This window comes from Balaenoptera borealis, assembly GCF_965194805.1.
Source record: "Balaenoptera borealis genome assembly, chromosome: 13".
NCBI lineage: Eukaryota > Metazoa > Chordata > Mammalia > Artiodactyla > Balaenopteridae > Balaenoptera > Balaenoptera borealis.
Window position 1 is genome coordinate 41,584,759 of NC_138870.1, and position 69,051 is coordinate 41,653,809.

Genomic DNA, 69,051 nt, shown 5'->3' on the forward strand with positions numbered 1-69,051 from the left:
TTAAAAAGTAAAGAACGTGGAAAGGTAAACCACTGAACTGGAAAGTATAAATGCAAGGGAGTAATACGATCCCAGGGTTGGAAGGGCCAAGTAGCAGCACTCAACCACCAAAGGCCAGGTGAGAGTGGTTATGTCAATGGATAGCAGATTCAAAGCAGAAATCAGAATATCGGGACTTCTCTGGTGGCACAGTGGTTAGGAATCCGCCTGCCAATGTAGGGGACACGAGTTCGAGCCCTGGTCCGGGAAGATCCCATATGCCGTGGAGCAACTAAGCCTGTGCGCCACAACTACTGAGCCCACATGCCACAACTACTGAAGCCCGTGCGCCTACAGCCCACGCTCCACAAGAGAAGCCACCACAATGAGAAGCCTGCGCACCTCAATGAAGAGTAGCCCCCGCTTGTCTCAAGTAGAGAAAGCCTGTGCACAGCAACGAAGACCCAACGCAGCCATAAATAAATAAATGAATAAATAAAATAAAACAAAATAAAAAAAGAAATCTGACTCACAAAGACCCGTAACAGTGATTGACGTTGGTCATGGTGTTCCTAGAAGTGACCTAAACAGGAAGCTTACTAAATTCTTACTTGATCCGTATAGGCAGAAAAGTTCTAGGTCAAGGGAACAAAATTCTAACCAGAATCATAAAAACAGAGTCCTAACCCCTCAGTCAATTCCCAGACTTGAGTCACTTTACATACCCAGAGCCCTTTGAATGAAGAAGAGATTGGGTCTTCTTGAGGAAGGACCCCAGTACACTGCCAGGACACTGTTAATCTTTATCCTAGCCTTCCCCAAAAGGCCTTTTACCAGGGTTACTGTGCTTTGGGGAAAAGGAAATAATCAGACTTTTCAGGAACACTGTCTCTGAACTGACACTAATTCCAGGAGACCCAAAATGTCACTGTGGTCCACCAATCAGAGTAGGGGCTTCCGGAGATCATAAGATGATCAATCAGGTCTATCTCACAGTGGGCTAGTGAGTCCCTGAACCCATCCTAGGGGTATTTTCCCAGTTCTGCAATGCATTATTGAAATATACTCAGCAGCTGCCAGAATACCGACATTAGTTCCCTGACTTGTGGAGTGAGGGCTATTATGGTGGGAAAGGCCAAGTGGAAGCCACTAGAACTGCCTCTACCTAGGAAGATAGTAAAGCGGGCCTCTCACTGTCGCGGCCTCTCTTGTTGCAAAGTACAGGTTCCAGATGCGCAGGCTCAGTAATTGTGGCTCACGGGCCCAGTTGCTCCGCAGCATGTGGGATCTTCCCAGACCAGGGCTCGAACCCGTGTCCCCTGCATTGGCAGGCAGATTCTCAACCACTGTGCCACCAGGGAAGCCCCAGTGTTTAGATTCTATTCCTGGCGGCCAGACAGCACTGTGATGATCTTAGCTCCTCCTCCATGTAGTTGGAGTCCTCCCCTGACACTGGTCATCAATATATGATGTTCTGCTTGACACCTTTCTGATCCACAAGATATCAAACTTGCCCATTACATTGATGATATTATGTAGCTTGGACTTAGTGAGCAAGAAGTAGCAACTACTGCAGACATTGGTTTTTATTGGTGAAACATATGTGTGTCAGAGGATGGGAAATAAATCTGGCTAAAGTTCGAGGCCTTCCCAGCTCAGTGAAATTTCAAGGGTCCAGTGGTGTGGGGCACATCAAGATATCCCTTCTAAAGTGAAGGATCAGTTGTGGCATCTGGCCCCTTCTACAACCAAAAGAGAGGCACAACACCTTATCGGGCCTCTTTGGATTTTGGAGGCAGCGTATTCCTCATTGGGGTGTGTTACTCTGGCCCATTCACCAAGTGACCTGAAAAGCTGCCAACTTTGAGCAGGGCCAGAACAAAAGAAGGCTCTGCAACAGGTCAAGCTGCTGTGCAAGCTGCTCTGCCATGGGGGCCACACAATCCAGTAGATCCAATGGTGCTTGAAGTGGCAGTGGCATACAGGGATGCTGTTTGGAGCCTTTGGGAGCGCCTATAGGTGAATCGCTGCACAGGCCCTAAGGATTTTGGAGCAAAGTCCTGCAGTCCTCCACAGATAACTACTCCTCTTTTGAGAAACAGCTCTTGGCCTGCTACTGGGTCTTAGCAGAGACTGAATGCTCTGAATGGACCACCAAATTACTATGTGACTCGAGCTGCCCATCAAACCATAAAGTTGGGTGTGCAAAGCTGCACTCCATCGTCAAATTAAAGTGGTATATAAGAGATCAGGCCTGAGTAGGCCCTGAAGGCACAAGTAAGTTACATGAAGAAATGGTTCAAATTCTTATGGCCTCCCACAAACTTCTCTTCCAGCCTGCACCCATGGCCTCAGGGGAAGTTCCCCGTGATCAGCTAATGGAAGAAGAGAAGACTCAGGCCTGGTTTGCAGTTGGTTCTGCACAATACACAGGCACCACCCACAAGGGAACAGCTGCAATACTACTGACCCTTTTGGGGACATCCTGAAGTACATTGTGAAGGGGAGTGGTCCCAGGGGGCAGAACATCGAGCAGTGCACCTGATTGTTCACTTTGTTTGAAAGAAGAAATGACCAGACATGTGATTATATTGATATATTAGCTCCTGGGCTGTGGCCAATGGCTTGGCTGAATTGTCAGGGACTTGGAAGGAACATGATTGGAAGACTTGTGACACGGAAATTTGGGGAAGAGCTATGTGATAAAACTCTCTGAATGGGCAAAAAACGTGAAGATATTTGTGTTCCACGAAAAAGCTCACAAAGAGTGACCTCAGCAGAGGAGGATCTTAATAATCAAGTGGATAGGATGACCTGTTATGTGAATACCGTCAATCTTTTTTCCCAGCCACCCTTGTCACTGCACAATGGGCCCATGTACAAAGCAGCCATTTTGGCCAGGACAGAGGTTATGCATGGACTCAGCTACATGAGCGTTCACTCACCAAGGCCAACCTGGCTAAGGCAATCACTGAGGGCCCAATCTGGCAGCAGCAGAGACCGACACTGGGCCCCCTGCATGGTACCATCCCCCTGGGTGAACAAGTTGATTATACTGGACCACTTCTATCCTGGAAAGGGCAGTGTTTTGTTCTTAATGGAATAGATATTTACTCTGGATACACATTTGCCTTCTCTGCATGCAAGTCTTCTGCCCAAATTACCATCTGTGGATTTACGAATGCCTTGTCCACCATCGTGGTATTCTACACAGCATGGCTTCTGATCATGGAAATTAGTTCTCAGCAAATGAAGTGTGGCAATGGGCCCATGCTCATGGAATTCACTGGTCTTACCATGTTTTCTGCCATCCTGAAGCAGCTGGTTTGATAGAATGGTGGAATGGCCTTTTGAAGACTTGGTTACAGTACCAGCAATAGTGGCAATCCAGGCAGGACTACTAATGGCCCAGACCTTTCGGGAATGAGAGTTTGGGTCACCCCACCAGGTAAAGAACCATGACCAGCTGAGGTGCTTGCTGAAAGCAAAAAGAATGCAGAATGAATAGTAGAAGAAGGTAGTTATAAATTTCCAGTACAACAAGATGACCAGTTACAGAAATGTAATTTCTGTAATTACAGGACTGTAATAGTTATATTTCCTTCTTGTCTTGTTATGAATATGTTTGTGTGTGTATAAAAATAAAATATCTTTGCTTTTCCCCTCTCTTATTCCTTATCATGTAACATAAAATGTATTGACTTTATTTTATAATATTTAAGTACTATGACCTTGTTATTGTCTTTATTTGGAGATTAGGTATGGTTTAAGAAGATGTGTATTGACGAGCGGTGGACTTGTGATGGTAAATTTTATGTGCCAGCTTGACTGAGCCACAGCGTGTCCAGATATTTGGTCAAACATTATTCTGGGTATGTCTGTGAGGGTATTTCTTGATGAGATTAGCATTTTAATCAGTAGACTGAGTAAAGCAGATTGCTCTCCCTTATGTGGGTGGGTCTTATCCAATCAGCTGAAGGCCTGAACAGAATAAAAGGGCTGAGTAAGAGGGAACTCCTCCTGCCTGACTGCTTGAGTTGGGACATTGGTCTTTTCTGGCCTTTGGACTCAGACTGAAACATCAGATGGATGGAAATATATATTTTATGTTGTAAATATTTATATTTGATATTTATATTTTAAATATTATACATTATATATTTAAAATATTGGTTCTGTTTCTCTGGAGGACTCTGATACAGGCATTATATCTCACATTTAAAACAACTTTATTGAGGCACATTTTGCATATGATAATTTGCCCTTTTCAAGTATATAATGCAATGATTTTTTTAACCCAAATTCATCAAGTTGTCCAAAATAAATCAGTTTCAGAACATTTTCATCAACCCAATATGATCTCTCATGTGCATTTAATGTTAATCTCCCCCCCTCCCCCCAAGCAATTTGTAGTTTACTTTGCATCTTTACAGCTTTGCCTTTTCTGGATAGTTCACATAAATGGAAACTTACAATATGTGGCCTCTTGTATGTGGCTTCTTTGAGCATGTTTCTGTGGTTTATCCACATTGTAGCATGCATGCATAGTCTGTTCCTTTTTTACTGTTGAATAGTATTCCACTGTGTGGAAAGAGCATATTTTGTCTACCATTCGCTTGTTTTGGGACATTCTGGTTGTTTCCAATTGGGCTATTATGAGTAATGCTGCTAAGAACATTCCTGTGCAAGTCTTTATGTGGATACACTCTCATGTCTCTTAGATTGATGTCTGAAAGTGAAATTGCTGGTTCACACTGTAAATTTATGTTTAACATTTTAAGAAACTGCCGAACTGTTTTCCAAAGTGGCTGTACCATTTTGCATTCCCACCACCAGTGTATGAGGGTTCCTGTTTCTCCATATATCTCCAAAAATTTTATTACTTGTATTTTAAAATATGGTCATTATGTGAAAAGTAATCCAAAAAACATTTTTAAATGGTCATTTAGGAAGCTAGGGATTTTGAGAAGTAAAAGACCCTCTCTCAAAAACTGACTGCGGTCCTCCAGCGGGCAGAGGGCGCTCCAAGCCAAGACCTCTTCTCCTAGCCGTTACAGCGCCATCTTAGCGAGATCCCCGTTGCTAGGAGACGGAGATGCGTCTTTTGGTTTGGGAGCCTTGCTTCACCGCTATCCCAGGCTATCTCTTGCCTGAGGTCTGAGATCTAAGGTCCAGCTACCCTCCAGGGGCAGTTCCAGAAGTCACCGTTCTGGGGACATTTTCCTCCTACCCCCTCTAGCGCTGGCCTTGGCAGGCGGAGGATCCTCGCCCACATCCAGCTATGTCTAAGAAAGGGAAAAAGGCCAAGATGCCCCTGTCCGATGAGGAGCAGCTGCTTCTGTTTCAGCAGAAGTTGCTGGCAGAGGAGGAGATGGCCAAGAAGAAAGAGAGGCTCCTGAACCAGTTCTTGAAGGTGATGGATTTTTGCATTAACTCTCTGCCCAACCCCACACACCCCCTGCACTGGTCCTGTTGCCTTGACCCTGTCATTGTGGTAGCCTCATTTTCATGCTAGCCTCCGGTCCTCTGGAAATCTTAAGACCCAGATATACTTAGATTTCAGGCCATATTGTCTGGGGGAAGGGGCAGTCTCTGTGAAGCATGGAGGGAGGAAGGTGGTATAGAGCTTGACAATCACTCCTGAGCCCCAGAACAGGGACAGTAGGTGCTATCAGCTGTCTGAGCTGTCTGAAATTGTGATACTCTCCCTCGAGATGGGTCATTACAAACAATATCCTGCTCTGATGCTTCCACCCAGAAGGAAATTCACCCTAGCCCTCCCTAAAATGCCATTGGGCTGCTCCTGTCTTACTTCAGACCCTCCCAAAACAAGAACAGGAACTCCTGAATGTTAGCCATCAGGAGCTTTGGTCCCTCAGAAAAGAAAAAGGGTGACCTTGTTTGTTGTACTGTATCAGGGCTTTTAACCCTGACCTCTGGGAGGGGGTGGTTATTTGTTCCTTCACACAGGACAAGCTGGCCAAGGAGGAGCACAACAGTGCTCTGAACCTTAATAAGATTAACACACAGTGGAGGACGGTCCTTCGGGAAGTCAAGACCAGAGAGCTTCATAAGGACATTGAGATCCTCAGCCAAACATTTGAACGAGTGGTGGACTGCAAGGACAGTGTCATCAAGGCAAGCTCTCTTCCCAAAGAAACACTTGAATACGACTGTCTTGATCTCTTCATAGAATGGGCCTAGTGAAGTAATTAATCTTAAAGCCCTCCCAAGACACATGAAATGAAAACTAGAATATTGAGCTGTCATCCTTCTCCCTCTGTTAGAGGAGCCATTCTCCTTGGTCATCTACTGCCCCAAACCAGTACTATATTAGAGTTGGAAGGCACAGTAGACATCACCCAATGACTTGAACTTAGTCCTATACCTTCATTTCAATGTGAGAAGACTCAGTTCCAGAGGCAGGAACCAGTTTGCTCAAGGTCACACAGCTAGTCAGTGAGAGAGCTGTGACTACACATGGATTTCTTGATTCCCACTCCAGTGCTTTATTCAACCAAATTCTGTTTGGCCTCTTTGATTCAACTTCAGTGGCCCTGGATGAGTTTGAGAAGATCTCCATCGGTAAGAGCAGTTCTGGATCTCTAAGCAATTCAATCAGCCAATCTTATGTTTTGGGGAGGTTCTTGAGTTGAGTACATACCATCTTCTCTTCTAAGGGATTTTTTCTCTTGAGTTCCAAATCCCTTATTCAGGATCCCTTGATGTCTGTTCCTGACTGTGTCACTGTCCTCAAAACTGAACTCATGAGCTCCTCCTTCTCTAGCCAGCCCCATTTCCCGTCCTCCACCATCTGATCTTCCTCATACTCTCTATTTGGGTGGCTGGTACCATTCACCAAATCACCCAACCCAGGAATCTGGGAATCATCCCAGCTTTTGCTTCCATTCCTAACTTCTGTTACTAAGTCTTGTATAAATCTTCTGCTTAAATATTTTTCAAAGTCACACCCTGCTCTTCTTCCCCACTGTCCTGCTGTAGTTGAGACGAGCATTATCTATTGCAATAGTCTCTTTTTTTAATTTTTAAATTTAATTTTATTTATTTATTTTGGGCTGTGTTGGGTCTTCATTGCTGTGCGCGGGCTTTCTCTAGTTGTAACGAGCGGGGGCTACTCTTCGTTGCGGAGAACGGACTCTGGGCGTGAGGACTTCGGTAGTTGTAGCGCGAGGGCTTTGGTAGTTGTAGCACACGGGCTCAGCAGTTGTGGCTCACAGGCTCTAGAGCGCAGGCTCAGTAGTTGTGGCTCACAGGCTTAGTTGCTCCGCGGCATGTGGGATCTTCCCAGACCAGGGCTCAAACCCGTGTCCCCTGCACTGGCAGGCGTACTCCTAACCACTGCGCCACCAGGGAAGTCCTCACCAGGATTATCTTTCTAAAGCAAATATCTGATCCTGTTACTCCACTGCATAAATCTCCTTAGTGGCTCCCCTCTTCTACAGAAAAAAATCGAAACTCCTTGGAAGGAACATCAAAGCCCTTCATGATCTGGCCTCTACCTGTACCTTTCACATAGCCAGCCTTCTTTACTGTGCCTTTGCACATGCCATTCCCTATCTCCCCAGTTTTCCTGGCAAACTCTCACTCCTCCTTCAAGAGTGATACAAATGACATCTCTTCTATGAAGCCCTCCTCGGTGCTCTTAGTCAGATGTAGGCACTAAGTCCTTTATATCCCATTGTCACTGGGAAATCATCAACCTCATAGCATTTTCCATGCTGTAATTTCTTTTCAGAATTTACAAAATCGGAATTTAATCTGGACTTTATACCTGGTTTTTCTTTTTGTTTTTTGTTTTTTCAGAATTTATTGTAATTTTCTACTTATATAACTTTTCCTACTGCAAGACTTCAAGCTCCTTTGGGGGCAGTGAGAATGTCTTTTCATCTCTGAATCCTCGACATCCAGCACGGTGCTGGTACATAGCAGGTTTAGTAAACATTTCTTGAGTGAGTGAATAGTCTTCCATTATTAGCACCTATTTCAGATCTTTTTCATACTAAACATATAAGGTAACAGCTAGCAAGGTGGTAGTTTACAGTGAGTGGATCATGTGGGCATTTGGTAAATGTTTTTTCGCTTTATTCACTTTAATTTGTTTTACTTTTTTGAATAGGTAGTTCACTCACAATATTCAAAATTCAAATTCTATATAAAAAAGTTATATAGAGAAAAGTTCCCTCCCACTGGTGCCTTTCAGCCACCCAATGCCCCTCCCAATAATTTTAGTTTCATGAGTAAACCTTTTTTTTTTACACAAATGGTAGTATTACATAGTGTTCTTCCCCTTGCCTTTTTCACTTAATAATATATCCTGGGGATTATTCAACGTTAGCCCATAAAGAGCTTCTCATTTTTTTTTAACAACTGCATAGTATACTGTATTGTAGTTTAACATGTTACCTTGTCCTCGGTATTTCCTGTGTCTTGGTAATTCGATCTAGAAGCTTGCAGGTGTTGTGTTCTTCTATTAGGAGGCACATTTGTGATGTTAGCAGCTGTTGATTATCCATTAATTCATTGGGGGTTGCAAAATGCTGATTTTCTAATAGTATCATTCTTTTTTCATTTATTAGTTTGAATACTTCTATAAAGAGATACTATCATTTACCATTCAGTTACCCAGAGGTATAGTTTATATAAGAAATGCTCTTTCTCTTCCCTTTATAAACCAATTAAAAAAAAAAAAAGAATCGGTTGTCTGGCATCCTCTAATGGTAACTGATTTTTTTTTAAAGTATCCTGATAAACTCATAATCAAACATATTTGACATGTTTTGATCCATTGCAGTTCTTATCCATATTGATGCTCACACGGTCCCTTTTTTTTCTAGTGGATGTGTTCTCGTTATTTATTGCTACATCACAAACCACCCTAAATTAGCGACTTACGACAACGGTTTATTTCACTCTCTCTCGTGGTTCTGCAGGTTGACTTAACTTACCGGGGAGGTTCTTGCCTGACATCTCTCGTACGGTTTTCAGTCAGATGTCATTTGGGGCTGCAGTCATCTGAAGGCTTGACTGAGCTGGATGTGTAAGATGACTGGCAGTTGATTCTGACTATCCACTGGGAGCTCAGCTGGGCTGTTGACTGGAATGAATGCTTCCACATGGCCCCTTCACCAGCACTGGCTTCTCACATTCAAAAGTGGCAGAGCCAGAGCTCCCAGAGCCAAAGAAGTGGCTTTAGGGACTAGGGAAAATAGGAACTAGCTAGCCGAATACATTTTTTATATTCTCACATAGATGCCATTCAGCCAAAATGGTAACTCTGTGTTTCCTACCCAGTCGTTAGCGAAGGACCTGTCAGAAGCTGAGGAGCAGTACGCCCACGCGCTGCGCAGCCACTTGCACAACATCGACCGGCTCTTGGCCCTGCAGAGATGCCGGCTCAGCCTCCTAGAGGAAAGTTACAATGTAGAGCTGGAGGCCCTAACCAAGGAGTTTGAGACAGAAAGGTATGGGGACCTAAGAGGAGATATGGGGGGGTTGAGCCCAGGGGACTATCCAGAGCCTATGTCAAGATGCTGCCTGTAATCAGCCACCCACTTTCAACTATCAAAATCCTACCCATCTACCTATCTGGGGGACAGGGATGGGAAGGAGACTTTTCACTGCAACTTTGTGTACTTTTTGATTTTTGTATCATATGAATGTATTACCTATTCAAAAATCAAAATAATCTTATTCATTCTTTCTGGCCCTGAAAAGAATAGAACCCGCCTTCCCTCCGTTCTTCTTCAGTACCTAAGAGTTTGTACCATTCATATAGTTTTATTACATACTGCTTTGCATTGTCATTATTGATCCCTATGCTTTATGCCTCAGAGCAGGGACAGTATCTTATCTCCTATAGGAAGACAATTATTGACCAACATGAAAAAGAGATTCACTACCTACAAGATGTCTTCATGGCCATGGAGCAGAACTGCATAGATTCTGAGTACGAAAGCAAGCTGGAGTTCCAGAGCATGTGGGACGATCTCAAAAACAAGGTACAGAGGGAGAGCAGATGGGCAGGAACTGGGAGAAAGTGAGAGAAAATCGCTCAAGGCTAGTAGAGCTAGAAGAGATCCCTTTAACCAACATAGCCAATAAAATGCCTGCTGCCGCTGTAGGTACCCCTACTGCTTTTTGTAATTTTGTGAAAATTGGTGGGGAGGGAGAACCATTCTGGAATGTCAAGGAAGTGCATTTTAGAGCTAACGCACACCAAGGAGATCGTCTGGCTTCACCCCTGTGATTTGTAGATGAAGAAATTAAGGCCCAAAGAAGTGAAATGACCTGCCAAAGTCATGCTGCTGGTCTGTGGTAGAGCCAAGGGGAGAGTTCAGTTCTCCTGTCCCTTGGCCCCAAGAGCTTCCACCACGCTGGAGGCTGCAGACTTAGCCAGCCTGCAGACCTGGGTTTGGGGGGTGGGGGCGCTTTGCTTCTTTTTTTTGGCTGCGTTGGGTCTTCGTTGCTGTGCGCAGGCTTTCTCTAGTTGCCGCGAGCGGGGGCTACTCTTCGTTATGGTGCGCGGGCTTCTCATTGCTGTGGCTTCTCTTGCTGCAGAGCACGGGCTCTAGGCGCGCGGGCTTCAGTAGTTGTGGCTCGCGGGCTCTAGAGCGCAGGCTCAGTAGTTGTGGCGCACGGGCTTAGTTGCTCCACGGCATGTGGGATCCTCCCGTACCAGGGCTCAAACCCGTGTCCCCTGCACTGGCAGGTGGAGTCTTAACCACTGCGCCACCAGGGAAGCCCCCGCTTTGTTTTTATTTTGCCTCATAATGTTTCATTAAAATTTTTCATAAGCTTTCTACATTTAAAAATTGAAAGATTTCACATAAAAATCCAAATTTTCAGCTTCCCTTGAAAAATGTAAAGATCTGGTAACACTGGGCCACATTCCAAATGGAGACATTCATGTGAAGCTGAGCAGCTGTGCTCCCACCCCCCCCACACACACACACCAATGGAGCATTTCCTCTCTGGTTCGCCACAGGCCCCATCTAGCCCACAGCGCTTATTTATATCATCTGCCTGGTTTGTAGGCATTTTCACTGGCAACCTCTGCACCATGCTGTGCTACAAACAGTTCAAGAGGGGGAGGTTGCTGGTGGAAGTGAAAGGGTGTAATAGGGTAATTCCAAGTACTGGCTATTTTGGGGCCACTTCCCAGAATTTAGAAGAGAAGCACTTTCTAAGACTGCAACTGGAGCATAAAGTAGAAGATCTGTGGAGAAGGTTCCAGGATGCACTCAAGAATTACACTGATGCCACAGAGGATCGAAAGATCGCCTTTGAGACTCTAAAGGTAAAGGACGAGAAGAGCTCCAAAGAGATTGAAGCACAGATGAAAAAAATACAGAGACTACAGGTTAGTGCAGCCAACCTGAAAGACTCACTGCTTTACCTGTTCCACTATCCCCTGTTCTTCTTTCCTCAGTTTCTACTGGGCCTCATCACTGGTTGGGGAAAGATGGTATGCTCTGCTATCAGTCCCCAGACAGTCCTTTTACCTGCTCACTGAAGACTCTCACCTAGTCAAGTGTTTCCTCTAAACTACCCTGTTCCTCTAGGATTCCATAATTATTTTAAAAGGCAAGATCATGGTGCACGGCCGCGAGAGTGAAGAACAGAACCAGAACATTCGTGATGACAAAGAGTTGGTCCTTGTACAACTGCGAAAACTTAAGGCCCAAAGGACTCAGGCCCGGGGAATATCACAGGAGAACTTAGTCAAACTCACCCTGGAAAGTAATGCCACCCTCAAGGCCCTGAGGAAGATTGTCGACAAGGTAACAAAGGGGAGAGGGCAGCCAGAACAAAACCAAGGAGCCTGGCTCCCTGCGAAGCGAAAGGGGCTGGGGAGACATAGAGGGCTTCCCCCTGCTTCCTGCCTGAGTGCACACTTGGAATGCCTACTGTATTCCATGTATTCCATGTATACAATTCCATGTATTGTATTCCCTCTCCTCTCACATTTTAAGTGAAATTACTTAATAATGAATGAATTTTAGAAGAATATAAAATACTTGGAATAGTGCTTGGCACATAGCTCTCTCTGTTGGATGTATTTATTACTTTTGTCTCCCATTTGGATAAGTAGCTCCCCTGGATTGAAGCAGGGGAACCAAATCCACTATTTGCCCTCCCCACCCCCTTTCCTAATAAAAGGTCTCTTCTTGCTTCCAATAGGGTGAAAAGATCCTTAAACTTGCTGAAATATGTAGGAAATTTGAAACAGAGGAAGAAAAAGTGCTGCCTTTTTATTCGTCGGTATTGACTCCCGAGGAGCAGGAGGAGATAGAGAAAATTGACCCAGAGGAGTTTAATGAGGAGCTTGGAAAGGTAAGGCTCCTAGGGCCCGGAGGCTATCGCCCAAGGCTGGGGCTGCACTTGCTAACGGGTCCTACCACACACCTTCTCCCTTTAATTCAATTCCCAGGTGATAATGGACTACATAGGGATGGAGAATTTCTGGAAAAGGTACAACAAAGTGAAACTGGAGCGACTGAGCCTTCAACACAGACGTGCCCAGTTGTTAGAAATCAATGAGAAGCTGCGGGAGATGCTCAAGCAGTACTTGGATGGCATCTCAGTGAGTGATGAAGTGCTGAGCCAGCTCAACCCACTCTTTATCGTCAATCATCGCAGCAACTTACCCCAGCCCCCGTCCACGCCTACAGCCCAGCCAGGTGACAAAAAACCTCCAACCACTTACAACATCATTGAAGCAGCCCATGTGATCTCCCACATCCTGTGATACAAGGAGAAAATCTCTTTTCAACCCCCAGAGAATGTTTTGAGAGACCTGAGGACTTTGCTATTAAAAATCTCCATGGAGTTTATGAGCTCCTTATATCTTTGCCATGTTGGATAGAACAGTCTACTTGGAGGACACTAGGAATACAGCGGCCCTAGGGGGTAAAGAGAATAGCTAGGCAACTACCCAGAGGCTTACTTCTCAATGATGGATTGCTCCTCAGAGTCAGGACACCATGGGAGCCAAAACACATACGTTCGGGACCCAGAGATCCTATGGTCCTTGGGGTAAGTTAGGACAGGAAGAGGAGGGCCAGGAGAAGAGATCCAAAGCCTCCAACCACCCCCATGCCAGGCAAGACCCAACTAAGAATGCCCTTTCTCCCCAGCCCTTTACCTTATTCCCACTTACAAAGGTAGCAGCAGAAAGTATCGGGTGAAAAATGCAAAGATTTTTTAAAATTATTGTTTATTTCTTTTTGCTCTTGTTTCGTTTCTCTTCCTTGAGCTTCTTTTTGGAGACTTTAGGTCTGCTGGCCTTTTTGTATAGGTGATACCCAATGAGGCCCAGGAGGGTTGGCACCATGGCCATGCCTACCAGAGGCAAAATGCCCTTCACCAGCTTTTGCCAGTAGTTGGCTCGGATCAGTGCAATGAGCTCCACGTCAAAATGCAGCTCTGCATCCGCTGGAGGCAGAGAGGAGGTGAAGGTTAGAATCCCTGTGCCTCTGACCCAGGACTCAAATCTGAATGAAAGCGGGGAGGGCAGACCACAACCACAGCACCAACTGTAAAGCTGGCAAGATTTAAATGTGGGGCTGAGTTCTCTTACAAAGGCAGAAGCAGAGGAGGGTTATGAGCTATCTAGTGATAGTCACATTTACCTCAAATATACAAGTGTGGCTTGTATTCACTGACAGGTCTTTGCCAGGACAGGAAAACTTTCTGTGAAAGACTTTACTTGTAAAGTCCATTTGTAAGTTAGAGACCTCTGTACTAACTGTATTCCATTTCTAAACAGCCACATGGAGAGAATCTTTGCAGGGCTGAAATTAATTGGATTTAAACTAGACTTTTTAAAATTTCACCAACCAATAAGCACACTCAATGTGATTGTTAAAAAAAAAATAGGTGTTTCAACATAAGGGCTAGAGAGGAAGAAGGATGTGGTTTAAGAAGTAAGGAGTGGGGCTTCACTGGTGGTGCAGTGGTTGAGAATCCGCCTGCCAATGCAGGGGACACGGGTTCGAGCCCTGATCTGGGAAGATCCCACATGCCGCGGAGCAACTGGGCCCGTGAGCCACAACTACTGAGCCTGCGCATCTGGAGCCTATGCTCCGCAACAAGAGAGGCCGCGATAGTGAGAGGCCCGCGCACCGCGATGAAGAGTGGCCCCCGCTCGCCGCAACTAGAGAAAGCCCTCGCACAGAAACGAAGACCCAACACAGCCAAAGATAAATTAATTAATTAATTAATTTAAAAAAAAAAAAAGAAGTAAGGAGTGGAGGAATGGACAGGAATGAGTTGGGGGAGAAATGCAAACAAGCAGCACTGGAAATGAGGAGGTAACAGAATTTTGGGTAAAAGAATTTCTCTTTAGTCCCCTGACCTTCTCTATGGGTCTCTGTCTAAGCTGGAACTCGGATAAGAACTTTTATCCCAGTACTCTGAAGTACAAGTCATTTTCGCTAATAGAACATTTCTTATAACCAAAAGCAAGAGATATGCATCTTGGGAAATCTGTCCAGTCTCAGGCCTTCAAAAATAGGTATCAGCAGTGACCTGTGAGGGCTTTTAAAGTTAGGGGGTAGGCTTGGCCTTTTTTTTTTTTTTAAACTTATTTATTTTTAATTTTTATTTATTTAATTTACCTTGGTTACATCAGGTCTTAGTTGCAGCAGGCATGTGGGATCTAGTTCCCTGACCAGGGATCAAACCCGAGTCCCCTGCATTGGAGGGAGGATTCTTAACCACTGCACCACCAGGGAAGTCCCAGGCTTGGATTTTAAAAGTTGTTTTTTGTTTTATTTTGTTTTGAATTACTTGACTGTGATCATTTTTACTATCTCTTTCCTGGTGGAGGCTGAAAGGAACGGTGGAGATGTGGTGAGAAGCCATGCCAACTGCACAAACAACAGTTTGGAGTTGTAGGAAAAGGGCAGGAAAGAAGTCCAGAGTTCTCGGAGAGGTGGCACAGGCAGCAGACTCATGTGGCTCAAGCAGGTGTCTCCTCCCTAAAAAGTTGCTGTCTGCCAGAGGACAAGCCAGTGGCTTTAACAGGTTATATGTTCCTAGTCCCTGCTGGTGATCTGAGGAGGAAAAAGGTGGCCCTGCAGAAGGAAGCCTCAGCCACTCCTGTACCTTTCAGCAAACTGGGTTTAGACCTTCTCAAGCTCCAGACAAAGTGCATAGCTCCTTGTGTGTAGCTCTTAAAGACTGGGTTTTTTTGTTTGTTTGTTTGTTTTTGCTGCACAGTGCAGCATGTGGGATCTTAGTTCCCAAATCATGGATCCAACCTGCGCCCCCTGCATTGGAAGCATAGAGTCTTAACCACTGGATTGCCAGGGAAGTCCCCGGGACTGGGTATTTTGATAGCCACAGAGAGAGGCCTAGTCAGATTACCTGGGATAGATGGCGGAAATCCCCGTTTTCCATAGGCCAAGTGAGAAGGAATGATTACCCTTCGCTTCTCTCTGAGGGAAGGAATGTGAGTCATAGCCAGAGGTGGGAACAAGTAGGCCAGCCACCTCAGTCCATCTGAAGCCCCACCAACAAAACCCTCTGGATATTCACACTCAAAACATGAACTGTCCCACCTGAGCACCAAACAGATTGACCAGCCAAGGCGTCCATCCCCCCACATGTCTCAACTCCACCAACAAAATCCACAGCCAGAAAGCCTGAGGCTTCATCCAAAGCCTCAGTACCCAGTGACCTTGACCTGCCCAGTATGAAGCCCAGGCCCATTCTCCTGCCTCCTCTAGGAGCAGGGATAGCAGAGCCATGCAGAGGGGGTACCCAAGCCCACCTGCCCAGATACTCACCCCACACACATGTCTAGAAGGCTCTGCTCCAGACCTTGAGGAAGAAGACACAACTGAATAGGAAACTACCTACATTCCCCAAATCCCAGGAGAGGAGGATCAAAGGCTCCCCTTGGACCCTCAATTGAGCTCCCCACTGCTGGAATCTCTGGCTTCCAATGTGGTATGGGGCAAGAGGAGTACTAGAAGCGGGGTTTGAACCTCAGGAGGTGGCTGGTAGAGCCCTGGGGTCTTATTCCAGGGGGCATTTCCACTGTAGCTTAGGAGTTGAAGAAGCTAAGCAAGGGCTTAGGTTGGGAAGAAGTGGAATGGGAGGTACGGCTCACATACCTGGTATCACCTGCTTTTGGCCAAGTTCTATAACCAGAGGATCTCTGGTCAGAGAAGTGTCAAAGATGCGTCCATCTACCAAGCTGCCCTGTGGGGGAAGGAGGTTCTAGAGCACACACCTAGTACCTCTCGCTCCCAGCAGGGCGCGCACACACCTGGCCCTCGGTCGGCAACCCCCTTACGACTGCTGCCTAGCACTCCCCTCGGGGCAGAAAGGGCTGGCGCTTCTCGGAGATCCCTCCACCCTTCACTTCTCAGGGCCCGGGAGGAACTGGCGGAAAAGCAGGCAGGTAGAAAGAGTAGGGAAGAGGAGCGCCCCTCCCCCGGCCACGTGCTGCAGGACCCCCAGAGCCGGAGTGACTCGCGAACCGCTTGCCACGTGTCCAAGCTAAAGCTGACGTGTTGCTGCAGGGCGCCGCCCCCCCAGGCCCCGCCCCGGCCCCCCAGGCCCCTCACCGAGTAGTGTATGTGAAGCGTGTCTCCAAAGGCAGCAGGCTCAGCACACGGTTCCGGGGGCTCCACCTAGGATCGCACTACAGGAGTCACGGAGGCTCCACCAAAGATCCCGTTCTTGCCCCTACTCAGCACCCCCAGTTCAGTCCCCGCACTGCCTCTCCTCCCCGCTCCCAGGTTCCTTGAGACCCCGGCATTCCCCTCACGAGGCCCGACCTCCACAGAGCCCGCCCGGGACTATCTCCTCCTCACCAGGGTCTCTACTTGGAGGGTCCGGACGGGACTTTCGGTTTCGAAGCCAGCCTCAGCCCGGCACACCGCCCCACAGAGCAGCAGCAGCAGCAGCAGCAGACGGAGCGGGAGAAGCGGGGGACGCAGGGTCATGACTGGATGGGGGCACGGGACACCCAGGACAGGCTGGTGGGTGGCAGCGCCCAGGCCAGACTGGACGGGACAGGGCGGGTCGCGACGCGCGCCAGCTCCTCCTCCTGCAGCCCTTCCTCCACCTTGTCCCCACCTCCTGGAGGGAGGAGGCCCCGGGAGCTCTCCCTGCCCTCTGAGATTCTGACCTGTCCGTTAGCCGTTCGGTCCCATAGCGAGGGGCTGGGTAACGTAATAGCACCCATTTACGATTAACTATTGTGTTCCAAACACTTGTCTGTAATCCTCAAAACCACCTTGAAAGGCAGGCATACTTGTTTCCATTTTACAGATGAGGAACTGGGTGTTCAGGTTAAGTAAGTTGCTCAAGGTCATCTAGCTAGGTGGCGACAGAGACAAGATTCAAACCCAGGACTACCTGAGTCCAGCCAGTTTGCGCTCTGGTCTTTCCTCTTAAAGATATATGTGTCCTCACACCTATCCTGGCAGTGTCTGGCTGGCCCACCGCAACCCAGCAGCTGCCAAAGGTCGTATCCCTCTCCCATATCCAGCCCTTCAGCTTGGTTTTCTGGAGGTCATATACCCAAAAGGAGGAAGGGTGTTGTCCCATCACCCTGTCCTTAAGGTAACTGAAAAGAGCACAGGCTATTTCACTGTAAGGATGGGGTGAATCCCTGATCTTTTCCTCTGACATTACCATTTCCTTTCTCCTTTCATCAACAAACTTGTCAAAAGGTCAGCTACATACACCTCTTTTATGTTTGTGCAAGGACTTCAGTTTTTTTGTTTTTAGAAATTCTTTTTATTTATTTATTTTGGCTGTGTTGGGTCTTCGTTGCTGCGCGTGGACTTTCTCTAGTTGCGGCCACCAGGGGCTGCTCTTCGTTGCGGTGGCTTCTCTTGTGGGCTTCAGTTGTTGTGGCACACGGGCTCAGTAGCTGTGGCTTGCAGTCTCTAGAGCGCAGGCTCAGTAGTTGTGGCGCATGGGCTTAGTTGCTCTGCAGCATGTGGGATCTTCCCGGACCAGGGATAGAACCCGTGTCCCTTGCATTGACAGGTGGATTCTTAACCACTGCGCCACCAGGGAAGTCCCAGGACTTCAGTTTTTAAAAGACTTTTTAAGTTATTTCAGGTGACCCTACCAATCCCCTGCTGCATGATTTAAGCCCTCACTGCCCACTCAGGCCTTGGGTATCTGGATTCTGCTCCCTTAAAAGTCATCAGTGAGCTCACAGTCACCATATTTTGGATCACTTCTTAGGCCTTGTCCTCTTAAGCATCTCTCTGGTCCATGATGCCGTTGAGCTCTGACTGCCCTCCCAAGCTCTAGACACAACTGTGTACTGGGGATCTCCACCTGGATGTTTGACCAGCACCTCAAATCAACAAACACAATACCTTACTCATTCCTCTTTCTCCTTCCATCCCACCTGCAACAATCTAGACTTCACTCCCAACCTCCTGTTTCTGTTCCTGGTTCTGCTATCAGCACTCTCTTTGATTCTCCTCTCACCCCCACATCCAACCAGTCTGCTTTGGATTTTCCCTCCTCTCCAGCTTTTTCTTTCCATTCCCACAGCTACCACCCTAATTAAACCTTCATTATTTCTCTCTTTTGGGGTTTTTTTTTTTTTTAAAGCCCCCTCAGCAGGAGGAAATTTCTGGGGGTGATGGAATGCTCTATATCTTGATAGGGATGTGGGTTACATGGGTGTATGCCTGTCAGAACTTATCAAACTGTATAAGATCTGTGCATTGCATTTTATGCAAATTATACCTCAAATTTTTTAAAAAGGAAAAAAAATCAAACACAAACAGAACTATATTTCCATGTCTCCCTTAAAGTTGGATAAGGCCACGTGACTAAGTTCTGGCCTGTAAGACATAAACCAAAGTGTTTGAAATATTGTCCTGGACTTCCAGGGAGGCTGCCTAAAGGGAGTTAATTTAACTAAGCAGTGTGTCGCAGTGCTCCACCTCCTCCCCCCCAGTCTCCTTCCCTTCCTTCTTTCTGCTGCCTGGAATATAGATGAGATGAATTACACTCTAGCAGCCATATTAGACCATGAGGCGACCATGAGGATGTAAGTAGGATAGTGAACAAAAAGAAGTCATCAGAGACTGATAACTGTAGAGCCACCATACCAGTCCTGATTGCCTACCACCAGACACCTTTTAACTGAGGTAGAAATGAATTTCTAGGGACTTCCCTGCAGTCTAATGGTTAAGACTCCGTGCTTCCACTGCAGGGGGCATGGGTTCGACCCCTGGTTGGGGAACTAAGATCCCACAGGCCGCGCAGTGTGGCCAAAAAATTAAAAAGAAATGAACTTCTATCTTGTTAAAACAAAAAACAACAAAAGAGTAGTAAGTCCCTCAGCCTCAGCCTCTCCCTACTCTAGCCCATTCTGTTCACTGTTGCTATCTGTTCAGCTTCAGCCATGTTACCAACCTACCCACTAAAAAGCCTGCAATGGCTCCACATTGCCCAGTGAATTAAATTCAGACTACCTGATATGCCAATTGAAAGCTTTCATCATCTGGTCTTAACCTGCCTTTCCAAACCTGGCTTTGATTCCATTAAAATGAAAGCCTTTTAAAGACAGGAACCTCATATTTCTCATTTCTATATTCTCATTGCCTAGTATGATGTCTGACACATTTGATGCTTGATAAATGTTTATAAATTGAATCAAATCCCCTTCATGCTCATGGCATCAGATGAACCTGCGTTGTGTGTTTTCATCTCTGTGTGCAGCTCACGCTCTTCCTTCACCTGTCAAGCTCCTTCCAGGCCAAGCTTGAAGATCACCTCCTCTGTTAAGTCCTGATCCCCTAAGCTAGAAGTCACTTCTCTTATTTCTGAACTTCAGGCACACTTGGGGACTTTAATGTATTTTCCCTCGTGCTGTGGTTATTTGTGTATTCCCGCTCCTCCCTCCCCCTCTCCCCTAAAGAGCGAGCTCCCTGATGGCAAGGACAAGGTTGTGATCGTATCTGGAGTCCCTTAGGTGCCAGCTGCACAATACCCTCCATATAACAGATTCCAGACAAATACGTTTTATTTTGTGTAAATATTATATACTATGCAGTACTGAGAAACCATTAAAAAGGAAAACCTAACTATACTAATATAGAAAACCTCTAAGACAAACATATATACCTTTAAGTTAAAAAAAAAAAAGGTAGAATAATAGATGTGATGAGCCCCTTTATATTTTAACCCCTCCCCAAATGTGTCTAGATACATATATTTAGAAAAGGAACTAGAGGATGCACACCAAATAGCTGAGGGTGGTAACCTTTGGGGACAGAGTGAGCAGAGGGGAACAAGTCCTACATGCTACTCTGAACACTTCTGTATTGTTTGGAGCTTTTGCAATAAAAATTATTTTGGTTACAAAGAAAATTCTGAAATTAAAATATTGCATGAATGAACATGATACACAGCAATCCAAGGCAATGTGTGGGAGGTGTTGAGGGAGTTGTGCTAGCGGAGCTAAAGGAGCCAGGCCAGGAGAAAAACGTCCTTGTGATTAGAGAGGCCATGGCAGCTTTGCATACCTTAAAGGAAAGTACTGTTACTAAACAAGGGAGAAAGGGTATAAAGGCAGACGGCCAGATATTTGGGGAAAATGAACCAACCAGTTTGGCTAAAGTAAGGGACTTAGCCAGAAGACCAGACAGAGGTAACTGGAGAGAGAAGGAAGAGCTGGTTGTGGAGAGCCTTGAATGGCAGTGGGAACCCACTGAAAGTTTCTGAGCAAAGGGGTGACCCCACATACTGCACTGAGGCATCGGCTGACTGGAATGGTGCCACTGAGGTGGACGGCTACTGTCTTGTCCAGCTCTGAGGCTTTGTTTGGTAAGTAATCTGAATGGGAAGGGGTGAGAGAGGATGGTAGCAGAAAAGGGCAAAACTAAGACAACGTCACCCACAGAGGGCAGCACAAGCCCTCTTGGACCCGGAAGGGACCATGGAGGAAGGAGCTTTCTCCTTGGATCAAGTTAGGAGGAACCTGAAGGACAGAGAAATGTGAGATGGTCCTGGGAAAGGTAGGGGAGCTGGCCCAACCCTGACTCAAGGCACAAGTTAATCAGAGGGTCACTCCTGGAGAGGTTTCCACCTTCAAAGGTGTCTGTCAGCAAGTAGGAGAGACTACCACAGACCCCTGGCTTCCAAGACTCATGAGGCACCCATCATGTCCAGCTTGGTCAAGGGCAATGACGTTTATTCATTCATCAAGGTTGAGTGACTATCATGTGCCAGATAGTAAGCAAGGCACTGCTTTTTAAATGGATTTAATATGTTTGACAGATTGTTAATAAAAAGCTTGTGAGTCAGCATATACAAATCTGGGTTCAAAATCGAATGGCATATTTTCAGGAGCATGTATATACCCTGGCTGACTAGATGTTTTCTTTTTAGGTATGGTTATGCACTCATAACCAGGAATGAAGCATTACCTCCCTCCCCAACTCTGCCCTTTGGCTGTTCTAGCCAGGGATGTATCATCCCATCAGTGCAAGATCTGGCATAGGCAAAAACAGATTCTCCATCTCCTATTTATTACCTAAAGGCAGTATTCCTATATTCAGAACTCAGAAAAAAGCTAGCATCCAAATCCCTGTGATTCATTGCCCCAAGCTAAGCCCTCCAACCCTTAAAAGGCCTTGTACTCGAGTCTGTCTTAGGACAGCTCTCAACAAAGTGTGGGAGGGAGTGCCAGGTGGCCACGTTCATTCTCAAACCTCCTGCCTGGCCCGGACTCACTGTCCAGACCTCCTCAGAGACAGCTCTCAATGCACCTGGTTTGGAGGAAGGGTCGGGGCAGGAAGGGTGCATGGGCAGAACTGGTCAGCTCTGGGCACAGAGAGCCAGAGTTCTGGCTTGAGAGGCACCCTCTCTACTCCACCACATTCAGCTCAGAAGCCAGCTTTGCTCCTAAGCTAGAGCCCAGATACTCTCTTCTGCAGCTCATGGCCATAGTGACACAAACAAGGAGACACTTACCTTCAAGGCTTGATGGTGAACAGTCCTGGCCCAGGTTCCTCACTTCCAGACCTCCAACCACTGCCTTCAGCAGCATTGCGCCCTTTACCACACTCAAGGCTCGGATTTCCTCAGGCCTAACCCTTTCTTCCCTTTGCTCAGGAACTCAGGGTCATCCTTACCCATCCCAGTAATCAGGGCCAGGAAACCTAATTTGAATGAAAAACCTGCAGGGGAAAAAAGGCACCTGGATCCTATGACTCCCCAGTGACCAGCCTGATACTCTAACCTCCAGTTACCAGGCTAGAAAGTAGAAAACTGGACTTTGACCCTTCTACCTCCACACCCTTCTGAACTGGGAAAGAGACTATTCTCAGTAGTATAACTGCCTGCACAAAGACACCACTCCCTGCTGCAAGCAGCAAGGGGGTATCCCCCCTACACACTTACTCCCCGACTCTCACTACCCCACGTGGTATTCTACGCTTATCCCAAGGATTCCAGAGTATCCCAGAAATAGATTCCCTGGTCTCTCCCTCAGTACTGTGGTTTGACTCAATTCTTAGCACATCTCTGGAAACACAGAAGGTACAAAATAAATACCTGTCAGTTTTCTGCTTTGACCAGTCTAGGTACTTGAAACTGGTGACTCCCCAAAGCCTTCAGACCTTATACCTCTAGTCTGAAAAAGTCATACATACTCACACTCATTCTCCCTGTCACTGCCTCCATCCCACCTGGACCAATCCAAGTACTTCCAATGGCTTTCTCCAGGCTCATTTTAGAAGCTCCCTTGCCCAGATTATCCTGAAGTGGATGCTAGGCCCAGATCCTCTGCCACGCCATGAATGAAGAGCTATTCGTGCTCTGGGAAGACAAGGTGGCTGTTTGTCCTAAGAGCTGGATGCTAAACATTTACCTTCCAGGTTAAGTCTCCCTTTCATCTCCCCATGTCCCCCCACAACCCCAAAAGATGGAAGGTTTAAGCAAAAGCCACAAGAGAGCTCCCTCCACCTCCTTCCTGGCATCCTAGACCGCCTACCGAGGGACAGAGGGACTAGGTCATCCTCTTCCCCAAGTTGTCAGGGGTCAAAAGACCCCCACTGGCCTGCCATCCAGCTAAAGTCCTCTCCATTATCATTATCTTATGCGAGGTTGTAGCTCTAGAAGTTATCTATTTATTAGTATACAAATAACGTACTTGGGAAAGTGCTCCTAACTTATCAGTAACCTCAGTCACCAAGCAGGACTTTTGAGGAGCCTAGAAGCAGGAAAGCATCATCTGATTTTGAGGGGTAAGTGGGTAGTGTTCAAAGCTTAAGGGGTTAATAAAGTGATGTCTGGTTGGAGCAGTTTAAGGGTTTCATAAGGGCAGAAGCACTGGTCCTTGAGGGTGATGACTTATTTTAATAGCAAGAGAGGGGCTGAAAAGGAGAATTACCAGGGGAGGCAGCAGGGAGGTAACTGAATACAAATGATATACTTCACACTGGTACTTGGGGCTCTCAGACCTATTATATGCCTAAATCCTGTCCCTTTCCCATATCATCAGGTTGGGAAGACCTCTGTCCTCAAAGCTTAAGAAAGAGGTAAGAGTCGGGAAGGCCTGCCGCGCTCATCCAGACCTCACCCCCCCCACCCCAAGAAAGGGTAGCACCGCCCCTTTCTTTGCCTGAGTAATAGCAGGAGAGGAACACAGTAATGGTGGGAGTGGGATGGGAGGACAGAGGCTTGTCTTTTGCCTCGAAACATTATCTCTGGATGAGGCTTGGTCTCCTGACAATGGGGAACCACACACCTAAAGCAGAGGTGACGCAGGGCCATTGGCTGTAAGGAGGATCAAGTTCATTATACTACCCAGACCTCTACCCTTCAGGCTTACTCACTGCCAAAATCCAGAACTAGACGGGCGAGCAGACTCCAGTCTATGGATGAGGGGACCCTGTTCCAACTAGAAGCACCTGATGCGCAGGCCCGGGGAGATCTGAGAGTGGAGGCAGTGTGGGGCACTGCAAGTTCAGGGCCCTCTAGCTAATGAAGTCCGTAATGTCTACTAAAAGGTGATAAACATGGCTAAGTTCAGGGTTAAACCCTTTACAACTAGAAAGGCAAAGTCACGAAGCCCTCACACTCTGGGGCCCAATTCATTTAAGCTCCCTTTTGGGGTACGACGGGAAATAGTAAGCAGTGTGGAGATGAACCTAAGTTCCTCCATAACCTCACTCTCCCCATTCAAGGGTACCCTTTACCCCGCTGCTGAGAGAAAGAGCAGTCTGGAGAGCGGGACCAGAAGCAGAACTACCCTCACCATTAAACACTGTCCCATGGCTGCTGCACAAGCATGAAGGTCTGCTCCAGAGCTGCATAAAACAAGTTTAATTTCCAACCAGGGTCACAGTCATCGCGTATCCCACATTTTGAGCAAGGAGAGAGAAGGTGAGTTATTAAACATATACAGTCTACATTCCAGAGGAGGAAAAAAGAAGAGAAAAACCAGTTCAGAACTGCAGTTACCACTGTAACTCCACAAACTTTTAGGGGGGAAATTTAGGGGAAATCCCCAGGGAGAAGAAAGGCTGGAACAAAGGAAAGCAAAAAATTAAACCTACCGGAGGAGAGTGGGGGAGGGAGTGGGCAGAAGTGGAATGAAACACCCAATCCCAAAAGAGCTTTTAGGTGAATGGGAATGTAGAAAGGACCACCCCTGCCAAAGGCCTAGCAGCCTGGGATACTACCAAGATCACTTACTGCCCCCTGCTGGACAGATCCTCAAGCAGCACTTACGTAACCTCTAAGGCTGCTTCCTAACACCCTCAGCCCCACTAGTCCCTGAAGCCCCCAAAACCAAGGTGGGGGTGGGTCTAAAATGAGAAAAACCCATTTGGGACTGGCATCTACCTAGGCAGGGTCAGAGAGGGCGTGAGGCAGGAGAAGAGGCAAAGTCCCCACCAACCACAAAGGTACAGACTGAAGAATCCTAAGTAGGAAAGAACCAAGGAAAGGGGAGACAAATAGGCAACAGCAGTGATTAAGTTGAGAAGGCAAAGGAAAGGGTTCAGGGAGGGAGAGGCAACAGGAGCAGGAGCAAAAAAAATCTGACAAAATAGAGACAGAGGCAAAGAAAAAGTGTGGAGGGAAGTATCTGTGGGGTCAGGGGAATGAACGCATGTTAAAATGAGACAGAAGCTCCAGCACCCCCCTCCCCCCACCAAACACACATACACACGCATACACACATACACACAAAGGCCTAGAGAGCAAGAGACCTGCATACACCCGCTGCACCTTGGGTAAGTAACACATCACTAAGGAGCTGGCACTGGGGGAGACACCCCTGGAACCTCTCTTTCACAGTTCAGTCTGGGGTGGGCTGGGGGGTATTGATCCTCCTGCTGTAGACAAAGGTGACAGGAAGCCTAGTCCCATGGGGTGGGGCTTGGGACAGCCCTTCTGGGAAGGGGTCCCCCAGCCACGCTGTGGAGGCCCTGGGCCCTGACGTTAGCAGAAAGGTTACGGGCGGCCGTCTTGGAGCTCAGGGCGCAGCCAGCACACACAGGAGCCCACAGAAAAGCCACGGCTTCACAGAAACCGCAGAAGTCAGGACCCAGGCCAGGATCTCAGGGATAAGCGCCTCCTGTAGACAGAGACATAGTAGCAGCAGCTTCTGAACAACTACATCATAATGGAGGGAGGACTCTGAAGACCGCCGCATCCCACCAGCACCAACAACCACTTCAGAGTCCTATTCCCTCCATTCCAACGTCCAGATCCATTTATGGGAAGTGGGTGAAGAGGGCAGGGAAAAGCTGTTGGGATGGAGAGGGGGGAGAGCAGGATGGTCTGAGGGTCTGGAAACAGAAAATTTTCATCCTTCAGCACATCCTGGACTAGAGAGAACTGGAGAACAGGGGGATTGATACTGAGGTCTGCTATGTCACCCCCACTCCCCGCTCCTCATTAAACCAGCCAGCCAGCTCTGGTCAGACCAGCAGAACTACCAGGGTGAGGAAACTTCTGACAAAGGACAGATGAACCACCCAGCCCCAAGACCAGAAGATAGGGGGATAGGAAGGCAGGAATGGGACTGATCTGTGTATCACCTTCACCTAATAACAAGAGAGGATGAAGATGGAAAACCTGAGCCCCTCTCCCCAGTGCGCTGGGTCCCAAATACACCCCATGGTCTTGCTACCTATGCCCACCTCCCACCTAAAGCTCCTGAGGAACAGCTTTAAGGATGCGGGGGAGGATCATTTGAACACTCTGAGCTGGTAAGAGTGAGTGGGTTCCTCTCTCCTTCCCACTAAAAGGCAGGGCAGAATGGCATCTCCTTGGGAACAGTCATCTAGAGATAAATGCCACCCCCCTGCCCTAAGTGGGGTGGAGAGAGGGATAAAGGAAGATGGTGGCAGAAAGTCCATCATCTGTCCTATCATCCAGGAAAACACCTACCTGCAGAGGAGAGGAACCAGTGCAGGACTGGGGCAGCCTTCCCTCCCCCTCCTTCCCTTTATCTCACCAGCATGGGAGGGGAAGATGATAGGCGAGAGTGGGCAGTATCCTGGCTCCAAGCCCTGAGCTGCACTCCACCTCCTCCACCCGCTCCTTGGCCCCCATATATATCTCTCTATACAGATATATACACGCGCACACATGCACGCACACAAAGAGAGGCCCGTGCAATTTCCATGTAGAACAGGGGGAGAGCGGCAAAGGAAAGGAAGACGGGGAGCAGGAGAGGGGCCTATGGGGAGAGAGAAGGGACTCAGATGCCAAGAGCACACCAACCGGAGCCAAACGAAGCAAACTGGAGAGAATACCACATCCCACCTCCCAACCCCAGAGCTTGGGGAGGGGGGCACCCCATGAAACCATAACAACCTTGTTTTTGTTTTAAATCCGGTAAATTGGAATGATTCATCATTAGGACAGCAACTGGGGACTGGTCATGGATGGGGGAGGGGAGGGAAGGGGCGGCAAGGCTCTTGTTGGGCATGCGGACATGAAACCCAGGGCCCTGGCCACACTGGCAACAGGAAGGAAAGGGTAGGGCTGGGGCAGGGAGACAGTAGGGGTGGGTGGGGTGGTCAGATAGGGCTGTCTGGCTCTCACTTCTTGTTTTTGAGCTGATTGGCCAGCCAGTCCAGGCCTTCGTACAGCCCGTCCCCGCTGGTGGCACAGGTGGCCTGAATGTACCAGTTGCGGTGACGCAGGGAATGCAGGCCCAACTTGTCTGTGATCTCAGCAGCGTTCATAGCATTAGGCAAATCCTGGAGCACAAGGGAGACAAACAAAAAGGAGCTTCAGGATCTTTCGAAGGCTTCTAGAGCAACCATCTACCAAAGACTTGTAGACTAGCACCCTCTCCTCCTCCTTCAGTGTAGGAACCCAGAGCAAGATCCTAAAGAACTACTTTGGATTTAATCATCCTAGAACTCCGGATCCAAGGCACTAAAGGTCATTCCACTGAGGAGTTGGAAACCAAACATGGGTTGGCAGGGAAGTGGAGAGGTGATTCAGACTGGGCGTACAATCAGGTCTGTCTGACCGTAAGAGTGAGGGCAGTTCCACTAAAGTAGACAATAGGTAAGATAAAAGAGGGACAGGAGGTGAAGGTGAACCACACCAGTCCCTCTGGACAGAAATGTTGCTAATTAAAGCTGGGATGGGGTGGGGACAAGAAGAAGAGCATAAAGAAGCCAACTAATCATATTTCCCACACTTACAAAATTGAGAGCATGGTCATGGGGCTTCCCACACAATGGGCCCCAAGACCCCATGATTTCCACGGCCAGGCTGCCCTCTCTCAAACCCAGGGGTAGGAAGAAGATGTCACACCTGTTTGTTTGCAAAGACAAGGAGCACAGCGTCCCGGAGCTCATCCTCTGCCAGCATCCTCATCAGCTCCTCCCGGGCCTCATTTACTCGCTCCCGATCATTGCTGTCGACCACAAATATCAACCCTAGGGAGGCAGAACATGGGCTGCACAGAGACGCCAGATCAACTCCCCTCCCCCACCACCAAAAGAAAACACCCTCCTTATACCCTCCAAATATCTGCTCCCTTTTTCTCCTTGTCTCCCACCCCTAGTAACTGCAGCAGGGCAAGAGTTGGTTACCGATAACCAAGAACAATAGCCATACTCTCTGCTCACACCCAACCAACCCATGCCAGTCCATAGGCAATTCACATGCCCTACCTTGGGTGTTCTGGAAGTAGTGTCTCCAGAGAGGCCGAATCTTGTCCTGGCCACCCACATCCCAAACTGTGAAGCTGATGTTCTTGTACTCCACTGTCTCCACGTTGAACCCTTTGGCAAAAACAGACAATGGTCACTTGGCCTGAAACACCAGGCCTGCACACGATGCCCCAGTGGGTTGTTTGTTTCCCCCAGCCATGGCCATGTCCTAGCAAGGGAGAGAAAGCTAAGGCTTCCTCAGACCTGGTGTTCCTTGACTTAGTAGTGTGAAGGCCAAAAAGAAAACCTAAGAGAAGCGGAAGAGGACGAAGAGGGCCAGTCAGGAAGTTCACAATCACCTGGGTGAGACAACCTTCCCCATTCATTCTCTCAGTTTTTGACTCTCCCTCCTGCAAAAGAAATGACTCAGCCCCACTCCTGTACCTTGGCCACCAGAGTCTGCCTCAGCTAAGAAGTGGGGCCTGTGAGGCAGAGTGAAGAACAGGAAGTGAGCTATAGTCCTGGAGCCCCAAATACAGAACCAGCTGCTGATGACGATCTGGAGCCGCCTTTACAAGGCAAATGTTCTCTCTCCCGCAGACAGGTCTTAACCGGGATCAGGGCCACCAAGGATCTAAACTGAAGCAATTCCAGGCCTCTGGCAGGAACATCAAAGCCCTTCACCTGCTTTTCAAACAACAGAGAACAAACCAGCTCAGTGCCTGAGGGCCGCTGTTGGGTGCCAGGCTGAAGTTCCCGCATTAGAGAGGGTCAGGGTAGATAGGCAAACAGCAGCCCCAGCACCTGCTAGTAAGCTAAATAACCATTCTTCCCTGAACCCCACAAACTGCAAGGACTTGCCTGGTGGCCAGATAGGGGATCTAGGAATAGGCCCCCTGTCTGGCTCAGCGGTTGGCATGAAAGCCTACAGCCAAGCTGTGCCCTTACCAATGGTGGGGATGGTGGTGACGATCTCGCCCAGTTTTAGCTTGTACAGGATGGTGGTCTTTCCTGCGGCATCCAGGCCCACCATCAGGATGCGCATCTCCTTCTTCCCAATCAGGCTCTTGAGAAGGTTTCCAAAGATATTACCCATGATCACAGCAGCCGCTTTCTGAGGACAGTAGGGCGCAGTGAGGGCAGTGGCAGTCTGGTTTTGGCTTGGTCCGTGGTATGGAGGACTTGATCCTAGGCAAAGAAATGCAAACTTATTACCACCATCTGCTTGTCAGGATTTCACATTAATGACACCGGCTAAAGTCATGGCTGGAGCTCTTTCATGACAAACTGAGAGCCTGAGGGTACTAAGAAGATCAAGGCCCACTCAGACACATCCTGAGCCTTTGGGAGCAGAGATAAAGCAGTGAACATTCACGACCCCTGTTTCTGCCAGTAATCTACCCATGTGACTTTGGATGAGTTGTTTCACCTGTCCTTATCTGCACCTGTAAATGGAGGGGGTTGAACTAGATGATTTCTAAAGTCCCTTCAGTCCTGACATTCTACACTATACCCCAAGGCATTGGGAGATCATTAATGCCTCTCCCTCCCCCAACCTTACCCTGAGACTTCTGGAAAGGGTGGGAGAGGAGGGAGTGGAATGAGGAGTGACTCCTAACGAGGTTCAGGCTTGCCAGGTTCCCAAGGTTTATGCTCTCAGCTCTAATCAAGACACTCTGCTTCTTCCCTTCCTATATTTCTACACCGTCCTTTTACACACCAAAATTAATGAGGAAGAAATAAGAAAGCAGCGCTCCTAAAAGAGGCTGATCTTTTCCACTCTGTGAAATGCCAGCTGCTAACGTCGTGCCCTGTTCCTACAACGGTGCACTGAGAGCTGGGAGACGGGGTGGCGAGAGGCTGCCCCTCAGTCCTCAGCCAGGTAGGTCCTAGGCTCGCCGTGGCCCATCCCAGGACAGCTGCTCCACGTGGCCACCTGCAGTGAGGCAGTCAGCTCATCCTCTGCTTCTGCCCTAACCCCCTTCGGTCTATTCTCCACAGAGCAGCCAGACTGATTTTAAAGCCGAAACCAGGTCATGTTGCTCCTCTATTCAAAACCCTCTCTGGGCTTCATAGCTCCTTTTCAGTAAAACCCAAAGCCATACCAAGGCCTATAAAGTCCGGCACAATCTGCATTCCCGTTTCTCTCATCAGATCTACTCTCCCCTGTGCGTACTCCACTTCAGTTCCCCAATACTTTCTTGCCTCAAATCTTTTGTCCTTGCTATTCACTCTGCCTGGAATGCTCCTCTCCCAGACAGCCTTCATGCAGCACTCCCTCACTTCCTTCAGGCATCTGTTCGACCGTCACTTTATCAAAGAGGCCTTCCATAACCACCTATAACACACACACACCACTCTCTACACCATTTATCCCACTTTATTTTTCTTCATAGCATTTATCACCATCTGACATGTTACATATTTGTTTCCTGCTGTACTGTTTTTCCCTCCTACTGTAACGTCAGCTCCTTATCTATTTTGTTCCCTGCTGTGTTCCCTACCTTGACTAGTACCTGGCACACAGTAGTTGAATAACTGAACTAACTCCCAGGTCTCTACTGACCTGACTAGCAGTTCACTCAGGTTAGACATTTCTGCCTGCTACATAATAGGGAAAAATGAAGGGAGCAGTTAGAACACCACAAAAGTACAAAATGCCTATCTGCCCACCCCATCCACTGCCCCCGACAGACAGAATCAGAGTCATTCATTCCCTCTCTTCTTCCCTCCCTTCTCTATGGCTCAGGACAGCCACAGAAATGAATCTTTGAAACAACAATGAAACGGGGGTTCAGAATCACCTGTGCCAGCCAGTTCTCTGGGCCTGCGGGAGACATGCATCAGCGGGCAGCTTATTCAGCAGTCACCATATGCCAGCTGCTGGCATTCTCTACAGAGTCTAGGAACCAGAGATATACACACGCACACCCCCAAACCCAGCAGGCGAAAGAACAGGTCAAGACAGAGTGCACACAAACCCAAGAATGTGAAAGGTGGATGGGGAGGAATCCTATTTACAAGCTAAAGCATGGCGGGGTTTGGTGGGAGTTTAGTTGTTTTTTCAAAAACGATTTCAGGTTTTTTTTTGTTTGTTTCCTACTCTCCTCAGTTTGCAGCGAATTCCAGACTAGTACAAAGGAGCCAGATCAACAGTCCCTGGAGACCAAAGTACTCGTTTGTCCAAAAAACAGAAACAATGAGTGCTTATGGAGTGTTTCATCTTCAAAGACCTCCCCAGACATCCACTAATGAGCCAGGCATGGTGCTCCGGGTAGGTTCCGCAGATGAGCCCTGCCCCTGACCCAGAGCGCTCACACCCCAGGGGGAGGGCCTGGCTCAACTTTGGCCTCAACTTCAGCCAAGTCGCCCACTAGCCATCCTCCCTGCTCATCCTGCCTCAACCACCCAGGCAGACAGATTCCCGAAGATTTCCTGAGGCAGGAGGGGACACCTGCCCAGCTAAGATCAGATCCCACCAACCTTGGTAATCTGTGGTAGTCAGACTTCTGGTTCTGCTGCCGTCACTTCCAGAAATTTAGACCTTCCCCAAGTCTTCCTAGTTTTTATCTTGTCTCCAGCTCAGGTGTCATCTCCTTCAGCTCCAGATGATACTTTGCTTTAAAGCTTAAGTAACAGGCTTTGGCCCAGACTCTGAATTGAATTTATACCATACATTTATCTTGCTTTCCTTCATGACTGGAACTGTTGCTGGCTAAATGATTACCAACTGTGAGTCGAGTAGTGGCTGAAAGATATCCCTTGCCCCAGAACATGCATACACTGTCCTTTGGTTTGCTCCTTTGCTAAGCTATCATGCTAAAGTCTTGGTTCAGAATCTGATCCCAGTGTTACACTTATTTCTGTTTTCTGGCATGCTACATAAAGCACCCTGAATTATCTGAACCACTCAAGTGGCACTATGTTATGGAGTTTTTTCTTCTTTTATAAGTCTGTATATTTACTGTCTCCCCAATTTAACTGTGTACTCACCATGGGCAAGGACTATGCCTTTTATTTATTTTGGATCTTTCCTTGCTCCCAGTGCCAAGCCCACAGTAGGAGTTTAATCAAGCACACTGGCTAATTTTAGCCTCATCTGAGGATGTCCTTATATCATTTCTTCTGTCCTAGCAGTTATCTCCGTGTAATGCACAGATGGTTGCTTAGCTTTCCTGTCAATTCTTGGCCATTTTCCACACTTACTGACCCCAAGACTGGTTTGGGAAAGCCATGAAAGGATTAGAAGACTAAAATTGGTAAAATTTTCTCTTGCCATTTAATACTCAGTGGGGCTGATAGATAACAAACGAAATATTCAAGTAGTTACCATGTGTCCCCCATGGCAGCCCAAACCCTTGAAATTAATGGACATTACAACTCTTCTTTAATATAATCAGGAGCTTGACTCAGATGAACATTCCAAACGGGGTGTTGGCTTTCTTGTCTTGGCTTTCCCTGTCCCTGCCTGTTTCCAGATAGCATACTGCCCCTACCCTCAGGATGGTGGCAACTTTCAGCTTTGTGCCATGAATACAAATCTATGGCTATATAGCCAATTCTCACTTTCACCATAATGCATTCCTAGAGAAAGCTCTGGGAAGCAGATGGCAAACAAACAAACAAACCCTGGATTGTATCCTTATGTACTGTACTGCCTGTAGTCATTCTCTTTTGCCACAGATGGCACTCCTGTGTCAACAGGGCAAAATACCAGGGTTCTATGGGCTGGTAGAAACAGGAAGCAGTTAAAACTAAAGGTGAGTGGCTCAAGATGAAAAATGGAATATAGTCACATCTCTATTAACAAAGAGTATGTCTCAACATTCTATTTTACAGTTACAAACTTTGTTATCTCCTCCGTGTGCGACACTGCAGGAGTTCAACCAAGCACACTGGCTGATTTAAGCCTCACCTGAGGATGTCCTCACTGACAATCACTTACTGCCCCCAATCCCTCTCTCCCACCCTCCAGGAGGGGCAGGTCGTTGCTGTCACTGACTGTTCAGTTATCCGGACTTGAGGCATGCCTGCCTCACCCTCCAGGGGATTCTGAGAGTCACAGCTCAGTCTGCCACACACACTGCCCACTCCTGAAGCAGGCATGTGTCCTGAGACACCCCGACGGGACTCCTGATCCAGTACCTCCTCTTCAGGCTGCATGGGCCCAGGGAAAGGACGACCAGAGCCTCCCAAATCCTGTGCTGCCCAGGCAGGGTGCACTAAACTGCAGGGTGCAGCTTTATTCCCAAACAATCTTCAAATTGAGATATCACTAAGAGAGATGCTATTTTTAGCACAGCCAATGGAGCAGACCAAAAAATTTAAGAAAACCAAAGCAGGGTCTGCCTGTATTTAGTTTCCTTAGTGCAGCTGGCTTGTGACCTCTGTAAACTTTCCAAATTTTTGCCTCAAGAGCACTGTAATCAGCACACAAGAACTCCTAGATTAGTATCTCAATGAATTCTATTAGACTCAAAGATTTCCCAAAGCCAAGAAACAGCTTCTGATGTCAGCTTCCATCCATTCATTAAACATTTATTGAGTATAATGAACCAGGGATACAGAGGAAGACAGTTTCTGCCTTCATGAAACTCAGTCAATGGGAGAGAAAGACTAGGAAACAGAGGATTACTGTGTGAGGATAAGAGCGGGATAAGCACATAGTTTTATGGGGACAGAAAGCTGGAGCAGTTAATCAAGACTGGAGGATAAAGGACGATTCCCAGACATGATTCTCAGGTCACACCTGAGCTGACTCTTAAAGGAAGAATAGGAAATAATCAGACACTAAGGAATAGGGAAGGTGGGAGAGGGAACAGAGTGTGCACAGGCACAAAGACTTGAGTTAGAGAGAGCATTTATTAGCCAAAGCCAGGTGCAACTGGGAGGTCGTTTATGTGGATGCAGCATGGTGAGTAAAAGGAAGGGATGAGGCTGGAGAGAGAAGCAGGAGCTAGATCATGAAGGGCCTTAAAGGTCATACTGAGTAACATGATCAGATACGTGCTTTAGAGACCATTCTGGGCTTCCTGGGTGGCGCAGTGGTTAAGAATCCGCCTGCCAATGCGGGGGGCACGGCTTCAAGCCCTGGCCCGGGAAGATCCCACATGTCGCGGAGCAACTAAGCCCGTGCACCGTAACTACTGAGCCTGCGCTCTAGAGCCCGCGAGCCACAACTACTGAAGCCCATGCACCTAGAGCCCGTGCTCCGCAACAAGAGAAGCCACTGCAATGAGAAGCCCGCACACCACAACGAAGAGTAGCCCCCACTCGCCACAACCAGAGAAAGCCCGTGCACAGCAACGAAGACCCAAGGCAGCCAAAATTAAAAAATAAAAAATAAATTAAAAAATAAAGATCATTCTGGGGCTTCCCTGGTGGCGCAGTGGTTAAGAATCCGCCTGCCAATGCAGGGGACACGAGCCCTGGTCCGGGAAGATCCCACATGCCACGGAGCAACTAAGCCCATGCACCACAACTACTGAGCCTGTGCTCTAGAGCCCGCGAGCCACAACTACTGAGCCCGCAAGCCACAATTACTAAAGCCCGCACGCCTAGAGCCCGTGCTCCGCAACAAGAGAAGCCACTGTAATGAGAAGCCGGCGCACTGCAACGAAGAGTGGCCCCCGCTCGCCGCAACTAGAGAAAGCCCGCGCGCAGCAACAAAGACCCAACTCAGCCATAAATAAATAAATAAATAAATAAACAAACAAACAAACAAACAAAAAGAAAGACCATTCTGACAGCAGTTTAGGGAATACGTTAAAAGGGGGAAAGACTGTAAGCATAGAGACCACTTGGGAGGTACAGTAATACAGATAAGAAAAGTTCTGAAACAGAGGTGGCAATAGAGAGGACAGGACAGATGTGAAACAACAAAATAGTAAAATCCACAGGATTTAATGACTAATTAAACGTAGGAAGGAAGAGGAGAAGAGTCAAAGATGATTCCCAGGTTTCTGGCCTGTGTGCTTCAGTGGCAATTCTTTAGGCAGAAAACATAAGAGGAACAGATCTGAGAGTGAAGATGTTTGTTTTTAGATTAACGTGAAGTTTGAGGTGCTAAGGTATGAAGCTCAGGAGAAAAGTCTGGCCTGGGTATATAGACTCATCTGCATAGATAGTAACTGAAGCCCCAAGAGGAACCAAGATGATCCAGTATGACAGCAGTTACCGGCTGCCTACCAACAGCCACCTTCCCCTTCTTTCTGCTAACAGAACCCCTACTTTGTTCAGATGTTGGCAGGGAGTGGGTATGAACTACCCCTCACCAGCCCTAGGGTATGAAAACTGATCAGCTGAAGGGTTGTGGGCATTCCATTTCTCTTGCCAGTGACTGAGTCACGAATGGTTAGGCACTAATTCTGGGCAATAAGATGTAAGGAAAGTCTGCTGGGAGTATCTGGGAAAGTTTTCCTCAGTCTTAAAAAAGAACATATGTCAATGCTCTCTTGTCCGGCCTTTGGATGTTAATGTAGAAGGGTGAGATGCTGGAGTATCTTGGGTACATGAAGGGACAGACATAAGAACACTAGGATATCAGAGCAGAAAAACTGAGAAAACTTGGGTCCTTAATAACACTGTTAAGTTGCTGGATTAAAAAAATAAATAAAAAGTTATGTGGCAGCCTGGAAGGGAGGGGAGTTTGGAGGAGAATGGATACATGTATATGTATGGCTGAGTCACTTCGCTGTGCACCTGAAACACAGCAACGATTAACACTGAAATTAACGATTAACATTGTTAATCGGCTATACTCCGATATAAAATAAAAAGTTAAAAAAAAGTAAGTGTTCTACCCCTGGACTACTTCTGTGTGTGGTAGAATATACATAACATAAAATTTACCATTTTAGGGACTTCCCTGGTGGTCCAGTGGTTAAGAATCTGCCTGCCAATGCAGGGGACACAGGTTCGAGCCCTGGTCCAGGAAGATCCCGCATGCCACGGAGCAACTAAGCCTGTGCGCCACAACTACTGAGCCTGCGCTCTACAGCCTGCGAGCCACAACTACTGAGCCCACGTGCCGCAACTACTGAAGCTCGCGTGCCTAGAGCCCGTGCTCCGCAACAAGAGAAGCCACCACAATGAGAAGCCCCCGCACCTCAACAAAGAGTAGTCCCCACTCGCCGCAACTAGAGAAAGCCTGTGTGCAGTAACGAAGACCCAATGCAGCCAAAAATAAATTAATTAAATAAATAGATCTTTAAAAAAAAAAATTTTACCATTTTAACCATTTTTAAGTGTACAGTTCAGTGGCATTAAGTACACTCACACTATTGTGCAACCATCACCACCACGCATCTCCAGAACTTTTTCATCTTCTCAAACTGAAACTCTGTACCTATTAGACAATAATCCCCCTCTCCCCAGCCCCTGGAAACAACCACTCTACTTTCTGTTTCTGAATTTGACTATTCTAGATATCTCATAAATGTGGAATCAAACAATATTTGTCCTTTTGTATCTGGCTTATGTCACCTAGACTTCTTGCTAGATGTTTAATAAATCCTTTGATTGTTTGAGCCACAGGTGTGTTTTCTATCTTTTGCAACTGATACATCTTAATTGATATATCTAGGGAGAGCGTGTACAGTGAGACAGGAGAAAAGGCCAAAGGCAGAAACCTAGGGCACATCAACATTTAAAGCAATGGGCAAAAAAGAAGGCCAGGAAAGAAAGTAGGAAGCAACCAAAAGAGTAGAAAGGAAATCAAGAGAGTGAGACATCAGAGACACCAATGAGGAAAGAACATTAAAAAAAAAAAGGAGGGTCAAAGGCTGTAGAAAGGTCAAATTAAGATAAGGCCTGAAAAATACCTACTGAACCTAGCTACTAGGCAATCAGTGATGACCTTGTTATAAATTAGAACATATCTAACTAAAATTAGCCTCCATTTAACTCAACTAGCAGCATTTAGACTCAAGCCAGAATCCTACGCCAGTTTCCCTTCTAGTCCGAAAGGAAGACTCCAGTACAGGATGACCTGAAGGAGGCCACAACACCAAGTGAAGAAGGATTCTAAATCGCCCTGATAAAGACCCAAACACCGAGAAAGGGTATGGCTTTTCCTATGGACAACCTCAGCAAGTTAGTCAGAGCAGAGCATTAAGTCTGCTTCAGAATACATGACTTCGCTAGATAAAACAGCGACTGGATAAAAACTAGACTCATTTGTTTCCTTGGAACATTCTGTGGCACTATCCTCTCACCAAAGCTTTCAGCTTGCCCTATTCTTAGAATCTGACCAGTTTACAACTGCACCATCTCCTGATATTCAATGGCTGCTCCAATGCCCACATCGATAGCCTTGGATATCCAGAATACTGTACTTTGCTAATTACAAAATCACTTAAATTCCATGAGTAATCAGCCTAAAGCCCTAGTAAATCTTTGCCCCAATCTGGTCCCACTATGCAGGTCAAGATGGAATTGCCAATCTTAAAATTTGTGTGGAGACACAGAAGACCCCGAATAGCCAAAGCAGTCTTGAGGGAAAAAAACGGAGCTGGAGCAATCAGACTCCCTGACTTCAGACTATACTACAAAGCTACAGTAATCAAGACAATATGATACTGGCACAAAAATAGAAATACAGATCAATGGAACAAGATAGAAAGCCCAGAGATAAACCCACGCACCTATGGTCAACTAATCTATGACAAAGGAGGCAAGGATATACAATGGAGAAAAGACAGTCTCTTCAATAAGTGGTGCTGGGAAAACTGGACAGCTACATGTAAAAGAATGAAATTAGAACACTCCCTAACACCATACACAAAAATAAACTCAAAATAGATTAGAGACCTAAATGTAAGACCGGACACTATAAAACTCTTAGAGGAAAACATAGGAAGAACACTCTTTGACATAAATCACAGCAAGATCTTTTTTGATCCACCTCCTAGAGTAATGGAAATAAAAACAAAAATAAACAAATGGGACCTAATGAAACTTCAAAGCTTTTGCACAGCAAAGAAAACCATAAACAAGACGAAAAGACAACCCTCAGAATGCGAGAAAATATTTGCAAACGAATCAACGGACAAAGGATTAATCTCCCAAATATATAAACAGCTCATGCAGCTCAATACTAAAAAAACAAATAACCCAATCCAAAAATGGGCAGAAGACCTAAACAGACATTTCTCCAAAGAAGACATACAGATGGCCAAGAAGCATATGAAAAGCTACTCAACATCACTAATTATTAGAGAAATGCAAATCAAAACTACAATGAGGTATCACCTCACACCAGTTACAATGGGCATCATCAGAAAATCTACAAACAACAAATGCTGGAGAGGGTGTGGAGAAAAGGGAACCCTCTTGCACTGTTGGTGGGAATGTAAATTGATACAGCCACTATGGAGAACAGTATGGAGGTTCCTTAAAAAACTAAAACTGGAATTACTATATGACCTAGCAATCCCACTACTGGGCATATACCCAGAGGAAACCATAATTCAAAAAGACACATGCACCCCAATGTTCATTGCAGCACTATTTACAACAGCCAGTTCATGGAAGCAACTTAAATGCCCATTGACAGACGAATGGATAAAGGAGAGGTGGTACATATATACAATGGAATATTACTCAGCCATAAAAAGGACTGAAATTGGGTCATTTGTTGAGACGTGGATGGATCTAGAGACTGTCATACAGAGTGAAGTAAGTCAGAAAGAGAAAAACAAATATCATATATTAACGCATATATGTGGAACCTAGAAAAATGGTGCAGATGAACCGGTTTGCAGGGCAAAAACTGAGACACAGATGTAGAGAACAAATGTATGGACATCAAGGGGGGAAAGCGGCGGGTGGGGGCAGGGGTGGTGGTGGTGTGATGAATTGGGAGATTGGGATTGACATGTATACACTGATGGGTATAAAATGGATGACTAATAAGAACCTGCTGTATAAAAAAATAAAATTAAATTTAAAAATTAAAAAAAAAAAAAAGATGGGGCTTCCCTGGTGGCGCAGTGGTTGAGAATCCGCCTGCCAATGCAGGGGACACGGGTTCGAGCCCTGGTTTGGGAAGATCCCACATGCCGTGGAGCAGCTGGGCCCGTGAGCCACAACTACTGAGCCTGCGCATCTGGAGCCTGTGCTCCGTAACAAGAGAGGCCGCGATAGTGAGAGGCCCGCGCACCGCGATGAAGAGTGGCCCCCACTTGCCGCAACTAGAGAAAGCCCTCACACAGAAACGAAGACCCAACTCAGCCATAAATAAATAAATAAAAATTAAAAAGCAGATTAAAAAAAAAAAAAAAAGAGCTCCTGCTTTAAAAAAAAAAAAAAAAAAAAAAAAAGATGGACTTGCCAGTGAACAGGTGAAACAGGAGGCCATGATTTGGACAAGGCCACCCATCATAGAGCAGCCTAAGGATACAGAAGACAGGGAATCACCTGCCTTGAGCGATAAGAGCCAAATGTGATCCCTTAGTACCTCAAACACACTTCTACTCTAGGACTTACCACAGAATGTTTTATTCACCTTTGTGTGTTTTGCTTCCCAGAGCTGGAACTTCCCAAATAATGTGCCTTTAATGCAATACAGGTCAGCTGGAGATACTGATCCCGTCAATACTGGACAGCTAGGCAGGGCTTAGGGTGGCTAGAGCCCATGGGCCAGTCATCTCAGGTTGCAAGCAGCTATGCCTGTTTCACTATTACCATTTTCTCTGTATGCCATGGTGGGAAAAAGTTTGGGAAGTACTTCACTAGACTCTCAGTCCCTTGCCAGCAGGGACCATGCCTTATTCATGTTTCATGTTCCCAGCACCCAGCTCCATGACTGATCTGCAGCTAGTGACTGATACGCTTGTTGCTGAACACGGTTCTACTGATGATGGCAAACGTCTGTGAGGTTGAGGAAGACAGTATTCTTTAGGTGATCTCCAATCCTTTTCCTGTATCTGACAAACTGGAGAAGTGGCTTCCACGTTCTCAGAGCCCTAGGGTTCCCTGGATGGGATTCAGAGCCTGCCTGGGGGAAAGGGAGAACTATATGAGAGGCTCTAATTATGTTCCGCCACTCTCCACCACTACCACAGCAGCAGCACTTTTATGCATTTTACGTATCAGACTTCAAATAAGATTTTATATAAGGTAAAGTTCAATTGCTTTTTTTTTTTTTAAGTGGAGGATAGGGGACAAAACCACTCCAATAGAGAGCAAATGTACTTCTGCATCCTAAATCATGTTGAAATTTAAACATTTATGCTTGACACTCTTGTGTTTAAGCTCATAAAGGACAGGTTATGGGAATTCCCTGGAGGCCCAGTGGTTAGGACTCCGCGCTTTCACTGCCGAGGGCCCGGGTTCAATCCCTGGTTGTCAGGGAACTAAGATCTGCCACACCCAGGCATTTCACCTTTCTTCAGGAATATGGTGCTAATGGTGGATCCCTGAAATCTTGAGCCATTTCCCTTCTGGTCCATATGGTGCAAGCAGATCCTTTGCAGAAGTCCATGCCAAATCTCTTAACACCTTCATAGACTCCCTACCTCAGTCAGTTCTTTCCTAGACTACAATACAAAGCCTTCAAACATTTGTAGAACTTCCTCCAAAAGCTCCCCATGTCCTTTCATTATCAAAAAGCTTTATTAGCATTCTACCTATATTTGCAATAGATGTTGGAAAAGGTACAGTAGACAGAATTACAGATATCGCAACTCTGGATCTTAATACAGTACATTCTGAAACAAAGGCAGACATTTAAAGGAGATATGACTAAGTGAAAAGAGTGGCCCAGGAAATGGAGGATGCTGAAATACTAACTGAAATCTAAAATAATGGGAGCCAGGAAACTAAATGCCCAACCTAGGACAATCAGGGTGCTCTTTTATGGAAGAGTCAACCATTACCTCAGAGTCACACTGACCTTTCTACCATGAACACTATTTTTGAGCCCCCATATCCTCACCCTACATCCAAGTTGATAGTTCAGGGCCCCTGCCTTGCTCCAGCTTCACCTCCCACTCAGGCAACAGGAGCTGCCTCTGTGAGGCTGATGCTGAAAAAAAGATTTCATTGCTCGTAAGCCTACGACCAGCACAGAAAGTCATGGTAACAATCATCCCTCTACACAGGCGCTTCAGGCGGCAAGTTGTTCTTTTGTAAACCTCCTCTTTAAGGCAGCCCTGAGTGCTCATGTTATTATTTCTATGATGATGGTGATTATTAATAGCAGCTAACATTCACTTGAGGCTTACTATGTGTACTTTGTATAATACTAAGTGCTTTACATGTATTACCTCATTTAATTCTCATGCCAACACTATGAATAGGTACCATCATTATCATACTCTTTACAGATGAGGAAAATGAAGCTAAAAGAGGACAAATAATTTCACCAAAATCACACAACTAGTAATTAGCAGAGGCAGGATTTGAACTCAATTTTGTCTGATTCCAAGGTCCACACTCTTAATTACCATACCATTTTGCCTCTAAATTCACTTGAAATAAAAATGGTGAAGGGAACTATGCGTACACCTGAAACTAAAACAATATTGTAAATCAACCATACCTCAATTAAAAAAAAAAAAAATGGTGAGGAAAGCCAAATACAGTGACATGTTTTGAGTCTCAAGCCTCTTGACATCCATTTCTAAAGGTATATGAGGAAGCAGATTCCACAATTTCCCTCAGTTACTGATTCAGCTTGAACAAACCTGGTTTTAAAGAACTTCCTCCTTCTGACCAACAAATCCCACCCACTGTCCTCTGAGTCCATTTTCTCTATTATGACTGCAGTGGAAGAGACTAGCAGAGGTAAACACACTTTATGACCCTTTGTGCACTTAAGACTTCACTTCCACTCTTTCTAGCCTGCTGTCTGCTCTCCTTTACACTTGCATTCAGTTTAATAATAGCAGCTACCATTCACTGGCACCAATTCTATGCCAGGCACCACATACATACACTGGCTCCCTTCTCCATAATTACCAGGATCCCAATCTACAGACAACACTCTGAAGGACTTAGGTCTAATGGAGAGACCCCTTTGCCCACAATGGGGAAGCAGGAGATCTGGGATTTCTGATAAATAATGACTGTGTTCTAATATTTTTCTTTTGGGGTCTTACTTTCATTATCCATGACTGTTTTGTGCCTCTTAGGAAGGTGGAGAGACCAAGACATCTTAATTACAAAGGCTAAGGACCTTTACACCCTCACTCAGCTATTTTCAGGCACTCTCCCTGACAGCCAAGCCCTCTCCTCTTTCCTTAAACTGTGGTCAGAAAACCAGAGTTCTATTCATTCACATCCTGTATTCATCATGAGTGCCTACAGTGTGCACAGACAGTGTGGGAGATACAAGATGAGATCCAATTCCTGCACTCAAAAAGCTTCTCTTTGGAAAAGCAAGACATACACATAAAAATTTTGACTACGCAAGGTAATAACTCTATGCTGGGAGGCAGGAGGCATGTGTATATGGGATACAGGAGGACCCTTCCCAGCTGAATCCACGGTCAATGATCCATTCTGTGAAAAGGTGGATCAGCTTCTTTCTTAGAGTGAGCTTTTCTAGACGTGTTATTCAAACTCGGGTCTAAGGTACAATGACCAATTCACTGACCCATTCCAGTCATAGCAAGTGGAGACCCCCCAACAACAAGCTCAAGACAAAATGGCAGCAAAGACTGTCAACACCTGATTAGGGACACAGAAGGAAGTATGCAGAGACTAGATTCTGCCCTGTTGCACTGACCCAAGCAATCAGACTCCTGCAGAAGATCTCCTACCAAATAAAACTTTCATGCCATAGACCAGGGGTGACCCAATCCAACCGCGGCAGAGACAGGTTTTAAGTTACATTTCTCCCTCACCCGATGACCTCACTATTTCTTCTCACTCCTGACCACATACCACACTCCTCCTGGCCTGGCCAGAGAGAGACCAGCAGTAATACAACCCAGAAAGAAGGCAACTCCCCCAAAAGAGGAGCTACCACTTTGCTAATCAAGTGGCCCGTTTTCAGCAGGGAATTCCACACACCCCCGCCCCCTTCCCGCAGACATTGGTATAAGCAATGGCTCCATTTTCTGTTCCGGGAATCCTGGTACTTCCTAAAGAAAGAAAGCGGATTGGAAGACAGAAACTCAGAGCCAGTGACAAGATGCTCCCTCCTCCTGTGAGACCGCCCCCGCTTCGCCTGGGGGAGGAAGGCACCACCTCTCTTCTCCAAGCAAGATCAGATCCCCTCCCCCTCCTCCTGCCTCCTCTCCTCTTGCTCCCCACCTGCTGCCCTCTTCCCGACGTGCGGTCCCCAAGACCCGAAAGCTCAGCCTCCACCAGAATAGTGCCCCTGGGGTGCCCCACTAGCCTGTGTTCCCGGTTAATCCCTAAACCCCCTAAGCACCCCTGCGCCACGATGGGGGGAGGGGGTGTCACCATAGCAAGGCTTCTCTCTGGTCTATTACTCAGGTGGAGGGGGAGAAGGGGTAGGAAAAAGCGACATTCCCTAGCCCTTTAATAAGAAAAGGATACAAAACAGCCATCACCGCCCCCGCGTCACCTCACCTTGGACTGCTTTGCTCCCCCTTAACCCCAACCCTTCAAAAGCCCACCTCCTGGAGGCGAGGGGAACCTAACCGCAGCCCAGGTCGCCCCCTTGTGCGAGGCGGAGGACAAATCCATGTGCGCCCTCCACCCCCACCCCAGCTCCGTGTCCTTCAAATGCGGGGGCAGGCGTGTGGCTGGCCCGGCGGCCCCTCTCCGAGCTCTCTGGTGGGAAGGACCACACCGGCCCATGCCAAGCAGTGCCGGGCGGGCGGGCGAGCGAGCGGGGGTGGGGGTGGGGGTCTATCTTCTCAGCTCCCACCCCGAGTCTCTCCTCTACCGGGACCCGCCTTCCCTCCTCCCCAGCCCCTCACCTGTTCCTGCTCCCAGCTCCGCCGCTGCGGCCGCCGCCTCCGCCCCCGCAGGTTCCGCTCGGCTCTCGCTCCACTCTCTCCGGCTCCCTCCGCCGATTTCAGCGCGGCTGCTCCCCTGGCCCCGCTCCCGGCTCCCTCCTTCCTTCCCTCCACCTAGCACCGGAAACCGCGACGGCTACAGGAGCTGTGCGGCGCACCCTCACCCCCAGACCAGGATACTTCCCACCTCCCCGATCGCGCGAGAACTGCGCGGCGGCGAGCGGCAGTTCTCGCGAGATCCATCACCATGGCAGCTGCTGCAGCAGAGGCAGCGGGCGCCTGAGTGGAAGACCTGGCGGGGGCTGATGTGGGGGCTGGAAACTGCGGGCGGCGGAGGCGGGAGCTAGGAAATGGGGGTGAGACAGTGGGCACAAAGGTGAGAATCCCAAGCCTCAGAGCCATGTCTGTTATTTAAGGACTGGGCCGCATAGTGGGCACACTGGAGACTGGGACTCCTTGGGCAAAGTCAGGAAGGAGCAGAGTATGAGTGAACAGCCCTTGCTTTGGACCTTACCCCTTAGCTCTCATCTTCATTTTTTTTTAACCTTTTTTTATATACACATTTATTTATTTATTTTTGGCTGCGTTGGGTCTTCGTTGCTGTGTGCGGGCTTTCTCTAGTTGCGGCAAACGGGAGCTACTGTTCGTTGCGGTGCACAGTCTTCTCATTGCGGTGGCTTCTCTTGTTGCGGAGCACGGGCTGTAGGCGCGCGGGCTTCAGTAGTTGTGGCTCGCGGGCTCTAGAGCGCAGGCTCAGTAGTAGTGGCGCACGGGCTTAGTTGCTCCGCGGCATGTGGGATCTTCCCGGGCCAGGGTTTGAACCCGTGTCCCCTGCATTGGCAGGCGGATTGTTAACCATTGCACCACCAGGGAAGTCCTCAGCTTCATTTCTTAATCAGGGCTACGTGCACCCCCTGAGAGCCCTCACTGCACCAGTGTTTCTACTCACTACTAAGGCTAAGTTGCTCGGGGGTGAGAATCAAGAGATCTTTTCCATAGGGAAAAGGGAGAGTGATGAATTGAAGAGACTGAAGGAAACAGCTGGACACTGGGCCAGTTAGGAAGTTGGGACTTGAAATACAAACGGTTGAAGACCAGTATTCAGAGGTATGGTTTGAGGAAGTATACCTAGATGAGTATGAATTTTAGGATTACAAGGAAAGTGGGGGATTTTGCACCCGTGTTTCTCTATTCCTGCCAACCCCCACTTTCCTCACACTCATTTCTGCAGCTGGTCTAGACATGCAAAGCTGCCTTGGAACAGTCACAGCTGTGATACAAGAAGGGCGCTAGTAATGCTAAGAATGGAAAAAGGTTCTTGAAGTGCCCTTTCTCCTCATTTACAGCAGTACAGATCCTCCTCAGCATACAATGGGGTTACATCCCAATAAACCCATCGTAAGTTAAAACATCTTAAGTCAAATATGCGTTTGCACCTAACCTACCGAACATAGTAGCTTAGCCTAGCCTGCCTTAAACATGTTCAGAACACTTACATTAGTCTACAATTGGGCAAAATAATCTAACACAAAGCCTATTTTATAATAAAGTGTTGAATATCTTATGTAATCTATTGAATACTATACTATACTGAAGGTGGAAAACAGAATGCTTTTATGGGCACAGAATGGTTGTAAGTGTATCAGTTGTTTACCCTTGTGATGGCATGGCTGACTGGGAGCTGCAACTCACTGCCACTGCCTAGCATCACAACAGAACCTCATACCAAATAGCCTGGGAAAAGATCAAAATTCAAAATTAATTTACAGTTTCTACTCGAGGCATATCACTTTTGCACCATCATAAAGTAAAAAAATCATAAGTTGAACCCTTGTAAGTTGGGACCATCTGTACAAGGGAACACATGGCTCTTCCCTAAAGCTTGAGCCAAAATTGTTGCTTTTTTAATTTGTTTTTGTTTTTGGTTTTTTTTTACCTTGTTTCTTGTCTCCTTCCAAGAAGAACTAGACTGGTAGATAGCTACACTCTGTCTACCCTTTATCCCCATCAATCCCTGGTGTATGAATTCACCAGTCCCTTCCTCTTATTCCAGTTTGGGTTTTTTTTTTTTGTTTTAAAGTCTTTATTGACTTTGTTACAATATTGTCTTGTATTGACTCTGTTACAATATTGCTTTGTTACAACATTGTTTTATGTTTTGGTTTTTTGGCTGCAAAGCATGTGGGATCTTAGCTCCCCAACCAGGGATGGAACCCACACCCCCTGCATTGGAAGACAAAGTCTTAACCACTGGACCGCCAGGGAAGTCCCCCCAGTTTGTTTTCTCTCTTATTTTAACCTGAAGAATAACACAACCCTAGAATGTGAAGTCAAGAGGCCCTTAATTTAAGATGGTGAAGGATGAGTGATAACCTACATCAGAAAAGAATCCAAAAAAGAATGCATATATGTATATGTATAACTGAATCACTTTGCTGTACACCTGAAACTAATACAACATTGTAAATCAACTATACTCCAATAAAATTAAGATACTATTTAAAAACAGAAAAAGGATGGTGAAGGATGATTGAAAACAAACTTATGGTTACCAAAGGGGAAATGTGTGGGGCGGGGGAGGAGGAGGGATAAATCAGGAGCTTGGGATTAACATACAGACACTACTATATTTTTTTTTAATAAATTTATTTATTTTTGGCTGCATTGGGTCTTCGTTGCTGCAAGTGGGCTGTCTCTAGTTGTGGCGAGCGGGGGCTACTCTTCGTTGCGGTGTGCGTGCTTCTCATTGTGGTGGCTTCTCTTGTTGCAGAGCACAAGCTCTAGGCGCACAGGCTTCAGTAGTTGTGGCACACGGTCTCCATAGTTGTGGCTCGCGGGCTCTAGAGCGCAGGCTCAGTAGTTGTGGCGCACGGGCTTAGCTGCTCCGTGGCATTTGGGATCTTCCTGGACCAGGGATTGAACCTGTGTCCCCTGCCTTGGCAGGCGGATTCTTAACAACTGCACCACCAGGGGAGTCCCCACACTACTATATGTAAGATAGGTAACCAACAAGGACCTAATGTATAGCATAGGGAACTCTACTCAATATTCTGTGATAACCTATATGAGAAAAGAATCTGAAAAATAATGAATATATGTATACATATAACTGAATCACTTTGCTGTACACTTGAAACTAACACAACAGTGTAAATCAGCTATACTCCAATAAAAGAAAAGAAAAGATGGTGAAGGGTGAGGTGGATAACAAGGATCATGTTTATAGCAAAGAGAGTTGTATCCATCCTGGGTTATTGCCATTAAGGGCCTTTGCCCTCCTAAGCTCTCTGTTTTAAATGGCAGAAGACTCCTCCAGTGTTATTACAGACTCCTAGAATGGGCCCTGTGATACCTCCACATGATTACTCTTTTCATTTCTTTTCCTAGAATTTTCTAGGCACACCCCACCAGGTTATGCCCACACACTGATCACCAAAATTATGCTTTGCCACTGCCCTTGCTAGTGCCTCAACCATACCAACATGCCTTGTGGGACTCTGACAGGAGGTGACACCTGTCAATGTTCCTGCCGAAGTCTTCAGATCCTCTCAAGGTTGGGTCCGGGTGTGACAGAAGGATGGAAATGGTGACAGTCTAGTATGGTTAGCAGCAAGTATCGTGAATTTGAGTCAGAACTGTTGAATGGAACTGGAGAATCTCCCAGCCCTTCTATCCTTCACCGTCTAGAGTCTGGAGAGGAAAGTGTCTGTTGCAGCATTACTGGGCACTTCCCATGGAGCAAAGAGGAGCACAGACAGGAGGGGTGCTGCTCATCTGGCAATAAGCCAGCCAATGCCACTCCCCAGCTCCCCAGCCACTTGAAAAGCTAAGGGAAGAAGAGCTCTGTCCAGAGCTGAAGGAGGCCAAGAGGCCTGACTTACAGCTCATCAGTCTTTCTCCCTCCCTCTGGCTGCCATTGGTGCTAACTAAAGCTGAAATTTTAGCCACCCGCTCTGTGGGTTGCACACTCCCACTCCCGTCACTGACCCCAGGCCTGGGCCTGAGCCCAGAGCGTGTGCCGGGAGCAGGGGTGGGGAGGGGGGTGTTGGCCTTGCTGACAAAATCCATTTGGAATTTCTCAAGGTTGTGGTTTGGGGCTTAAGTTTGCCACAGAGTGTGTCTGACGAAAGAAGAGAGAACGCTAGAAAGAGAAAGGGAGCCAAAGAGAGCACAGAGGAAGGAAATAGGGGAAAAACTGAAATATTCCTGCTGTGATTTCATTGGACATTCTCCTCCCTCTTCCTGAGTGTGAGAAATTCCCATTCTGGATATTCCTTATCATTATTCTCTCATATCCTGTGTGTATTCTAGCTGCATCCCTCTCTCCCCAACTATCCCATACATATGTTAGGCTCAGTCAGTGCCTAAAGCCTACCTCCATCTAATTTCCAAATCAAGAATTCTCAGTGCACAAGCAGAAATTCAGGACATAAAGTTTTGCCATAAACTACTGCCCTAAACCAACACCCCTTGTGGTTCTTGCCACCCTGATGCTACCGTCATTTCACCTGATTTTGAGGGTAATTTGGGTAGCAGATATAGCTATTGCCTAGAGGAGTGAAAAGGACTATTATTTCTACATCCCCTAGCCAAGGAGATGACCTGATAGAGTCAGCATCTTGCAACTCCATAAATATTGTTATTTGTAAAGTTCTAAATTTGTGATGCAGATTCCTTTTCTGAATTGAAAGATAATTGTTTATTTTCTTTTCTTTTTTTTAATAAATTTATGTATTGCATTTATTTATTTATTTATTTTTAAATTTTTGGCTGCGTTGGGTCTTCGTTGCTGCGCACGGGCTTTCTCTAGTTGCGGCGAGTGGGGGTTACTCTTCGTTGTGGTGTGCGGGCTTCTCATTGTGGTGGTTTCTCTTGTTGTGGAGCGGAGCACAGGCTCTAGGCGCGCAGGCTTCAGTAGTTGTGGCATGGAGGCTCAGTAGTTGTGGCTTGCGGGCTCTAGAGCGCAGGCTCAGTAGCTGTGGCGCACGGGCTTAGTTGCTCCGTGGCACGTGGGATCTTCCGGGACCAGGGATGGAACCCGTGTCCCCTGCATTGGCAGGTGGATTCTCAACCACTGTGCTACCAGGGAAGCCCTAATTGTTTGTTTTCAATGATACTGGGCTAGGAATAGAAAGAAATCGGAATTGAAATAAAAGAAATTCTGTTTTCTCTAGTTATGGTTATCTCCTGAAAGATAAAGGCATTGTTTTATTGAGATTAAATGCAGAAGAGCTCTGAATAAGGAAAGACAAACTACATAGGCAAATAATTCAGTGAGAGAGCATGCTGGTGTTTCTGGTTTCCAAAGTAAAAAACTCCAATTTTGAGCATAGGAATCCTTTATATATGTTTCCCATTAGTCTTGCATCTATCTCCAAGTTCTCTGATTTGGATCCAGAGAGAAAAGAACCTGCCCTTTTGGGTCCAGGTTCAATGCTGGGACATCTTCAGGACATGAAAACCCCAGAAAGGAGGTGACCTCATGGTATGTAGGGTAGGGGTCGAAACAAACCACAGCCAGAGGACCAAATCTGGTCCCGCAGTCCATTTCTGTGAATTAAGTTTTATTGGACATAGCCATGCCCATTTGTTTATGTATGGTCTATGGCTGCTTTTGAGTAATTATGGCAGAGTTGAGTAGTTTCAACAAAGTCCGAAAGTCTAATGTATCTACCATCAAGCCCTTTACAGGGGAAAAAAAAAAAGCCAACCCCTGTTTTAGGGCAGTGACCAAGGCAAAATTTGGAGTTGAGGCACAGAGAATGTAAATAGGGCCTATGTTTACATCTCTAGTCCCTCACACCTAGAAGTCCCCCCGCCCTGCCCAGGTTTTTCCACACTAAAAGTCGCCAGGTCACCTGAAGACCATCTGAAATCCTTTGTGGAACCAGGCATTATATACAAAAAGTCATTGAGTGTGGGAGGGTAGGAGAATTCACCCATCAAAGAATCCAGGACTGGGATCCCAAATGTGGGTAGAAATATCACCATCTGTATTCACTGGTCCAGTAACTTAATTTATTTTTGTTACAAACAAGAACCAAGAACAAGTCTCAGTACAATAAATTATCCATTCCCACCCCCCCTGCTGAAGAAAGAAAAAGAGGCTCAGAGAATCTTAGGTAAAATTCTTCCTTTGGAGGGTTCCCTTTAACATCTGAATTGGGGGGGCAGCTTCCCTAAGGGCCTAGACAGACAACTTTCAGGGCTTTTGAGTGCCCTGTACTCTGTCCCTTCCCTAAGAAAAACCTCTCTACAACCATCTCCCATTACTCCCTAAGAGGGGGCCCAGGCTGCAGTAAAGGAGTTTGGGAACAGCAAATAGGAGTGAGTGGTCTCCTTCTGGATACAGGTCTTATGGCTCCACACAATGCCTGGGGCTATCCCTCAAGAGAAAAGAGTGGTCAAACTATAGGGACTCCCCAGCCAAAAGGAGTGTGAATGAGAGTTAAAGGGACCCCAGGACGGGTAGAGGGGGGCAATACAGTTCATTTCATCTTAGTCCATTCGGATGTTCAAGGAGCAGAAGAGGGTGACAGCTCCCCCTCAAGCCCTCCTACTGTGGGGGAGAAGGACACACATCACAGACTCCACCTGACCCCTACCACCCCCAAAGCTGTTTCCAGGTAGATACTTTGAGCTTCCAGGGGCCAAGATTGACCCTGGACAGAAATCAGAGCAAAAGGCTGCAAAGGTGCCCCTCCCCTTCCCCAGCCCCTCGGTGAGGCGGACCCTCACTTACACACGTTGACCCACTCTGTGACCTTGCACTCATCACATAGCACGTAGCAGCACCAGTGGAAGCGGCAATGACAGCGCTCAACTCGTGTCTGCCGGAGCACGTTGTGGCCGCGGCCACAGCACAGGCTGCCACAGCCATCCAGCAGGCGGCTGGTCTTGTTGCAGGCCCGGCCCCGCGTGCCTGGGGAGCCCATGGTGGGGTCTCGCTCACAGAAGTCAGGAGACTTCTCAAAGTAGACCAGTTCTCCTGAGAGGCGACGGGGACGAAGGCGGGGTTGGAAGGCTCCAGAGTTGCGGTTGTGAGTATCAATGAAGATGGCCCGGCCCAGCCGCTCCCTCAAGGCTGCCCCTACCACCCGGAACTCTGCGGCTGACCTCCAGCACGTCTTGAACTGGCAGCTGCCTGATGTGCCATGGCACTTGCATTTCCGCTTCAGGTTTTCAGTTACCACCTAGAGCATCAGCAGGGAAGAGGTGAAAGGGGAGGGCAGCAAACGGACAGAGCACAGAGGCACAGGAGAGGGGAGGGAACAGAGGGCACAGAGGGACAAACAGAGGCAAGAATGACAAGGAAACATCAGAAGAGAAAGGGCACTTCGAGGCTAGGTAATAGCCCAACTCCCTCATTTTATGGTTGGAGAACTGAAGCCGGAGCAGAGTGTAATTTGCCCATCTTCAATAACTAGCTGGCAACAGGACTCAGCTCCAGTTGTCCTGACTCCCAGTCCAGTGCTCTTTCCAGAGTGAGCACTGCCAAACCAGGGAGTCTAGCACCCCTAAATTCTGTAGGGAAGACAGCTATAATAATAGCTACCATGTAATGAGCACCCGCCAAGGACTAGGCACTATTCTGGGTGCTCTATTTGCTAGCTCACTCTTAATGACACTGTAAGGTAGGTATCATTAGACTTTTAACAGATGCAAAACTGAGGTTAAGTGACTTGCTCTGCTCCAGGCCACCCAGCTGGTGAGTGGCAATCACCCACCACATCCTCTTGCTATGCTGTGCCTCCCAAGATCTAGCCAGGCCTCGAAAGCTAGGGAGACGGAGGGCAAGTTGCACGCACATACCTGACGCCCCACCCTGTTGTTGTGGATTCGCATTCGTGCCTGGATGTCCCGGGGAGCTTCCCTGGAATCCAAGAAATCCCGAGAGAACTTCTCTCCAAAGTCCATGTCATGGTTACAGCCACCCCATTCCCATGTGTCCTGGGGGCCAGGGCTGGGGCCTGAGCCAGGGCCCGGGCTGGGCAGGGAGTGGGGAAAACTCTTGCCCCGGGACAGAGCCTGCAGCTGCAGCAGTTTGGCCCTCAGCCGATCCTGCTCGCCACTGCCCTTCCAGCCGCAGCTGCAGCTCACCAGCTTGCCCAGGCTGCAGGCTGTGGCTACCGCATGCATGACCCCAGCAGCCAGCATGGAGAAGGAAAAAGCGCTCTCTCGGAAACCTGGGGATGAAAAGGTTATGATGGTAGGGGTAAGTCTGACAGGCAGCTGAGAGTAAGGAGGCCAAAGGAAATAAACAGCCACACTCCAATTCCAGAAACTCCTGACTCCTGATCCTGCCATTTACCAGCTGAGTAATTTGGGAGCAAGTCACACGGGAAGTAAGGGAACCGAAAGCACAGAGCCTCAGTTTCCTCATCTTTAAAGGGAGAGGATGGTTTGAGATCATCCCTGAGGCCCATTCTTGCTCTGTTAAGTCTGGGATTTTCAGGTATGGATGAAAGAGCTAGCCTAAAGGGAAAGACCCCTGGGGATGAGAGATGACTAAGAGAGAGTCCCTGAGGTCTTTGAAGATGTGTTCACTTAGTTCTACATCTGAAAGCCTTAGAAATTCCCCAGCCCTGCAGGTGGGGTGGAAGCAGAGTCCTTTGGTTGTGTGTGTGTGTGTGTGTGTGTGTGTGTGTGTGTGTGTGTGTGTGTGTAATTCAAGATTATTTTAATCAGCCTTTTAACCAACCTACCCTCCACCACTCCAACATCCCCAAAGTACGGGAGCTGTGGAGCTGTCCTTCCTTTTTCCAGCTTCTAGTTTTATATTTGCCCATTAAGACTGCCCTTTATGTTTATCCTAACCTGCTATCACTCTATAAAACACTGGGAGAGGGAGAGAGGTGGGGGTGATTCTCCCTAAGGCCCTCTTAAAATGTTGGCTTCTTTGTTATGTTTTGGGGGTCACAGAGGCTTAGGATGACAAGCCTTTCCCGGGCTTAGATAGACACGCTTTTCATTTGGGCATCAAAGCCTTCGCCAACACCAGGCCCTGTGGAAATGGAGGGGGTCCCTCACTTCCTTCTAGGCAGGGGCTCTCTGGAGCCCTGACTGGATGAGAGACAGCACCTCTCTAGGGGCCAGGCCTCTCCCACCCCAGGACGCAGGGCTCCTGGCCCAGCCTCCTGATCCTCCAACCCCAACCCTCCAGGGGGGAAGCTGTTTGCACAAGTCTTGGGAATTCCCCTGAAGATGGCAGCTGCCTATTAACCCTGTGGTCCCCAAAGTATTGCCCCCACCCTTGGGCTGAGCCTGAGATGGATGTTTACTCCTCTAGGGAGTAAACTCGGGCATGGCCTGGCAAGAGACAGGGCTGCCTCTCAGACCAGGGCCCCCAGACCAGGCCCCGAAGTGACCTGTTCTCCACCCCTCCAGCCGCTCCTCACCTGCTCAGGTGAGAGCCACCTGGGGCCCTCACAGCACAGAGGAGGGGGACGCTCCCCGGCTTCAAAGCCATCAGGGTCTTTGTTCCCACCTTCTGCTCCTGGGAACCCCAGTAATTAGGGGAGTAGGTTTAACCCTTAAACGGTTGGGGGCGTCACCCCACCCCCGCTGAGGCTCTGGGGACACCAGCCTGGGCTTGTCCCATGGCGAGGGAGGGACAGAAAACTGGGGGAGGGGAAGAAGGGGGGCATTTGAAGTTTCCAGGGCTGGGGGCACCTCTTGCTCGCAGGTGCAGCCCAGATCAGCTGGGCGGAGGCAGGAAAGGGGGGGCCCTAAGGTAGGGGAGCAGGGACCCAGCTGCCTTGCCGGCAGTGCGCAGGTGGAAGTCAGAAGCACGGGGCCCCAGACGGGTGGCCAGACCCTACTCCGCGCGCGGCTCCGGGGGGAATTCCCGGAGAGGCCCCTCCCGGAGTCGTGAACTCGTCCCTTCCCGCCTCCGCTCGCCTCGGCCTGCCCCCCGCCCCCCAGCCCCGGCGGCGGCGCAGACCCGCCCCGTAAGGCTCACCGCGCTTGAGGATGGCGCTGTGGTGCGGCAGGCGGCCGCCGCCCTCGAGCGCCGAGCAGTTCCAGCGCTGGTCACGCAGCTGGTGCTGACACTCGTGGACCGCGATGTGCAGGCCCTGAAGCGCGGACGCCGTCACGTCGGGGCTGCGCAGGCACAGGCCTAACTGCCGCTTGCTCAGGCCCGACAGCGTCAAGCATACGGTGTTGGCGGTCAGCGGCGGCTCGCCGGGCAGCTTCAGACCCAGAATCTCATTGCTTAGGGCCCTGGGAACCGAGAAGGCATTTGAGGGTCTGTGGTCCAGGCCTCGCGCCCCCTCTGACTCCTCCCGCCCCGCCTCTAGCCCAGGGCTTTCTCTCGTGGGCTGGGTGACAGGGGAACTGCTCACCGACTGCACAAAGCCAGGAACAGGAGACCCGCGAGGCCCGAGGGCGGAGGCCGCGGCCGCGGCTCCTCCCGCATGTCGAATCCCGGGCCCGAAGGCCCCGGTGGGCAGATCGATCAGGGCCTGCGGGACAGGGAGACTTAAGGATGGCTCCGGAATAGGGTGGCTCGCCTGGGCAACCAAAGAATGCCCAACTTCGGGCTCCTAACTCACCAGTGCCACCCCACCGACCGTTCTCACCCCCCTCAAACAAAACAATAAAGATCACGCCTTGATTCCCAGAGTACCTGGGCCCTGAAGGAAGTCCCTGCCTAGAAGCTGGGACTTACGCTAGTGCTCTGGAGCCGATCTAGCCAGACACAATGCCTGGCACACAGGCACACTCACGTGCAAACAGATGTATAGACTCACAAACAGCTCTCCACTACCTTGCCCACCGCTCCCTTTTCAAGGGCCCCAAGACTGGCTTCCCCTGCCCAGCACAGCTTCACCCTCTCACTGGGATGCTGGGCAGGATTGGGAGGGGGTTCCCCACCACCCCCAGCTGGCAGGGCGGGGGTGGGGGAGTGTCGCCTCCAGGTGCCGTCTAAGGCCAGCAGCTTCTCTGAAAAGGGTGGAGAAATGGGCTCCCCATCCCACTCTGCCCCCTTCAGCCCCAGTAGGGAGCGAGGGGAGGCTCCAGGTGCGGCAAAGTCAGGGAGGGGACCTTGGTTCCCTCCTGAAAGGGACCATGGAGCAAGCTGAGACCTCTTCCTCATCTGCCACCTTCCCTAACTACATGTTCCCCTCCTCCTAGCATCGCCCGTCTGGTCCCCGCCAGGTCCCCAGTTTCAGTCCCCACCCCTTTGCTCCCGTTCATTGCCCTCCAAATCTGGGGCCACTCCTTTATTTGCTGTGTCTTTATCTCTGGCGATATCCCCGGCTCTCTCCGCATCTCTGTGCCCCCGTGGGCGGATGCGTGTCTGTCTGTCTGACTGCCACTGTGCCTGTCTCGTCCCCGTGTGCGAGTCCCTGCCCTCCCTGCTTTCCCGGTCCCGATTACCTCCAGCTGCTCTGGTGCGGAGTCCGCCACCGGCGCGGTTGGGTGGCCTGGGCTCGGGCTGTTCAAACCGTGGGGAGACTGCGTCGGGTTCTGCCCCCTCGGCAGAGCCGCATTCTTCCAGGGCAGGGCCACTCCTCTTCGCCGCTTCCCCAGCGCCGCCGCGGCCGCCGGGAGGAAGGGAGGGAGGAAGGGAGGGAGTGATCGAGAAAGCTAGCAGGCGGGCGAGCGAAGAACTGGGGGCTCTGGCTCTACTCGCGCCGAGCTCACCGGCGGCTCTGCCGCGGCTGACAGAGCTGCGGCCCCTCCCCGAGCCCGGGGCATCCCCACCCCACTCCTCGCACCCCCCGCCATGACCCGGGGAGCCCAGCCGCTCCCCCTCCTCCCAGCGAACACACACACCCTCTCCCCCGACGCCTGGGTTCAGGCTTGGCCCCGCTGAAGGGGGAGGTGGTCAGAGTTCCGCTCACCTGCTCTGGGACCGCCCAGGCTGCAAGGAGGGCGCAGTGACCCAGTCTAGGGAGCCAGGACCCTGGTCCCAAGTGGTCATTTCTCTTTGCCTCAGTTTCCCCACTGATAGCTGGATGGTTGCAAGGTGCCCTTGAGAAGATGAAGATGGAGCTGAGATGGAAGTTTTGTCGCTGGACAGACAGTCTTGGGTAGAGCCCTCAGAGAGAGCACACTGCAGGGCAATGGGAGCCGGCAGGAGCAGCTCCCTTCTGGGTGGCTTGGCTTCCGCCCACCTCCGAGCCCTACGCCTGCCTCTTGGGAGGGGTCAGCTCTGGCCTCAGAGCTTGGCTTTAGCAGCGGCTCGGGTAGCTCCAGAGATCTTCAGCCCGCCCCAGTGCTTCCCTTGGCTTACCTTCATCCTTGCCAGCAGAGGTCTCCTGCCCTTCCTAGGATCCCGGGTCTGCACTCCGGGTAGCCCATATTCCTGCTCCAGACTCTCAGACTTGCTTCACGTGGAATGAGGAGGGCCTCGGGATCCCAAGCTGAGCCCAGCCCAAGGACAGCCAGGGAAACAGCCTGATCCTGGGTTGCACATACAGAGGCAAACCACCTTAGGGAGCTCCAGCGGCAGCGAAGGGGTTAGGCGCCACTGCGCTCCTGCCTGACTCACCCTCCCAGCTATAACCACTGTGGGCTATTTTTGCCAGAGAGGGGCCCCCGGCTTCCCAGCCGCCCCCCGCCCCTGCCAGACCGCAGCCCAAGGCACCGCTGGCCCCGCGCGCCCAAGGCTGGCACGTTGACTCAGAGACAGGCCCCCCGGGGAAGCAGAGCCACGGGGCTGAAACCCACAGCCCCAGTCATCGCTTCCTTGGTAGTGGCCGTGCAGCTCGGCCGGGCAGCCAGCCTCCACTCTGTGTGGCTGCAGGTCCTGCCCCGTGCTGCAGGGGGCATTGCTGTCTAGGGGGCGAAGCTGTCTGAGAGAGATTAGTGACTTTCATCTGTTGGGATATGTATTAATCACCTTTATGTGCCAGGCCTCAAGCAGGCTAGGGAGGTGAAAGCGCCATGGTCCTGACACTGGACAGCTGTGACCACAGAGGGTTGCTTGCTTTTCTCTGCTTTCCTACCTCTGGGGGAGAGGGGAGTATAGGAGAAGGAGCCCTAGAGCTCTTGCCCCTCCTTCCTGTTTAGGGGCCAAGAACCAAACCGTGTGTGGCTTTTGAGGCCACCAGAATCTGCACCCTGTCTCAGTAGCTTTTGTCCTTACACCTGGATTCAGTGTCCTTGTCCTTCTCCCTGGATGTCAGCCTGGAAGTTTACCTAGGTCCCTGGAGGGGGGGACGAGGTTTCCTATGCCCCTCTTCTCCCACAGGGGGACCTCTTGGACACTCGTATTTCTCCATGCGTCTCCAGGTCTCCCTCAGGTTTCAGACTGTTCCTTCTTATTCTACCCTTGCTGGGCTGCAGTATAGTCAGGTGCCAAGGAAGGGCCAGGGTCAGAACTACTGCCACAGATTCCATCTTCTTAGTGACCCCAGGGCTCCCCAAGCTGGCCTATCCCAAGTCCAAGGACGCATACTCCTGTTCCCTTTCCCTGCAGAAGCCCAGCTCTGGGACCTGAGTCCACAGGCAGGCAGACTGGGTGGCCTGAGCTGGCCCCCAGTGCCCTCGGCCCGACCGGCTGGCCTGAGCACTGACCCGCAGGCGGCTGGAGGGTGGTGTGGCAGGCGGGGCCTGGAGAGGGCTGCGGGTACACACCCATTGCCTAATACCCCAAGCACGCGGCCAGCTCCAGGAAAGGAGAGGGGCGGGAACCAGAGAGACCTTGACAAGGGTTGGGGCCATGACAGCAGGGGGAAAGTGAGGGACTGTCATTGCTTCAGGGAGGGAAATGGGAGCAAGCTGGTCCCCCTTCCCCTCAATGGGAAGGGTAGGGGGCTGCCTTCCCATCATGGGGACGGACGCACCGAGAGCAATCTGAGAAGAACACTGGGGCCCTATAGGGCGGGGGTCAAAGAAAAGAGAGATTGGGGGATCAAGCAACTGAGGCGTCGGCTAAAGCTGAGTACAGTCTCGAAAGCCTCCTCCTCTTCCTCCCCCTCCTCCCCCCACCCCGTGTTTGCCTTGGCCCAGGGTCCCGGGTGACTCATCTATTGCTGAGCCGCTGATAGGGGCGGCCAGGCCCGGGGAACCCAAATTATAGGCCCTGGAGGGATGGATGCGCCCGCGGCGGCGGTGAGCTCAGCTGCGCTGCCCACCCTCCGCCTCTCATGCCTTCTGCTGCAGCACCGTAGGCCACCACCCGGAGGCACCAGAGGTTCCAGAGCCCGACTACGCTGGACTCCCAAGAAACTCCCCCACATTCAGCAGTTGGCCCCAACATATCTGTGAGATTACCCTCGACAGAACTTTGCCCCCTTCTCTACCAGAGACTGATGCCTTCCCAGCCCAAGGAGATAGTGCCACCTGCTGGTGCTTTAAAGGAAGGTAGGCTCCTCTGCCCATAACTCTCAGCCCTGGTCCCCTGCTTCCTCCCCAGACCCCATCTAGGTAAAGCCTCTCTCCCCTCTGACATATCTCTCTCATTTCTATTTCAAGGGGGGCGGTGGCTTGCTACTAATTTTCTACTTTAAGCCTTTAAAGTTATCCATGGTCAAAAGTGATACAAAGAAAAATAAAGCAGGGTAAAGAAAATAGGTAGTGGGATTACATTTTATACAGGAGGAGGAAAAGGGAAGGAACAAATTCATGGAGATAGCTGAGGAAGGGCATTCCAGAAGACAGAAAAGCAGGTGCAAAGATCTTGGGACAGACACTTACTTGGTACATTCAAGGAATTAGCAAGGAGGCTGGTGTGGCTGGAGGGAGGAACCCACAGGGGAGAGAGTGGTAGGCAATGAAGTTAGAAGACAAGGAAGGAGCAGGGTCAGATTATATAGGGCCTTGTAGGCAAAATAAAGATTTTGCCTTTTCCTTTGAGTGAGATAGGGAATCACTGGAAAATTCTGAGCAGAGAATGAAACGATCTCACTTTGTTTTAGAAAGAATGGCTCTGGCTGCTGTGTGGAAAATAGATTATGGGGCCCAAGGACTGGGGCAGGGAGAACTGTTAGGAGGCTATTGCAGTAGTACAGGAGAGAGATATGATGGTGGCTCTGACCAGTGTTGTAGAAGTGAAATAGTAAGAATGGATCAGATTCCACATACATTTTGAAGACAGAAGGGCAGGACTTTTTTTTTTCTTTTTTCTTTTCTTTTTTTACTGATTTGACACAGATTATAAGAAAACAGCTGAGTCAAGGATGGCTCTAAGATTCTTGTCCTGAGCAACTGAAAGGATGGAGTTGCCATTTACTGGGATGGGGATGACTGAAAAAAGAGCAGGTGCAAGGGAAGAATTGGGAGTTCAGTTTTGGACATTGTACATTTTGAGGTGTTTATTCAAGTGTTAGATATGCAAGTCCAGAGTTCAGGGCCAGAGATAAAAGTAGGGAACGTGAGACTGGATAGTTCACCAAAGGAGTGAGTGTAGACTGAGAAGAAGCTCCAGATTGAACTGGGGTGCAGTCCAATGAGTTATGTAGAAATTGGGTACAAAGGTGGAACCAGATAAAGAGACAGAGAAGGTGAGCAGCCAGGGAGGTAGGAACGGTGTTCCAGAAATCAAGAGAGAATATTTCAAGGAGGAAGTGTTCAACTTTGTCTGCTATTCCTAAAAAGTTTGTCAGGATGAGAACTGAGATTTGACTGTAGAGCAAAATGGAGGTCATGGATGATTGTGATAAGGAAATGTATTGGGTTAGACGGTGTGATTAGGGTGGTGGAAAGAGAGAATAAAGAAAAGAAACTGGTCCTGGTGATTAAAGCAACGCTTTTGAGTTCTGCAGTAAAAGACAGCAGAGAAACGGGGCAACCTTGGGTGGTAATGTGAAGTCAAACAAAGTTTTGGGGTTTTTTAGATGGGAGACATTACAGCATATTTGTGTGCTGATGGGTATGATCCAGTAGAGAGGTAAATTGATGATGCAGGAAAGAAAGAGAGGACAATTGATAGAGCGATGATTTGATCTAAATAGAAATTTGGGCCAGATCATACAGAGTGTGACCAGACCTAGAGCCCTCCCACTCTTCCCCACTATTCCTGGCGGGTGGAATGGTGAAACAAAGGATACTGAATCCTTCTTTCCTCTCTTCCCACCTCTGCTTGTCACCAGTGGCCACAGACAGGACTGCCCTGTCTTTGAGCCCAGCTCCCTCCTCCATGGGGTTTTATCAACCCACCAAGCCAAAAGATGTGACCCAGGCCCCAGTGGGAAGAAACTCCTAAGGGACAAAGGACAAGCTGCCCATGGTACACTGTTTACTTGAGCCATCTGTGCTGGGTGGCCTCTGCAGAGGCCACTGGCTTTTAGACCTGTGGAAGATGCTGGGCCAGTACACCTTGTCCCTCAGGGTCAAATCCTTGGAGGGGCCAAGCATGCTGGACTGGGCAAAGGGCCTGGAAAATATATTCCCCTCAAAAATAACCTCCATCAGGCTTCATTTGGGTTAATATGCATCTCTTTTAAAATGCAAGTGCCCCAGGAAGATTAATTAAACTTATCAGGCATTTATTTCTTAGAGTGATTTCCCTGCATTGGAGGGGAGGCCTGATCATTTCTGGGACTTGGAACCCTTTAGGAACAGGCCTGGGTACATTGCTCAGTCAAAAAGCATCCTAAAGGCAGAGGAGATGAAAAAGAGAGGATCAAAAAGGGAGGCAATCAGCTCGGTGCTTTGTGACCACCTAGAGGGGTGGGATAGGGAGGATGGGAGGGAGATGCAAGAGGGAGGAGATATGGGGATATAGGTATATGTATAGCTCATTCACTTTGTTATAAAGCAGAAACTAACACAACACTGTAAAGCAATTGTACTCCAATAAAGATGTTAAAAAAAAAGGGGGGGAGGCAGGGGACTTCCCTGGTGGTCCAGTGGTTAAGACTCCACGCTCCACATGCAGGGGCCCGGGTTTGATCCCTAGTCAGGGAACTAGATCCCGCATGCCGCAACTAAGACCTGATGCAGCCAGATAAATAAATAATTTTTTTTTAAAAAAAGGAGAGGCAGGAAGATCCTAAAGACCATTTTTATTTATCTGCCAATTTCGGGAAGAGCTCCCGGCCTGCTATTGCTGCATGGTCACAAGCAACCAGTAAGGTGGAAAGAGCATGGGCTTTGAGTCAAAACAGTCTGGGTTTTAACCTGGCTCTGCCATTTATTCCCTCGTTAGCCGTGTGGCCCTTGGATAACTGCCCAATGTAGTTTTTCCTCCGTAAAATGGAGAGAGAGGAGAGATGTAAAGGAGGAGATCCTCCCTCTTCCAGGGGCCATCTGTGTGTGGTGGTGGGGCATGATAACCAGGCTGGCAGTGCCCCCTATGCCCCATATAGGGAACAGCTGCCACTTCTTCGATAGGAGGCAGAGGTGGCCTTGAGGCTGAGATAGAGTCCTAGGAGGAGCGACTCCCAGGACTCGTAGAGATGGTCGCAGGTGCTCTAGGTATCCTGGCATGGTGAGAGTGAAGAGAGCCAGAGTTTTGGGGGAGAAGACAGAAACCTGGCAGAAAAATTCAGAAAGAAGCAGAAACTTGGAGACACAAGTTCCCTCTTCTGGGTTCAGTTTAGCCAGCAGCCCTTCTCTTCCCAGCGCCTCCATGCACGCCCCTGACATCTGCTCCACTGCCCTTCCTTTCTGAGCCTAGTCCTCAGGGACGCTGCCACTCCAGGCCTCATCCATCTTGATACCACCTTGGTTACAGGCTTAGTCGCCCCTCCCCCAGTGACATGCACAGGCTGACACATGCCACAGGGTGACACACTATAGGATGACACAAGGTACACCGGGTGAGAGTGACACACCTATGCATATTTAATCTCCCACTCATCCGCCCACCTCCGCACACAGTTCCAGACACTCTCTGTTCCTCGGCCAACCTTCTGGGTCTCTCCTGACGTAGCTGCCACCTCCTTCCCGACACCTAGGAGATGATGCACTGCCCCAGGTGGTGACAAGACGACTAGATGACCCTTTCTGACCTGAGCTAAGTTCCAAGATTCCTGGGAAAGGCTCCTAACATCCCTCTTCAGAACATGGATTTTCTGTGCACGAGGACACCCGGGAGTGTGCGCTCTCAGAACACACTCACGCATATTCTCACCCTCAGTCTCATTTGCACTGTCCCACTTAGCGCGCACACACACAGCCACTTGTGCACTCCTTCCAGCCCACCCCACAAGCACAGACTGCCGCTGCCTCAGGCCCCTCTCCATGGTGGGGCTCTGTGTGGACAGCGCATCCCCCAACCCACCCCTGGGATTTCCCTGACCACAGTCCCAGCCCCACCCCAGTCTCCCCCTTTCCCTTCCCTGTCCAGCCGTCGGGGGTTCCTGGGAGAGGAGGTGTCTCCCCAGAGCCGCTGCCCAGAACCACAGCTTTCCTTCTTCCACTCAGGATGGGGGAGAGAGGAGACGCCGGCGGGGACCGGGGTGACGTCGAGGGGACAGCCCCACAGCGGGCAGCGAAGCGGTTGAGCTCCTGGCGGTTTGTCCCTGCAGCACACTGGTCGCCGCGCCCCCTGGCGGACGCTGGTCCCCGACGGGCTCCGGACGCGGAGAGGAGTGAGGCGGGCGCGCGTGGGAGGGCGTCCCAAGGGGAGGGGTCGGCGGCCAGTGCAGGTCCGGAGGCGGGAGCCAGCGGGTAGGGGGCGGGGGTGAGCCCCGACGGCCAGCCCGTCAGCTCTCGGCTCAGACGGGCGGGAGCCACGGCCCCGCTCGCTGCCCATTGTCTGCGCCCCTGACCGGTGTGCCCTGGTGCCACAGTGCGGTCCGGCGGGGCAGCCTCCTATCGTCACTTCAGCCAGCGCCGCAACTATAAGAGGCGGTGCCGCCCGCCGTGGCTGCCTCAGCCCACCAGCTGGGACCGCGAGCCATGCAGCCCGTCGCCCGCCCCCGGGGCTGTTAGAGCCAGACTGCGGACTCTCGCCACAGCCGCCACCGCCGCGTCCCGTCCCACCGCCGCGGGCAGCAGCCAAAGCCGCCCCAACTGCAGCACAGAGCGGGCAAGGCCGGGCAGGCCATGGGGCACTGGGCGCTGCTGCCTGGCTGGGTTTCCGCTACGCTGTTGCTGGCGCTGGCCGCTCTGCCTGCAGCCCTGGCCGCCAACAGCAGTGGCCGATGGTGGTAAGTGAGCTGGTGCGGGGTCGCCACTTGTCTCGGGGCACAGAGCCAGGGGCCAGCCCCATCCAGCTCCCACGCTCTGGGATCCGTCCGCAGACAGGCTCCCTCCAGCGCTCTGACTTCCCTTGGAGACACCGAGGGGCGCTCTGGGGCGGAGCTGCTCCAGAGTATCCAGCTCTGCTTAAGTGGGGTGAATGGTCCGCCCGGTGGCCCACGATACCCCAGCCAGGGAGCCCACTCCCATCTAGCACCGCCCTTCTTCCAAGAGCCCCAAACCGAGCCTCACGGCGGTAGTCACACCACAGGTTTCCCAGCCTCGGGAGAAAAAGGGCAGGCGTGCACTCAGAAAGAAGCCAAGTAGAGGGCGGAACTCCCAAGCATTTCACGCCTTGTGTGGGCATGGATGGCAGGTCAGGGTTTGCTCGCCAGGCTGCCCGGGAGCAGGCTCTGAGAGCCAAGGTGAATATCTAGTCTCCGGTTCTCCATGCCTCTGCTGTCCAGCTCCGGGCGCAGGGCCCCCGAGCAGCCCTAAGATTCCTGGGAACACAAAACTCTGGACGCCAAGTCCTTTCAAACTAGTGAGCCCAGGAGCGCGGAACTGTTAACCTTACTATTGATCTCCCGCCGCTCTCGCCGGCAAATAGCTCCAGGAAGAGGACAGGGTGGGCATGACCTTTCTGGTTAGGGTGCAGGTCCCCTTCCAGAGCTTGAGCTCCTATCATGCGTCTCACCAGGGGCATCGTGAACGTAGCCTCCTCCACGAACCTGCTGACCGACTCCAAGAGTCTGCAACTGGTACTCGAGCCCAGTCTGCAGCTGCTGAGCCGCAAACAGCGGCGGCTGATCCGCCAGAACCCGGGGATCCTGCACAGTGTGAGCGGGGGACTGCAGAGCGCTGTGCGAGAGTGCAAGTGGCAGTTCCGGAACCGCCGCTGGAACTGTCCCACAGCTTCGGGGCCCCACCTCTTCGGCAAGATCGTCAACCGAGGTGGGTACCCAGGAAGATGACGCTTCCTGGACCAGGGCAATGCACGGTCACCCTCAGGGCAGGGGCGGGCAAGTGCAGGGAAGATGTGCGGGGCGCCTGCAGGGTCACACGATCCACCCGCCAGCCCTAGCTCTGGGCCAGACTCGTTCTACCAGGGGCTTTCAAGCCGTGCACCTCGGGTACGAAGCTAACTTTTCTGAGCCACTGCCCCAGAGAAAGGGAGTTCTGAGTCGTGGACGCTGGCTGGCCACTGCTGTCCCTCAGCCCCTCTCAAAGCTGGTCTCTGCGGGCGTCTCTTACCTCCAGCCCAGCAAGTCTTGCATCGCTGACGAGGGCCGGGCCGAAAGTTTGGGCTGCGGAGAAGTCTTGGCGGTGCAGAATTCTTCCACTCCCCTCTTTTCGGCTTCTCCCTCTGGGGCTGCCCCACTTCCACCGAGAAGCCAAAATGCTCCCTGAGTCTCAGTAACGTGTGATTACAAGCGTGGACGTGGTTGCGTGCCCACGCACTTGCTTTCTCCGTGAGACCAGCTTCCCAACACAGCCGGTCGCCGGGCTTTCAGGAATCTAAGGAAGGATTTGGGGCGTGGGACTCAAGGGTCCCAAGCCCTCCACTGAAGCTGCCTGCTGCACCCCCGCGTGCCCACTAGCTGATCCCCGCTCCCTTCCCCAACAGGCTGTCGGGAAACAGCATTTATCTTCGCCATCACCTCGGCCGGGGTCACCCATTCGGTGGCGCGCTCCTGCTCGGAGGGCTCCATCGAGTCCTGCACGTGCGACTACCGGCGGCGCGGTCCTGGGGGCCCCGATTGGCACTGGGGGGGCTGCAGCGACAACATCGACTTCGGCCGCCTCTTTGGCCGGGAGTTTGTGGACTCCGGGGAGAAGGGGCGGGACCTGCGCTTCCTCATGAACCTTCACAACAACGAGGCGGGCCGCACGGTGAGCGGGCTTGAGGGTAACCGCACCCGAAACAGAATGGCAGGGTTCTCGGAGTCCCTCGCAGAGGCTAACCTCGAACTTGGGAAGTAACGGTCGGTGATAAGGTCAGGGGTTAGGGTAAGGAGCCAGGCGAGGGCGTTCGGAGGGCGCGGAGGCTTGGAAGGAAGCCAGAGAATGAAAGAGATAGTGGCTGACAACGGAGACGTTAGAAGTCATGTAACCCATAGACTGTATTGCCTACAGCCACTCCACTGTACAGGTTCAAAAAACCAGGTTGAGAGGCAGAGACAGATTCGCCGGGTGGAGCAGAGTTGGGCTTAGTGTCCAAATCTCTGCAAGACATTTCGCGCCTCCCTTCCTCTGTGCGCGGCTAGGCCTGGGCCTTTGCTGAGGTTCCGGCGACGTCCGGGAGGGGGCGGTATCTGGGAAGGTGGCCCTGACTCTGACAGTGCCCTGGAACACCCTTTCTTCTCCGTTTCCCCCAGACCGTGTTCTCCGAGATGCGCCAGGAGTGCAAGTGCCACGGGATGTCCGGCTCGTGCACGGTGCGCACGTGCTGGATGCGGCTGCCCACGCTGCGCGCCGTGGGCGACGTGCTGCGGGACCGCTTCGACGGCGCCTCGCGCGTCCTGTACGGCAATCGCGGCAACAACCGTGCCTCGCGGGCGGAACTGCTGCGCCTCGAGCCCGAGGACCCCGCTCACAAGCCTCCCTCCCCCCACGATCTCGTCTACTTCGAGAAATCGCCCAACTTCTGCACATACAGCGGACGGCTGGGTACAGCGGGCACGGCAGGGCGCGCCTGCAACAGCTCGTCGCCCGCGCTGGACGGCTGCGAGCTGCTCTGCTGTGGCCGGGGCCACCGCACGCGCACGCAGCGCGTCACCGAGCGCTGCAACTGCACCTTCCACTGGTGCTGCCACGTCAGCTGCCGCAACTGCACGCACACTCGCGTACTGCACGAGTGCCTGTGAGGCGCTGCGCGGACTCATCCCTAGGAGCGTTCTCGGCAAGCCCACCGCCAAACAGATTCGCTGGCACCTAAGACCCAGATCCTCGCCCACCCAGCCCCTTCAGCCACACTCCGCGACCGCTACGTATCCGATCAGTTCTCCCACCTCCTCCTACCTGGGGACTCCTGAAACCACTTGCCTGGGGCGGCATGAACCCTCTTGCCATCCTGACTGACCTGCCCCGGACCTACCTCCCTCCATCTCCGCAGGAGACCCCTTGTTGCACTGCCCCCTGCTTGGCCAGGAGGTGGGAGAAGGATTCGTCCCCTCCTCCATCAGGGTCAGCTCCTGACGTGTAGCTCTGTCTCCTCCACCGCGCCAGCAATCTGCCTGCCTCTCTCCCTCTCCTTTATCCTCCGTTTTTTCCAGGTCCCCACATGCCCTTCCCATTCTCCTGCCAAGGGTGCAGACCCTGAACACACACCTGAGCACCAGGGCCTTTGTCCTCCCCACCTACAGCTGAAGCGGGAGGTTCAGGGTGAAAGGGCAGCTGTGGTGATGTGGAACATGAGGTTGGGGGACCCCGCAGAAATATCCCCATTCTTCCAGCCTCTGTCTTGGAGCCATTGAACAGCTGCCAGCCATGCCTCCCTCAGCCACCTCCTACCCCCTTCCTGTCCTGCCTCCTCATCAGTGTGTAAATAATTTGCACTGAAACGTGGATAAAAAGCCACAAGTTTGGTTGTTGTAAATAAAACTATTTATTGTGCTGGGTTCCAGCCTGGTTTGCAGAGACCACCTCCACCCAACCCAATCCTCTCCATTCTTCTCTCCTTTTGCCCTCCAGCCTTTTCTGACCCCTCTTTTCCTCTCCCCACTTTCTCAAAGATGCCTTTGCATACCGGAATCAGTATTTCCTTCCACTGTAGCTATTAGTGGCTCCTCGCCCCCACCCATGTAGTATCTTCCTCTGCAGAATAAAATCTCTATTTTTATCAATGACTTGGTGGCTTTTCCTTGAATCCAGAACACACTATTGCTTACCTCCTTTAAACAAATAGGATACATTGTTGGGGAACTGGTTTCCTGACCCTAGAAGAGGACTCTGAGATTCTGTCCCTTGGATGACCCTAATGAGGCCACTGGGGATCCAGATCCCCAGAAGAACCCGGTCAGGAATCAAAAGATGCTGCGAGGTCCTTCTTCCTCTTTGAACACCAACTGGCTCTGTGATATTAGGCAAGTCCATAACTTCCTCAGTTTCTTCCCTTGCTGAGAGGGGATGAAACAAACAAACTTGGAGCCTGCCTTTCCTATGCAGATGAGCTGCTGTGAAAATCGCTCTAACTGAGTGACAGCTATGATGGTGTTCTGAAAAGAAACCAAAGAAGAAAGAGAAAGAGAAACCCCAAACAGAAAGGGTGCTGCTGCTCCTGGTGTACAGCTTTTGGACCCCAAAGCCTATCTGGGCCAGCTGTGGTCAGGGTGTTGGGCAGTGGGGAAGCCACTCCCCTTCCCAAGACAAGGAAATGCCATATTAGGAGGCCAGCTTCCAAACCTTGGGCTAAGTAGGATCCAGGTAACAGGTGATAGGCTCTATTCCTGGACCCAAAAGCTCAGAGATGATGATGGGGGAGAAGAAAGGAGCAGTAGGGTTAGAATTCAAATAGAGGCTAGACTTAAACCAGTGTTACCGAAAGGAAACCCAAGTGTGGTCCATAACCAAACCATGAAGCTAGCCATTCCCATAAAGAGCCCAAATGAGGATTCTGTTAGTAACAACACCAGTATGAGACCTCTGTGTGCATTTCACCAGATTGGAGGGGAGTACTAATCCTGCCCACAGCCTGAAACCTACCTCTAACTCTAATCCACTCCCTTTCCCTAGGTCTAGGTCCACCCTTAGCCTTAACCTTACTTCAGACAAACACCAACCGCTTCCTAAGCTCTAATGCCTGTCCCTCATCCTAACACTTCCCCCTAGGGGAGGACCCAAAGAGCAGGGGGGAGCTATGAAGCACCACACCCCCAAGGGCAACAACTGATCCCAGCCTACTAGAGCATTTCCCCCTCTCCCCAGGACTCTTGCTGTTGTTGCTGCCTCCCACCTCTCCCTGGCTGTGTGAACTCTGACCCCTGTTGGCCTTTGGGATATGTGTGGGGGTAGGGAAGTGGAGCCAGGAGCTGCTCAACCCTGCAATGACATCCCTTTTCCTTTCTCTCCATCCAGCAAGCTAGCATCAGCTCAGCTCTGATGGGCAGTTGAGGGGGAGGAATAGAAATCTTATTGATCCTGGGTAGAAGGCACCTGACAGGCCTTGGTTTCCAGGAAAGAACCCCCTGCAAAGAATGTCCAGTCTATAATCCAACGAGTTATTAGATCGCCCAGATCCCAAAGCATGAAGTTAATGGGCTGCCAGAGGCAGGAGGGGGGCTTGGGACCCTGCTAGACAATACCCAGATTCGGGGAGGAGCAGCATGGTGGGGAGTCGAAAGGTTCGCGGCTGTACCCAACCACTCTTGCCTAATTTCTAACTCTAAAAACTAGAATCAATATCTGCTTTCAGGCCTGGAAGCTGGGAGGCTCTGAGCTGAGCTGACACATAGGAGCTGGAAGAAGAGCAAGGGAAAAAGTGAATCCTGTTCTGGTCCTAACTGGACTTTCAAAAATTCCGTTCTTTTCTCAGCCTCAGTGGCTTTGTCTATTCAACAGGGATGGTTATTAGGTACTTAGTCTTCTTCAGGAAGGTGATAAAGTTCAGACGAGACCATGTATGTGAAACCTCGTGTCGTCTGAGCACTTGCTGACACCTCTTCTGTGCCAGGCATATATGCCAAATGCTGGGGATATAGTGATATATGAGCCATAGAGCCTGCCTGGAGAAGTTTACAGTCTGGCCAGGGAATCAAGCACATCAACAGATGTTGTCACGATAATGGGAGCAGTGCAGTGAGAGCTCAGTGAAGTGTAAAGCCCTCTGAACATGCATGAGGTTGAAGGACAGACTCCCATACTCAAGTCCTCAGCATGGAGGCCCTTCACTTCCAGGCACTGGGACT

At 49.7% G+C, this 69,051-nt stretch overlaps 5 protein-coding genes across 6 annotated transcripts; 2 read left to right on the forward strand and 3 right to left on the reverse strand.

Annotated features, from left to right (window-relative positions):
- Positions 1–5,085: 5,085 nt before the first annotated feature.
- DRC2 (dynein regulatory complex subunit 2) lies at positions 5,086–12,833 on the forward strand. The gene is made up of 8 exons (XM_082352484.1): positions 5,086–5,392; positions 5,950–6,117; positions 9,292–9,461; positions 9,860–9,998; positions 11,162–11,359; positions 11,562–11,780; positions 12,181–12,333; positions 12,431–12,833. The coding sequence occupies exons 1-8, from the start codon at positions 5,261–5,263 to the stop codon at positions 12,746–12,748; spliced, it is 1,497 nt and encodes a 498-aa protein (XP_082208610.1). The 5' UTR covers positions 5,086–5,260; the 3' UTR covers positions 12,749–12,833.
- Positions 12,834–13,197: 364 nt separating this feature from the next.
- On the reverse strand, positions 13,198–17,070 carry FKBP11 (FKBP prolyl isomerase 11). The gene is made up of 6 exons (XM_082352554.1): positions 16,827–17,070; positions 16,578–16,643; positions 16,122–16,209; positions 15,792–15,825; positions 15,370–15,440; positions 13,198–13,434 (listed from the first exon to the last, which is right to left on the reverse strand). Exons 1-6 carry the CDS (start codon positions 16,956–16,958, stop codon positions 13,217–13,219), a joined length of 609 nt encoding a protein of 202 aa, XP_082208680.1. The 5' UTR covers positions 16,959–17,070; the 3' UTR covers positions 13,198–13,216.
- A 7,239-nt stretch (positions 17,071–24,309) lies between these two features.
- On the reverse strand, positions 24,310–44,235 carry ARF3 (ARF GTPase 3). Its single transcript, XM_082352559.1, has 5 exons — positions 44,024–44,235; positions 29,076–29,315; positions 28,149–28,259; positions 27,787–27,911; positions 24,310–27,218 (listed from the first exon to the last, which is right to left on the reverse strand). The coding sequence occupies exons 2-5, from the start codon at positions 29,221–29,223 to the stop codon at positions 27,057–27,059; spliced, it is 546 nt and encodes a 181-aa protein (XP_082208685.1). The 5' UTR covers positions 29,224–29,315; positions 44,024–44,235; the 3' UTR covers positions 24,310–27,056.
- A 93-nt stretch (positions 44,236–44,328) lies between these two features.
- Positions 44,329–55,619, reverse strand: WNT10B (Wnt family member 10B). Of its 2 annotated transcripts, XM_082352496.1 has the most exons (6): positions 55,448–55,619; positions 54,409–54,528; positions 54,024–54,286; positions 51,875–52,248; positions 50,805–51,255; positions 44,329–49,183 (listed from the first exon to the last, which is right to left on the reverse strand). In XM_082352496.1, the coding sequence occupies exons 2-6, from the start codon at positions 54,480–54,482 to the stop codon at positions 49,170–49,172; spliced, it is 1,176 nt and encodes a 391-aa protein (XP_082208622.1). In that variant the 5' UTR covers positions 54,483–54,528; positions 55,448–55,619; the 3' UTR covers positions 44,329–49,169. The 2 variants fall into 2 exon arrangements, with proteins under 2 accessions (XP_082208622.1, XP_082208623.1); XM_082352497.1 differs by having other exon boundaries at positions 44,329–51,255.
- Positions 55,620–62,863: 7,244 nt separating this feature from the next.
- On the forward strand, positions 62,864–66,012 carry WNT1 (Wnt family member 1; the record flags this gene model as incomplete). The annotated part of the gene is made up of 4 exons (XM_082352568.1): positions 62,864–63,114; positions 63,846–64,099; positions 64,773–65,038; positions 65,524–66,012. The coding sequence occupies exons 1-4, from the start codon at positions 63,011–63,013 to the stop codon at positions 66,010–66,012; spliced, it is 1,113 nt and encodes a 370-aa protein (XP_082208694.1). The 5' UTR covers positions 62,864–63,010.
- Positions 66,013–69,051: the final 3,039 nt, after the last annotated feature.

Bases quoted from the DNA above. Each gene is read 5' to 3' on its own strand.
- FKBP11 (XM_082352554.1), bottom strand. From the start codon at position 16,958: ATGACCCTGCGTCCCCCGCTTCTCCCGCTCCGTCTGCTGCTGCTGCTG. The intron at 16,644-16,826 runs GTGAGGAGGAGA...GTGCGATCCTAG, and splicing joins CCCTCCAAGTAGAGACCCTG to GTGGAGCCCCCGGAACCGTG. The intron at 16,210-16,577 runs GTGAGGGGCCTG...CTTCCCCCACAG, and splicing joins CGCTTCACATACACTACTCG to GGCAGCTTGGTAGATGGACG.
- WNT10B (XM_082352496.1), bottom strand. From the start codon at position 54,482: ATGCGGGAGGAGCCGCGGCCGCGGCCTCCGCCCTCGGGCCTCGCGGGT. The intron at 54,287-54,408 runs GTGAGCAGTTCC...CTCGGTTCCCAG, and splicing joins TTCCTGGCTTTGTGCAGTCG to GGCCCTAAGCAATGAGATTC. The intron at 51,256-51,874 runs GTATGTGCGTGC...CTGATGCTCTAG, and splicing joins ACAACAGGGTGGGGCGTCAG to GTGGTAACTGAAAACCTGAA.
- DRC2 (XM_082352484.1), top strand. From the start codon at position 5,261: ATGTCTAAGAAAGGGAAAAAGGCCAAGATGCCCCTGTCCGATGAGGAG. The intron at 6,118-9,291 runs GCAAGCTCTCTT...TTTCCTACCCAG, and splicing joins GCAAGGACAGTGTCATCAAG to TCGTTAGCGAAGGACCTGTC. The intron at 12,334-12,430 runs GTAAGGCTCCTA...TTCAATTCCCAG, and splicing joins TTAATGAGGAGCTTGGAAAG to GTGATAATGGACTACATAGG.
- ARF3 (XM_082352559.1), bottom strand. From the start codon at position 29,223: ATGGGTAATATCTTTGGAAACCTTCTCAAGAGCCTGATTGGGAAGAAG. The intron at 28,260-29,075 runs GTAAGGGCACAG...TTTTTGCCAAAG, and splicing joins CACCACCATCCCCACCATTG to GGTTCAACGTGGAGACAGTG. The intron at 27,912-28,148 runs GTAGGGCATGTG...CTGCCTCCCTAG, and splicing joins CTACTTCCAGAACACCCAAG to GGTTGATATTTGTGGTCGAC.